Source organism: Rana temporaria, chromosome 11 (genome assembly GCF_905171775.1).
Source record: "Rana temporaria chromosome 11, aRanTem1.1, whole genome shotgun sequence".
NCBI classification, from domain to species: Eukaryota; Metazoa; Chordata; class Amphibia; order Anura; family Ranidae; genus Rana; species Rana temporaria.
The window spans coordinates 133908418-133980506 of NC_053499.1; positions in this window are offsets into that span (position 1 = coordinate 133908418).

Genomic DNA, 72089 nt, shown 5'->3' on the forward strand with positions numbered 1-72089 from the left:
GGGAAAAAAAGTATTTATCAGGGTATAACGTGCGCCTGCGTATAACACGCACCCCAAGCTTAGAAGGGAAGTTTAGGAAAAAACGTACATTTTGGATGCTCAGCTTTGTGTCCATCTGCTGTCGGCGGCCTTGTCCGGCGTCCGTCTGCGGCCTTTGCGCGGGGTCCGTCCAGCCTTGTCGGTGTCCGTCGCGTCCGTCTGCCGGTCCGTCCAGCCTTGTCGGTGTCCGTCGCGTCCGTCTGCCGGTCCGTCCAGCCTTGTCGGTGTCCGTCGCGTCCGTCTGCCGGGGGTTGCAGTGTTGTGTGTTTGAGTTTGGCGCTTCGGTCGAGCTGTGCAGAGCCGGATTTCCGTTGTCCTCTGGTTAACCTATCGTGTGTACGAGGCTTTAGAGAGGAAAAACTAAATGGCACTTCAGACCCAACCTGGGCATCATAGGGGTCCTACAAGTAGAGTCATTTTTTTATCCGCTTATAGCATTCATTCACTATCCAACATAGATACATGCTTAGTCAAACTGAAAAAAGACACATGTCTGTCTAGTTCAACCATAAGAAAAAATAAACAAATAGGAAGCCTCCATACACGATCCAGTTTCTACTTTGATGACTTTTGCTTATTTCTTTTTAACTTTTCGTTGGATAAGAGAAGTATCCAAAAAAGTCAAAAATCCTTGTTGTCTTTCACCAACACAAATATGAAAATGAACAATGAGAAATTTAAAAAAATTAAGCAACCAATCAGATAAAAACCTGCTGAATCTAATGGTCAATTCAAATACAGGCAGCATATGCACCCTCCGCACGTTAGGAGCTTTGGGAATTCTGGATACAGTGGACTATACTAGGGTACACGGCAAAGACTTTTTCAGCATATTTGCTGCATTTGCCTCATAAAATTAGCAGCTCGTGGGTTGGGTATAAACACAGAAGAGAGATGGCAGAAAAAGACCTAGTGGTCCATCATGTCTGCTTTGTTTTTATTATATATTTTTTTCTTTTATTTAACTTTTATGTCTGAATAGAGACTTATATTTATTCCAAGCTTATTTAAATTCACGTATTGTTGATTGAATGACTACCTCTGCTTGAAGGCTGTTCCAAGATCCATAACAGTTGAAAAGATCTTCTCGACCCCTGGGAGCCATTTAAAACACTTTGCAACCTTAAAAAAAACACCTTAATTTCACCGGTCTCGACTGCATTGTGCCATAATGGATTTTTACTAAAATTTGGGAAAAATTAAAACCTTTAAGTACAATCGGGATTCTGGTTGGAAACTCGTGTAAACTTAAATTTTTTTTTTAAAGATTTTTCTGGTCTAAATGACTTGATCGGGAAAAAAAGGAATTTTGTCTGTTTCACATACCCTATGACCCTTTGGAAAATTATCAGGTTTTCCTAATCTAACAAAAAGTGTTTTTTTAAATAAAAAATAAAATCTATACACATAAATCAATAAATAAGATCCACATTCCAATATTTTTTTTTATTTTTTTAGATACAACTGAACTAATGAAAAATGTACGCATATCTAAACCCAAGAGCAAAAATGTACTGGTCCTCAGATGTGATGGCTGCATTGTTTTTTATTTCTGCAAATACAGAAACAATCCTGTTGATCCTCCTAGAAACGTAGTGTTCTTGTAACTTCCTGTGCACCGAACTAATGTCTCCAAGTATGTTATTTTCTTATCTATTTACTGTAAACTACAAAACAACCCTCAGTGTATTAGAGATGACAGGATCATCAGATAAATTAAAGGAAAAATAAAATAAATGCAAGCATCGTATTTAGGGACTAGTAAGCTGCAATATATTTAATTTTTGGGAGGTTTAGATATGCTTAAAGCGGGAGTTCACCCGAAATTTTTTTTTTAACCTTAGATTAATGCTCATTTTGTCAAGGGGAATCGGGTAGTTTTTTTAAAATCTAAGCAGTACTTACCGTTTTAGAGAGAGATCTTCTCCGTCGCTTCCGGGTATGGGTCTTCGGGACTGGGCGTTCCTATTTGATTGACAGTCTTCCGACAGGCTTCCGACGGTCGCATACATCGCGTCACGAGTAGCCGAAAGAAGCCGAACGTCGGTGCGGCTCTATACGGCGCCTGCGTACCGACGTTCGGCTACTTTCGGAAAATCGTGACGCGATGTATGCGACCGTCGGAAGCCTGTCAATCAAATAGGAACGCCCAGTCCCGCAGCCCATACACGGAAGCCGCGGAGAAGATCGCTCTCTAAAACGGTAAGTACTGCTTAGATTTAAAAAAAAATACCAGATTTCCCTTGACAAAATGAGCATCAATCTAAGGTTAAAAATTAACTTTTCGGGTGAACCTCCGCTTTAAGGCAAAACTGATTGATCGGATTGAAACAAGTGCAGCCAAAACTTTTGCAGCCAAAATACTGTCCTTTACTACCCTGCAACCTGTTAAATCCTCACTGTCGCATGTGCAAGTGAATTCAATAAAAACAAATTAAGGAGGAAAAAAGACCCAAAGAATATAATTAATACAGAGATTCAATAAGCATCAAATTGGCACATAGGAAGTTATCCCGACTCAATTAAATAGCATCATAATCTTTACCACTCTATTAAAGCCTATTGCTATTTAATCGTGTTAGTTATCTTCTGGAAATCCAATTAAATATGCTTAATGAAATAGCTGTGAACTGTTACATATTAGTTAGCATACGTTACAATCTGTTGCAGTTCAATTACATTTTAATAAGTAATTGGTTATAGATCAATTGGAAGCATCCTGCATGCAGGGAGACGTTCTCTGGATTTTTTCTCCTTCACGGAAAACACATCTGTCCTTTGGCATCACAAAATAGCCCTTGGCTTTTGGCTACGTCTTATGTGGCTATTCACTCACATAGGTGTGCATCAAAAAAAGAATTCCAATAGAGGTCTGCAAAGCTGAACTCTAGGCAGATATAAAAGACACACATTATTGCAGCTCCGTATTTATTTTAAAATCACACATTAATAAATGTCTTCTCTATTTTTTTCCCTTTTGATCTGTTGAACATACCACAGAATCATTTTGTATGAATAAGTGCAAAAAATGCTAGTTGATCCTGCCAGAGGCTGATATTGTATCTTTCTGTGCTTCACTCTTTTCAGTTAGAATTGTTCTTGGCTCTCAGTGGACTACAATACACCCCCCCTCATGTTATGCAGAACAAAAGTGTGTGTGTGTGTGTATGGGGCAGCGTAACATATCGCATTTACGTTACACCGCCGCAAGTTTTACGGGCAAGTGCTTGATTCACAAAGCACTTGCCTGTAAAGTTGCGGCAGCATAGTGTAAATCTCTCCGGCGCAAGCCCGCCTAATTCAAATGGGGCGTGGATCATTTAAATTAGGCGCGTTCCCGCGCCGAACATACTGCGCATGCTCCGTTTTGAAATTTCCCGCCGTGCTTTGCGCGAAATTACGTCGCACCGACGGGATTTTTTGAATGTCGACGTGAGTTACGTCCTTTCCTATTCACGGACGACTTACACAAAAAAAAAAATTAAATTTGACGCGGGAGCGACGGCCATACTTTAAGATGGCTAGTCTAAATATAGGCCAAGAAATAGCAGCTTTAACTATACGCCGGGAAAAGCCGACTAGCGACGACGTAAGAGAATGCGACGACCGCACGTACCTTCGTGGATCGCTGTAAAAAGCTAATTAGCATACCCGACGCGGAAAACGACGAGAACTCCACCCAGTGGGCGCCGAAGTATTGCACCTACGATCCGAAGGCGTACAAAGCCATACACCTGTCGGATCGAAGCCAGAAGCCGTCGTATCTTGGTTTGAGGATTCAAACTAAAGATACAACGCGGCAAATTTGAAAGTACGCCGGAGTATCAGTAGATACTCCGGCGTACTTCTTCTGTGAATCTGGCCCAAAATATTTAGTGGTCTTTTTAATCCCTAACCCTTTTTTTCCTTTTTTTTTTTTTTTTTTATAATTTAGTATGCAATATTAGCCCCCTGCAACCACACTAAGGTTGGATTGGTGCTGTTGAGTAGCGCTGCGATTTGCTGCATTTGGCCCTGCTTCTTGCACGGATACAGGGTAGGTATGGCTCCTATACTGGCCATTTTACACTGGTTATTTCCACACATAAGATCACTGTTTATTCATTTATTCTTTGAGAGTTTAGCCCTGCTTTGAGACATTCATCTGTCTATATTTCCCTAAATTAATTTTGTGTATGTATTCTTTATTAGATTGTACAAAATATATTGACTGACTCATACCCCTGAGGAAGGCAACAATTTGCCGAAACATGTCGGGACTCTGTAACAACTCATGTCAATTTTAGTCGATCCTTATTGTTTTTATACCCATTTTCTATTATCAATAAAATGCTTATATTCATCATTTTGTTTTGATTACTTTGTACGACTTGTTTAAATGGCACCGCTATAATCCCTCCATTTTTCCACAATCCTATAATGAAAATAAAAGGAAAAAAAAGCACAAGAAAAGGGACTGAAAACTACAGCCAAGCATTGGTAAACCGTATATATTACTCCGAAGGCGTATGAAGCCGTACGCCTGTCGGATCGAACCCAGATGCCGTTGTATCTTGGTTTGAGGATTCAAACTAAAGATACGACGTGGGAAATTTGAAAGTACGCCGGCGTATCAGTAGATACGCCGGCATACTCTCTCTCTGGATCTGCCCCTTTGATTTTAAGAGAATTTGAGTGTAGCTTAAGGAAAGATGTTTACTTTTTTACACCTTTGTTTCAACATAATACTGCTGATGTCCTGCAGTCTCTTTACAGCTTGTCCCTGCCCACATTCACTACTGTGATAACAGTATGCTTGTGTTTTTTCACAGGGCAAGATTCCTAATTGCTGTTGGCTTTTTGTAAACAGTGAAAATAGTAGAATTTGCCTGAGCAATGTGCCTCAGTACAGAAGGTTAGACTTTCTTTTGTGATGGTGATTTACAGATCAGAAATTCTGTAAAATGGGTATAGCATTGTCACCTTATAGTAAAAAGTGGCCAAACAAGGAACTTTTTGGCAGTATCACCAGCTGTTATTTTTATTGAATGCCAATGATTAAAATATGATTTCCAAGTGATATTATCATGTTAAAGCTTATATGATTAAAGTGGTCTGGTTTACATCTGCTTTAACAAACTATTTATTTGGGTCTTTTCCCTTTTTTTGAATTATAACTTATCCTTTGATTTTTTTTTTAGCCTTTAGGCATGTGTAGCACACCCCACGTAGGAACTGCTGATGAACAAGGATTCCTACTCCTGCAAGACGGACAGTCTTGTGGGCAGATTAAAGAGGGATCAGGCCCCATACACACGACCGAGTTTCTCGGCAGAATTCAGCCAGAAACTCGGTCGGAGCTGGATTCTGGCGAGAAACTCGGTCGTGTGTACACTTTTCAGCGAGGAACCCGTCGAGGAACTCGTCGGGCCGAAAAGAGAACATGTTCTCTATTTCCTTGTTGTTCAATGAGGAAAGTCTGCCCGCCGAGCTCCTCGGCGGCTTCCACACTGAACTCGACGAGGAACTCGATGTGTTTGGCACGTCGAGTTCCTCGGTCGTGTGTACGGGGCCTAAGACTTTGACACAAGGCATGTTTTTTTTTATTATACTAGAAATAAAAGTGTACTGTTTTAGAGACACTTCAGAAACAATTGACTAGCAACAAGTTGATAGTTTATTGCATTCAGGTAGAATTGTGCAGAGACAAACAAGGCAAGTGTGTTTTCTACAATAAAAATTACAATCACAATTGCGAAATAAATTAACTAGAGGTAAGCAGGTCAGTAGGTAAGCTGCTTGAACTGTCCAACATAAACACGAAGCATAATCAGAATTCGTTTTTTGTTTGCAATTTCATTTGTTTTCCACAAGAAAAGATCCCAGTCTGAATGTATTTGAGGGCCGCAAGTCCATAACTCTGTGCGGTGCACTCCCAGCACATAGGGAAATGTGTAAATATGCAGCCCCATGGCAGAAAGCACAGTGCTGTGGGGCCACATAGTGACGTTGGTGTGAAGGGGTTAAAGAAGTGAGGTGCCAGGAGGCTGTAAAATTGGGTTTGGGGACTTTTTCTTTTTTTTTTTTCTCCAGCTATAAGTGCTATAAGAGGCCATCTTTCTCTTAGTCATCTCTGTGCCAGCGCCGGATTGGTTTTCAGGCTTCCCTATACCCTTAAAGCATTTGTAACCCATAAAAAATAAATAGATCCTGTTCCCCTAAAGCATGTTTTTCAGCACAGTGCTTGTGCTGTGTAATTTGGCCCCTTGTATAACCTAAAAAACTTGGCTGATTATGCCTGGTTCCACCCCACCCCCTCCTGTAAATTGACCATGGTTTATCATGGCTGCTGAGCCCTGACACTGTGGTCATTTTGCCTGCCTCCATCATCCGAAGCTCTCTTGTCTGCTCTCCTCCCATCCTCTCCCCTACCCTCTCTGCCTGTCAGCTCTTACCAGTGCCTGCTCCCCTCCTGCTGCTCTCATAACTGTTGTATAACCCCACATTACCCTCTATAAAATAACATTATGTATCCCTGTGTCTGTGTTATATAAATGTAGCAAGGTCTCCGGCCTCCTTAAATCTGATGAGAACCTCCAGGGCCAGAGATAGCTGACAGCCTTCTCTATGTGGTGGGTTGTGAGGCATAGTGGGTGCAAGACGAATAAAGTTATTGGATGCCAGACACTTTTTTTTTCTCTTAACGGCCCTTTTTGTATTTGTTGGGGGGAGAGAGGGTTAGGGTCAGGACACTGACCCTAAGTAGTAGTTGCAAGTTGCAAGTTGCAGACTCTGAGACTTCAATAGGAGGACAGCCTTGCAGGGAAAGGCCTCCAGCAAGAAGCCACATCTGCACGTGCAGGAATGCTGTCTCCTATGGAAACAGTCTTTAACAGTTCCTATCACAAATTGTAACAGTTCTTTCACCTTCACTACAATCACTCCTTGTAGTTCTTCAGCACACTGAGCTGAGACTTTTACCAGTCCCACTGATTCACTGCCACTGAATTCCTTGAGCTCCTCCAATCTTTCTCAAGCTTCATTCATGCCTCTCTGCTGGATTCCTAGCTTGGCACTTCTGATACTTATCAAGCTTCACCCCACTGGCCTGCTCGGTCCCTGGCTTGACACACAAGGCTGCTCTGCAAGCGTCACCTCCACTGGCTGGGTCCCTGACTTGATCACCATCTGAAGTTTCACAAGTTTCACATCTAAAGTTTTTACACACGCAGATCAACGTCGCTGCTCTGTGATGAGCAATCGCGGGTGCCCAGCATCGGGTCCTGGGTGATGCGGCGAAAGCACACGCACGCTGTCGGCGGCGCACTCGCTCTCCACAATCTCGGAAAGCCCAGGACATCATATGACGCCCACCCTGGAGGGATAAAGGGATCCTGCTGCTGTCATATTACATTGGTGGGGAAGTGGTTAAATAGATTCTGCCTGACCCAAGATGGCCGCCAATGTCACATGGCATGCCAGCATCCAATCGGATGCCACCTCTCTGTCACTGAGGAAACCATAGGGAATTTAGGTTCCTCTCAACTTCCTCCTTCACCTACATTACTGCTGCAGACAAGCGACACCTGCAGTGGAGGAAATAGACTGCACTAGGGTGACCACATTTCCAAACTACCATTCAGGGACACCCTCCTTTCCCAAAAATCAGCTTGTGCTGTACCGAATCACAGCACAGTAATTGGACACAAGAGGCGGGATTTATGATTTCTCCAATCACAAGCAGAGGCCAGGATTGTGCTCCTCCAGGCATTCCCGGCCAGGACAAGTACTGTCAGTGAGTAAAGTGGTGATGTGGCGGCCTTTTTTGGGGGCATAAGATTGGCCCAGGGGGGTGGCTGTGTCATTTTCATTCCGGGACACTGTATTGTCCTGGAATGAATGTGCCCGGGACAGACCTGCAAAATGCGGGACTTTCCCGGGCAATCCGGGATACGTGGTCACCCTAGTGTCACTGCACCTGCCTGCAACTAAAACAACTCCCTTATATACATTTCATTTGTGTTTTTATCAGTTTGCTGGGAGTTCATTTTTAAGCGATTACTACACACAAAAATTGCATTAACCGCTTAAGGACCGCCTCCTGCACATATACGTTGGCAGAATGGCACGGCTGGGCACAAGCACATACAGGTACGTCCTCTTTAAGTGCACAGCAGCTCCGTGACCGCGGGACCCGCGGATCCAATCGCCGCTGAAGTCCCGCAAATCGGTCCCCGGTGCTGAAGAACGGGGAGAGCCGTGTGTAAACACACCTTCCCTGTTCTTCACTGTGGCGCTGTCATCGATCGCATGATCCCTTTTATAGGGAAACACAATCAATGACGTCACACCTACAGCCACACCCCCCTACAGTTAGAATCACTAATGAGGTCACACTTAACCCCTTCAGCGCCCCCCTGTGGTTAACTCCCAAACTGCAATTGTCATTTTCACAGTATTCAATGCATTTCTTATGCATTGTTTGCTGTGAAAATGACAATGGTCCCAAAAACATGTCAAAATTGTCCGAAGTGCCCGCCATAATGTCGCAGTCACAAAAAAAATCGCTGATCGCCGCCATTAGTAGGTTAAAAAAATAAAAATCATAAAAATGCAATAAAACTATCCCCTATTGTGTAAACGCTATAAATGTTGCGCAAACCAATTAATAAACGCTTATTGCTATTTTTTTTTACCAAAAATAGGTAGAAGAATACGTATCGGCCTAAACTATATATATATTTTTTTTTAGGGGGATATTTATTATAGCAAAAAGTAAAAAATAGTGGCCCAGATTCAAGTAGATTTGCGCTTTATTTTGCGCAGGCACAGGGCAACGATTTTGCCCTGCGCCCACGCAAATATTTTGCGCTGCCCTCGATTCACGGAGCAGTAGCTCCGTAAATTGCGAGGGCGCGCCGGCAAAATTGCCCGGCGTAAGCGCGCGCAATGTAAATGATCCCGCCGCGCCGAGCGTACAGTGCATGCTCCGTCGGGAAACTTTCCCGACGTGCATTGCGGCAAATGATGTCGCAAGGACGTCATTTGCTCCAAAGTGAACTTACACAAACGACGTAAAATTCGAACGTCGCAACGCGGGAACGTGGGTATCCTATAGCATTGGCTGCGCCTGCTATTAGGATGTGTAACGTTACGCGAAACCCGACGTACGCAAACTACGTAATTTGCGTACGCAGGGCTCGCGCAACGTTGTGAATCTTGCATACTATACACAGATCACAATGGGAGCGCCCCCTAGCGGTCATCGCTAGAATGCAGCCTAAAATCTGCGTGGCATAAGAGCCTTATGTCACGCAGATTTTAGGCTGCAGTCGGCGTAGCGATATTCCTGAATCAGGAGCATTCGCTACGCCAGAGCAAGTAAGCAATTGCGCCGTGTAACCTATGGTTACACAGGCGCAATTGCTTCTTGAATCTGGGCCATTGCATTTTTTTCAAAATTGTCGCTCTATTTTTGTTTATAGCGCAAAAAATAAAAACCGCAGAGGTGATCAAATACCACTAAAAGAAAGCTCTATTTGTGGGAAAAAAAGGACGCCAATTTTGTTTGGGAGCCACGTCGCACGACCGCGCAATTGTCAGTTAAAGCGACGCAGTGCCGAATCGCAAAAACCGGCCAGGTCCTTTAGCTGCCTAAAGGTCCGGGTCTGAAGTGGTTAAAGGCATTATTAGTAATAACATTCACAGTGGCATATTGAAAGGTTCCCACAGCTGCAGAGCTATTTAGATCTTTTAAATTTATGGCAGTTTTGCTGTACAGCTTATTGTTCTGCCAGATTAACTGGTGTGATAATCTTTGTAAATGTACTTTTCATTCTAAATACCTTTAACGTTTTGATAATGTTAGAATTGTGAGTTAACATCAACAGATCGGTGTGGTAATGGCTGTAGCGAATTAAAAATCCATTTTCTTTAAAAAAAAAAAAGCGAATAGCATACGGTAATGAAAATACCATGTGTTATGCATGCGTTAACGTATAGTATGTTATTATGTGTCTATCCTTCCCTGGCCGCTGCTCTGTAGATTATACAGTCTGATGCATCTGTAGCACCAACAATAAGACGAGGATTCTTCTTTGGAGCCTACACAATACAGCAGTGTGCAAAGATTCAACGCCTGCCGTCCCAGCCAATGTTTAATGGTGAAAGATAATTGAGCAGGTTGTCTAAGCATTGTCAGATCCCCGTGTAAGTGTCCAGCAACCGTAAAATCAAACGCATGTTAAAATCGACCTCCTTTATGTCTTTTCCTAAACCCAAACACACGTTTTTTTTTGTCTTCTTCTTGGAAAATTTCCTGGCTAAATCTGAAAATGCTCCGACGTTCGTGGGTTAAATCCTGCGCGCTCACTAACTCTTTCAGCGCTGGTCATGTTCTGCTGAAGTGGATTAAAGGCACCGGGGTAGATTCAGGTAGCCTACGCTATAATTTACGGCGGTGCAGCGTAGTGTATTTACGCTACGCCTCCGCAACTTACAGGAGCAAGTGCAGTATTCACGAAACGCTTGCTCCGTATGTCGCGGCGGCGTAGCGTAAATGGGGCCGGCATAAGCGCGCGTAATTCAAATGGGGAAGGGGGGCGTGTTTTATGTTAATATGTGATGACCTGACGTGATTGACGTGATATACGAACGGCGCATGCGCCCAGGGCCGGCCTTTGGGGTGTGTGAGCTGTGCGACCGCTATGGGCGCAATTGGGCAACAGGGGCGCCGTACGGCCATCACAGCTCGCAGAATGTGAGTCACAGTCAGTTACTCACATGATCATCACAGGAGTCCGACTCCTATGAGTCACAGCAGCAGGCGCTGCCAGGTCCCCCTGCCCTGGGACTGGGTGAAGAGCAACGCATCGGCTGCGGCACCTGAAAAAAAATGGCTGCTGCCGGCCCCGACAGGCAAACTGCGCATGCGCCGCCGCTGCTCGGAAAAAGACCGGGGAGGAGGATATAAGAGGCTTAACATAAGAAAAAAAAAAAAAGAAGTAAAATACAATTATTATTTGTTACAAATATTTTCCTCTTTGAGTATGTTTAGGTGACCAGGGGGAGAGGGGTGAAGATGGGGGGGGCATCACAGGATTAGCTTGCACAGGGCGCCTGAACACCTAAGGCCGGCCCTGCATGCGCCGTCCGTGTACATATCCCAGTGTGCATTGCTTCCAAGTACGGCGTAACGACGTATTGGTTTCGACGTTAACGTAAATTACGTCCAGCCCTATTCGCGAACGACTTACGCAAACGACGTAAATAATTACAATTTTGAAGCGGGAATGACATCCATACTTAACATTGGCTGCGCCTCCTAATAGCAGGAGCTGCCTTACGCCGAAAAAGCCTTAACGCAAACGACGTAAAAAAAACGAACGCCGGGCGCACGTACGTTTGTGAATCGGCGTATCTAGGAAATTAGCATATTCTACGCCGACAACAACGGAAGCGCCCCTAGCGGCCAAAGTTATAGTGCACATAATTCTATGCCGCCGCAATCAAGTTACGTCGGTGGAGGAAGCCTATTTTTCCAGCGTGACTGCCTTTGTGAATCGGCGTAACGCTACGCGGGCGCGGAATTTAAATTACGGGCGGCGTATCGGGAGATACGCCGCCGCAAAAGGTACCTGAATCTACCCCACCGTTTTTATTTATTTATTATTAATGGGAAACAGATTAACAAGTGGAAGACATATTTTTTAGGAACGGGGGAAAAAAATGTTAACTTCCTTTTATTTTTCTAAGTACCCTTGTTTTTTTTTTCTATTTGGCACGGCTTTCGAGCACTTGGCATGCCTCGGCTGGAATTTGGCCAGTCCAATGATGGCGGCGATTGGCTGCTTTTGCGCGGTTGCTGAGGGCCCGGACCAATCAGGTTTTTTTTTATTAGACTCTCTTAACATGCCTCTAAAATCTGGTCTGATCCTGAAACCGTCCAGTCTCTCTTTTTTTTTTTTTTTTTAAAAACTCTTCTCTTGCTCGATAATAAAGAAAACAAAATTCTCAGAGTTTATGCAAGCAAAACTCCGCCAGCGTGTGCCAAGATCACACATTTCGGCGGAGGGGAAAGTGCCCTGGTGGGTATTTTCATTGGAGCTGTAGGGGAGGATAACTGCTGTGTGTTATCCTGTCAGACTAGGTCTATTGTGTGTGTGTATGCACAGCCTGGAGCAACAGTGCAAGAATGAAGTTCTTGAAATAAACTTTATTTGCCACTCTGTCAAATGCATGATGATATTTCAATGTCACATCTCCTGTATGTTTTATTTTCTGTCCACTGTCCACTGTAGATAACCTACATCTTTAACCTCATTTTTTTCCCCTCATCTCCATGTTTCTCTTCTTTTCTTTTTTTTTCTTTTTTTTTAACTCATTCTACTCTCATTATGTAAATTTCAGCAGTGGCGGCTGATGCTCAAAATTTTTTGGGGGCGCAAATGGAAAAAAAATTGCAGCCTCACTGTGCCCATCAAATGCAGCCACTGTGCCATCAATTGTCACCACTGTTCCATGCCATCAAATGCAGCCACTGTGCCATCAATTCGCACCACTGTGCCATGCCATCAAATGCAGTCACTATGCCATGCCATCAAATGCAGCCACTGTGCCATGAATTGTCACCACTGTTCCATGCCATCAAATGCAGTCACTATGCCATGCCATCAAACGCAGCCACTGTGTCCTGAATTGTCACCACTGTTCCATGCCATCAAATGCAGTCGCTATGCCATGCCATCAAACGCAGCCACTGTGCCATCAATTCGCACCACTGTGCCATGCCATTAAACGCAGCCACTGTGCCATGCCATCAAACGCAGCCACTGTGCCATCAATTGTCACCACTGTGCAATGCCATCAAACGCAGCCACTGTGCCATGCCATCAAACACAGCCACTGTGCCATCAATTGTTGCCACTGTGACAATTGTCACCACTGTGCCCTTTAATTGTCACCACTGTGCCCTTTAATTGTCGCCACTGTGCTCGTTTGTCGCCACTGTGCCCATTGATGTCACTGTGTCATTTAATTGTCGCCACTGTGCCCATTCATGCCGCTGTGCCAATTGTCCCCACTGTGCCTATTGTCGCCACTGTGCCCATTGATGTCACTGTGCCCTTTAATTGTCGCCACTGTGCCCATTCATGCCACTGTGCCAATTGTCCCCACTGTGCCTATTGTCGCCACTGTGCCCATTGATGTCGCTGTGCCCTGTAAATGCCTCTTTCCTCCCCGCCCGGCACTTACCTTTACTGGAGTCAGCCATCCACGTCCTCGACCCTCGATGTCTTCTCCCGCCCTTGATGACACTTCATCCAATCAGGTTACCGGTAGCCAGAACCGGCCAACCTGATTGGCTGAGACGCCTGTCAGTCTTATCCAAGGAACGCACCCCCTGTGCGTTCTGAGGATAAGCTTCCGGGGACCCGAGGGCCGCTGGCTCTGATAGGCACTTCCGTACAGCCAACCAGCTGCCGTTATTCAGATGGTCGGCGCTCAATTTCCGGCCATCGGAATAGAACAGCGGCAGCGGCTACAATAACATACATTTGTGCAATGCATGAATCTATGTTATTAGACTCAGTGGCGGTGAGAGCCAGAGGGGGCGGCTCTCCAGCGCCCTCTTTGGACGAACCGCCACTGAATTTCAGTTGTCTACAACAGCCTTTTTTTAACCAGGGTGCCTCGAGGTTTATTCAGGGGTGCCTTGGCAAAATGCCTAAAAATTGCCCAAAAATTGTATACAAGCCAGCAGGTAGATCACAGGTTTTCATTATGCACCATTACGACTTTCTAGACACTGGCATCCTAACAACCAATCACATCATCAGTTAATAAGGTACCTTAGGTTGTAAGCTCTATTTATGGGGAAAAAAAGGATGTTAATTTTGTTTGGGTGCAATGTCGCACGACCACACAATTGTCAGTTAAAGCGACGCCGTGCCGTATTGCAAAAAGTGTTCTGGTCAGGAAGGGGGTAAATTCTTCCGGGGCTGAAGTGGTTAAAGGGTGCCTTGAGATTGTCCATAATTGTAATCACTTGCCTACCAGCCACCGTCATTATACTGTGGCAAGGTGGCACTTTGTGTGTGTTTCCCCAGTCACACAGTCCCCCATACAGTTAGAAAACACCGCCTCTGATGTTAACCCCTTCCTGCCAGTATCATTAGTACAATAACAGTGCATATTTTTAGCACTGATTACTGTAATAATGCCACTGGTTCCCAAAAAAGTGTGAAAAATGTCAGTTACTAATTACCATTACTAATAAAAAAAATAATATTAATAAAAATACCATAAAACTATCCCCTATTTTGTAGACGCAATAACTTTTGCGGAAACCAATCAATATACACTTAGGCCCCGTACACACGGGAGGATTTATCTGCGGATACTGTCCATTGGACCGTTTCCACGGATAAATCCTCTCGAGGATTTGCGCGGATTTTGATGCGATGGAGTGTACTCACCATCAAATCGAAATCCGCGCCGAAATCCTCTGGTGATGACGTGTCGCGCCGTCGCCGCGATGATGACGCGGCGACGTGCGCGACGCAGTCATATAAGGAATTCCACGCATGCGTCGAATCATTACGACGCATGCGGGGGATCCCTTTGGACGGATTGATCCGGTGAGTCTGTACAGACCAGCGGATCAATCCGTTGGGATGGATTCCAGCGGATAGATTTGAAGACATGTCTTCAAATATTTATCTGCTGGAAATCCATCGCATGGGAGAAAAATCCGCGGAAACAGATCCGCTGGAGTGTACACACCATAGAATCTATCCGCTGAAACCCATTCGCTGGGATTTTTCAGTGGATGGATTCTATCGTGTGTATGGGGCCTAATTGTGATTTTTTTACCCAAAATATGTAGCAGAATACATATCAGCCTAAACTGATGAATACATTTTTTTTTTTTCTAATGTTTGGAAATGTTTTATCGCAGAAAAAATAAATAAAACATTTTCAAAATTGACACCCTTTTCTTGTATATAGTGCAAAAAATAAAAAGCGCAGAGGTGATTAATTACCACCAAAAGAAAGCTCTATTTGTGGGGAAAAAAAGGACATAAAATCTTGTTGGATACAACGTCGCATGACCGTGAAATTGTCAGTTAAAGCGACGCAGTGACGAATCGCAAAAAATGGGCTGGCCAGGAAGTGGGTAAATCCTTCCCGGGGCTGAAGTGGCCCGAATTTCAGACTAATCACAGGAATAACTGAGCCGCGTATGTCCAGTTTAAAGTGGACCGTTTGATCGTGTGTAGGCAAGGCAGGCTTTACAAGAATCGGGTTGAAAAAAAACGTGTTTTTTTTCTAGACCATTAAAAATGGCATAAGTCCTGTTGCAGTGGACCTTGCCCCCATTTTTTCCCGTTTCTCTTTATCTCCCTTTCATTGTCCTGCTCTCCTTTCTCTCTTTCACGCCTTGTTCTTCGGCCTTCCCCTACCTCTTACTATACCTGCCTATTATTTACTCCCCCTTTTGCCCCCTATACTATCCCATTGTACTGCACGAGGTCAGGAGGGACCATGGATGCTGATTGTGGTTCTATGGGTCTTTCTGAAGTGGGGCATATCCTCTAGGTTTGTTTTGCATGAGGACCAAGATATATTGGAAGCTGATTGTGATTCAGTGGGTCTTTTTGAAGTGGGGCTAACCCTCTAGAGTTGTACTGCATGAAGATTGCAGATCTTGGATGCTGATTGTGGTCGTATGTGTTTTTCTGATCCTCAGGGGTTGTACTGCATGATTTCCAAGGAATCTTTGATGTTGATTGTGGTCCCATTTAACTTTCTGTTGTAGGGCTAAACCTCTAGGCTTTACTCCAAGGGGACGGAGGGATCTTGGATGCTGATTGTGGCTCCATGGGCCTATGTGAAGTGGGGCAGATCCTCTAAAGTTGTACTGCATATAGACAGAGTGAACTTGGATGCTGAGTATGATTCCATGGGAATTTGTCAAGTATGGCTGATTCTGTATGGTTGTCCTGCATTAAGACTAAGGCCCCGTACAGACGAGCGGACAGTCCGCTGAAAACGGTCTGCCGGACCGTTTTCAGCGGACATGTCCGCTCGGAGATTTCTGTTTGATGGTTGTACATACCATCAAACAGAAATCCGCCCGGACAGGATACGCAGTGACGTGCCGCGCCATCGCCGCGACGATGACGCCGCGACGTGCGCGGCCCTGGAAGGTCAATGCTTCCACGCATGCGTCGAATCACTTCGACGCATGCGAGGGCTTTCGGCCGAGCGGACATGTCCGGTGAGTTTGTACAGACGACCAAACATATCCGACGGACAGGCTTCCAGCGGACATGTTTCTTAGCATGCTAAGAAACATTTGTCCGCTGGAAACCTGTCCGATCCGCCGGACAATTGTCCGGTCGGCCGTACACACAACCGAACATGTCTGCTGAAACTGGTTCGCGGACCAGTTTCAGCGGACATGTTCGGTCGTGTGTACAGATCCTAAGGGATCGTGGATGCTGATTGTGGTTACATGAGTCTTTGTTAAGTGGGACCAACCCTCCAGGCCAGGATGATAGCCTTCCCCAGAAATAACACAGGGACATTTTTTTATTCTCTACAGTTGTAGTGACCTCTGACAAGCTCCTGTTCTTCTCAACAAAGCTAGGACTAGGTCACAATTTTGGAGGCCAACCAAGCATTGCAGCAGGTTCATACACACCTTGTCCAACATACAGATTAAATTAGATAAAAATGTATCAAATTGTAATTTTGTAGTTAATAAAACGTATTCTTATTCTTTTTTCTTCTCCTTTTTTTTCCAGTAAATTTGTTCTCATTTACAATCGGTCTCCAGACCTCTCCCCCACCGTCTGCCCCACCCCCCTGCTCTATCTGTCTGTCTCCCTTCTCTCCCCTTCTCCCTCAGAATTTGGATCTCTTCCATTTCTCTCTGAAAACTTGTTTTGTTTGTTGTAGTTTTGATTTGAAGGGCATTCTTAACTCCTTCCAAATCCCAATGAATTCTGTCTTCTTAGAACCACCGAGAGGTTAAACTAGAGAAACAATGAACACATAGTTCAATTGAGTAACATCAAGAAAAGGAAAACATAGAATGAAATTCTACATTGTTTGGTAGTGGACACAGTATGACCTAGGAACTAGAGTTCCCAAGCTTTTTATTCTTTCAATAATTTTTTCTAAAGGTCGTTTCACTCAAAGTCATATTTAAAGTAGACCTGAACCCATGACATTTAGGGCCAGATCCACATAGAATTCGATAGGCGCAGCATATCAGAGATACACTATGCCGCCGTATCTTACCTGGCTTTAAGTTGAATCCAGGAAGATTTTGCGCCGTAAGTTACGGCGGCGTAGTGTATTTCTGGCGGCGGAATTCAAATCGCCGGGTAGGGGGCGTGATTCATCTAAATGAAGCGCGTCCCCGTGATTGAACTGGGCATGGTCCATTTCTAAATTTCCCGCTGTGCTTTGCGCGAAATGACGTCGCAACGACATCATTTTTTGAACTTAGACATGACTTACGTCCATCCCTATTCACGGACGACTTACGCAAAAAAAAATTCTAATTTCGAAGCGGGATAGATGGCCATACTTTAACATGGCAAGTCTATTTATACGCCGCAAAATAGCAGCTTTAACTATACGCCGGAAAAAGCCGACTAGAGATGACGTAAGAGAATGCGACGGCCACGCGTACGTTCGTGGATCGTCTGAAAAAGCTCATTTGCATACCCGACGCGGAAAACGACGCAAAGTATTGCATCTGCGATCCGAAGGCGTATGAAGCCGTACGCCTGTCGGATCGAACCCAGATGCCGTTGTATCTTGGTTTGAGGATTCAAACTAAAGATACAACGCGGGTAATTTGGAAGTACGCCGGAGTATCAGTAGATACGCCGGCGTACTCTCTCTCTGGATCTGCCCCTTAGTTTTCAAATCACTGAGTATCATTTTTTTTTCTTCTTTTTTTACATGCTGTTCTGTTTTCACCTTTTATCATTTTCATAATTTTATGTATCTATACGTGACTGATCCTCTCCAGCCTCTTTAATGTAGTATTCATTTCTTAGCATTTTTTAGCACAGCAAAATAAACATTCTCTAGTCTCCAGTAAACCTTTTGTTAAAATTACAGTTGCAGCATCAACTTCACATCATTACTTGGAAACAGGGCCGCCATCAGGGGGGTACAGGCAGTGTACCTGTATGGGGCCCGACGGTCTCCCGCTTAACAACTTCAGTGGATGTCAGTACAGTAATCCTCGGTGTCCGGCACCGAGCACCCCCCCCCCTGCCCGCTTCTCTGCTCCAAGGGGCCCTTTCATTGCAGCTGTGTAAATTCCTGATGGCAGCCCTGCTCGGAACCACCTTCCTGATGACGACAATAGTGGACCCTGTCTGTGCACAAGTTACAGTGTGACAAAGCAGGATCACAGCTGGGAGAAAGTTGGAAGCCCAGGACTGTTTTTGTTTGGTGATGCCCAGTCTTTGAGTCCCAAGGGGACTGATTATCTTTCATTCCATGTTTAAACAACATGGGGGCACCTGCAGTGCACACAAGAGACCCTGTGGGCTGGGGTTTAGTCAGCGTGCTCACCCCCTCCCTGAGGGGACATCCCCCCGGGAGGGGGCGAGCACGCTGACTAACCCCCAGCCAGAACGGCGCGGATGATGGGGGCAAGCGTACTGAGGAGGAACATCCCCCCTGGAGGGGGCGAGCACGCTGACTAACCCCCAGCCAGAACGGCTCGGATGATGGGGGTATGCTTACAGAGGAGGAACAGGAAGTAAGAAATTCAAACAAAGAAAAAAAACATTTAGAAGGGAAATTGAAGGAAAAGGTAAGTGAACCAACAAATGCACTAGCTTAAAGGAACCTATTTTGAAAATAAAAAACAAACCTTTACAACCCCTTTAACCACTTCCCGACCTCCTCATGTACATTTACGTCGGCAGAATGGCACGGACAGGCACATCAACGTACCTGTACGTGCCTGCCTAGACGTGGGTGGGGCGTCCGATCGGGACCCCCCCCGGTACATGCGGAGGTCGGGTCCGCTCGGGGAGCGATCCGGGACGACGGCGCGGCTATTTGTTTATAGCCGCTCCGTCGCGATCGCTCCCCGGAGCTGAAGAACGGGGAGAGCCGTGTGTAAACACGGCTTCCCCGTGCTTCACTGTGGCGGCGCATCGATCGAGTGATGCCTTTTATTAGGGAGACTTGATCGATGATGTCAGTCCTACAGCCACACCCCCCTACACTAGTAAACACATACACAGTGATCCCTAAATGTTACAGCGCCCCCTGTGTTTAACTCCCAAACTGCAACTGTCATTTTCACAATAAACAATGCAATTTAAATGCATTTTTTGCTGTGAAAATGACAATGGTCCCAAAAATGTGTCAAAATTGTCCGAAGTGTCCGCCATAATGTCGCAGTCACGAAAAAAATCGCTGATCGCCGCCATTACTAGTAAAAAAAATAAAAAAAATAAAAATGCAAAAAAACTATCCCCTATTTTGTAAACGCTATAAATTTTGCGCAAACCAACCGATAAACGATTATTGCGATTTTTTTTACCAAAAATAGGTAGAAGAATACGTATCGCCTAAACTGAGGAAAAAAAAAAATATATATGTTTTTGGGGGATATTTATTATAGCAAAAAGTAAAAAATATTGCATTTTTTTCAAAATTGTCGCTCTATTTTTGTTTATAGCGCAAAAAATAAAAACCGCAGAGGTGATCAAATAGCACCAAAAGAAAGCTCTATTTGTGGGGAAAAAAGGACGCCAATTTTGTTTGGGAGCCATGTCGCACGACCGTGCAATTGTCTGTTAAAGCGACGCAGTCACGAACTGTAAAAACCCTTTGGGTCTTTAGCCAGCATATTGGTCCGGGGCTTAAGTGGTTAAGGAAAGCGGCCAAATGAAAAATATTAAAAATAACTTCTGAAATGACATTAACATGGTAAAGTTAATAAGACATTATACTGAGGTTTTGATCTACTTTAAATGGTATGCAAGAAATACTGATCAAATAATATAACATAAATAATATATAATAATATAATATAACAGTTTTATCGTGGAAGTGAACTCTCTGATATCAGGGTTATTGGGCAGTGCACAGAGTCCCTCTCTAGCTGTGCTGGAGCATCCTGGTCCGGAGGGAGATATGGAATGTATACTTGGGAAACAAGTAGCCCACGCCTGGATTAGTGCCAGCTTACTATTATTTTAATGCTTCCTTTTATACAATTATAATTTTATGAGAACTTTAGCTGCTATTTAACAGAGAGATAGCATTCTGCAAATGAGTAAACAGGCTGTCATATGTATCAATTGTTACTTATGCTGCAGTGTAAATCACCCTCCACAAATCTCAGCAGAGTGTGAGTTATTGTCCATCTGTTTCCAGCTAAGGGAAAAACATGTACATGTGTTTAGAGACAGTGGTTGCGCAAGCGACTTTTTAGCTGTAAATTTTGGGTGGTTAATGGAATAATATATCTGTATACGAGCGTGAAAACGGGTATTTGAGGATTTGCACGCCTTAGCCGACAGCCTTAAAATTATTGAGTGCCAAACGGTAATACAAAACATAAGTCGGACTGAACTACTCCAGTAGACAGTTTGTTGAAAACTAAAGTGTTAATGCTGAATTCCAGGTGTGGATTTTTTGTATAGTTCTTTTCTTAGAGAATGGGTGCAGGATCTCCCCATTCTGAGTCAGTTCTTACACGCATATGTACTTTAATGACATCCCAGTCTTAGGTCCCTTTCACACTTATGACTTGTCCCAAGATTTTGGGCTGCAAAATCGCATGACAAGTCATTCCTCATGATTTTCAGTGACTACCATTCATATTGGCACGACTTTAAGTTGTGCCGACTTCAAAGTAGTATCCCGTATTAACGGATCTGATTTTGGCATGCGACTTGTGCATGAAGGGGAACTCCACGCCAATTAAAAAAACAAAAAACGGCATGGGTTCCCCTTTCATGAGCATACCAGGTCCTTTGGTCTGGTATGGATTTTAAGGGGAACTTCCACGCCAAAAAAAACGCAAGATCCATACCAGACCCTTATCCGAGCAGCCCCCCCTACTGAACCGTACCAGGCTGCATGCCCTCAACATGGGGAGGTGGCCCTGCGCGCCCCACCCCAAAGCACCTCGCCCCCATGTTGATGAGGACAAGGGCCTCTTCCCGACAACCCTGGCCATTGGTTGTCGGTGTCTGTGGGTGGGGGGCTTATCAGGATTTGGGAGCCACCTTTAATTAGGGGGCCCCCAGATCCTGGCCCTCCACCGTATGTAAATTAGTATGGGGGTACATTGTACCCCTACCCATTCACCTGGAAAAAAAGTGTCAAAAATAAAACACACTACACAGGTTTTTAAAGTAATTTATTAGGCAGCTCCGGGGGTCTCTTCCGACTTCTCCGCTGTCTCCGGGCTCTTCTCTGCGCTCTCCGGTTCTTCTCACGATGTCTTCTGCCGGGTTCTTCTCCTCTTTTGCCAGTTTTTTTGCTAGCTCTTGCCTGGTCTTCTCCGTTGTCCTCTTCCCTCCACTCTTCTTCCGATGTTGACTCAACGCTCTCTCTGTAATTCCATGTGCGCAGCACGCAACGACTTAGATAGGCATGGGGTGACCCCCCGTCCCCTTATAACATCACCATCCCATCATGCCCCGGAAATAAGGACATTTAAAAGAAAAATGAAAGGATGAGGTAAGTGAAGGAGGACTGCACTAAGGTAAAGGAAGCTATTTAGGGGCATTTTTTTTACCTTTACAACCCCTTTAAAGCACCTCCCATGTTAAAGGGCATGTGGCCTGGTATGTTAAGGAGAGGGTGGGCTCTCTCGCCCCCCCTTTCCTGACCTGCTGGGCTGCATGCTCGTATAACGGTCTGGTATGGATTTTGGGGGGACCCCAAACCATTTTATTTTTCATTTTGGCCCGGGAGTTCCCCTTAAAACCCTTACCAGACCCGAAGGGCCTGGTATGCATTGGGGGGGACCCCACGCTGTTTATTTTCATAATTTTGTTAATTGTCTGCATTTTTTCTTCACATCAGCTGTCAGCGGGGAACCTGCTGTTTGTGGATTGGATCTAACAGCTTACCGCATGGTATTTTGGCGATATGTACCGGCACATTTTGCGGCATAATTTATTTTTTATTTTTTGGTGAATTTACTTTTTTTTACTGTGTTCAATCATTTATGTAAATGAGTCACATGATTGTGTTATCGCATGTCGTATTAGTGAATTAATTAACCCCTTAGTGGTCTGGATTGAGACACACACTATGGGGCAGATTCACGTACATTTGCATGGGCGCAGCGTATGTGAGATACGCTACGCCGCTGTAACTTACTTTTCAAAGCTTTGAATCCAGAAACAATTTGCGCCGTAAGTTACGGCGGTGTAGTGTATCTCTCGCGGCGTAACGGCGCGTAATTCAAATCGGCGAGTAGGGGGCGTTTTTCATTTAAATGAAGCGTGTCCCCGCGCCGAACGAACTGCGCATGCGCCGTCCCTTAATTTCCCGCCGTGCATTGCGCTAAATGACGTCGCAAGGACGTCATTGGTTTTGACGTGGACGTAAATTACGTCCAGCCCGATTCACGGACAACTTACGCAAACGAAATAAAAAAAATGTAATTTAACGCGGGAACGACGGCCATACTTAACATTGCGTACGCCACCAGATAGCAGCTTTAACTATACGCCGAAAAAAGCCGAACGGAAACGACGTAAAAGAATGGGACGGCCGCTCGTACGTTCGTGGATCGTCGGAAATAGCTCATTTGCATACTCAACGTGGAATACGACTGGAACGCCACCCAGCGGACGCCGAAGAATTTCATCTAAGATCCGAAGGCGTACGAAGACGTACGCCTGTTGGATCCAACCCAGATGCCGTCGTATCTTGTTTTGAGGATTCAAAACAAAGATACGATGTGGGAAATTTGAAAGTACGCCGGCGTATCAATAGATACGCCGGCGTACTTTCTTTGTGGATCTGCCCCTATAGGTATATGCTTTGTTCATGTTTCATTTCAGAGGTTTGCATCCGCTTTAATTTGTCAGTTAGGCTTCAAGATCATTAGTTTTGCACTGTATTTTATTTCTTTTTTTAGAAAAAAAAAACTATAAGGCATACAGTGTGAAGGTTCTCATTTATTAAGGTCATGGTATATTTGATGGTAGTTAGTCACATTCAATTGGTTTTGTTCTGTAATGTTGAAGACCTTTCACAGCTATTCAAGCCACTTTGCTTCCAAAGTCAAGAAGCAGCTTTGATAAACTGTAAAATGTCTTCAATATTTTGAAACAAGTCCAGTTGAATTGAACTAACTACTACTAGATCTATAAAGCATGCATTTAAACACATATTTTGCTATTTTATTATTTTGTTTTAGTGCACATTTTGTTATACTTTTACAGGATCTCCTGCACTGTAATGTATGCTTTGAAAGGCATTAAAAATGTAACGAAACCCACAAAAGCACACCAAAATGCTCATGAAATTATACACTCCCCGGCCACTTTATTAGCTACACCTGTTCATGGCGCTAATCACGGCATGTAAAGTGACGTCATCGCGGCTCCGGCCACTCACAGCGACGGACCTGCGAACCCGGAAAAAACACAGAAGGAACATGTCAGGTCCCTCAGCAGTGACCGGGCGGCCCTGTGGGAGCTTGGTTCTAAGGTAAGTATTTCATAATGAGGCTAGTATGTGGTGCATACTAGCTCATTATGCCTTTGCCTTACAGGTTTTTTTCTTTTTTTTTAATAGTTACATTTACTATTTTTTACAACTTTTTAGTTCTTGTGATATTCAATGAACGCATCTTACGTTTCTATTAACAATGCTGCACTCACTGCTCTTGAGAGGAAAGAGTTGCCACTCTCATGTAGGATGTACAGTACCTGCTTGTAGTACAGTAGGATGAAAACATTTTGCAGGGGGCCTGGCTATCAGTAGGGATGAGCTTCGTATTCGAGTCAAACTCACGTTCGACTCGAACATCGTATGTTCGATCAATCGTCGAATTACGAACGTTTTGGGCCGTTCGCGCCAAATTTGAGTGGCGTGTCTCGGCCCATAATTCACTGCGGCATCGCAGTGCATTGCTGGCTGATGATTGGCCAAGCATGCACTATGACCCACATGTTTGGCCAATCACAGCGCGCAAAAAACGGTGAGCCATAATTGCCCAAAGCCAGGGTGGCTTTGGCCAATTATGGCTCAGGGAGTTTAGTACACGCCCCACACTATATAATGCTGCCTGGAAGTCAGCCTTGTCTAGTGTGTTGCGGTGGTTACAGAGAGAGACAGAGAGAGAGTGTAATTTTTTTGGAGTTAGATAGAGCAGGCAGGCTAGTCAGTTAGAGTTACAGTGTGTAGAGGATATATATGCATATATATATATATATATATATATATATATATATATATATATATATATATATGGGCTAACTTTACTGTTTTTTTTTTTTTTTAATGCATGAAACTTTTTTTTTCCCCCCCAAAAAAACGCGTTTGAAGAATTGCTGCACAAATACCGTGCAAGATAAAAAGTTGAAATGACCGCCATTGTATTCTCTAGGGTATTTGCTAAAAAAATTATATAATGTTTGTGGTTTCTATGTAATTTTCTAGCAAAAAAATTATGATGTAGGAGCGAAGTGTCAGAATTGACCTGGTTGTCAAGTGGTTAATGCATTTTATGCATTAAGGTGAAAAAACTTCTGACACTGACCAGTCCCCCCCCCCCCCCCCCCCCCCATTAACTCACCTGAGCCGTTTGTTCCCTCGGCAGAGATGCACTGTACCTCTCTGCCTGGGATTCTTGGCTCTCGATTGAATAGATTGATAGCAACCCAGCCATTGGCTTCCACTGCTGTCAATCAAATCCAATGACGTGGGCGCCGGGAAGCGGGGCCGAGTACGGCATTCTGTGTCTATGGACGCAAATGATGGATTCCAGGGCGCGCCCAAAAGGTAACCCCCAGGGAGATAGCTTCTCCAAGGGTGGTTACTAATACGAGGAGGACCCACGAGCGCCCCCGGGGGACCCCAGAAGACCCCAGAAGACCAGGTTCGGGGCCACACTGTGCAAAAGGAACTGTACAGGTGGAGGTAAGTATGATATGTTTGTTGTTTTTTTGACCCTTGACATGAAGACAAGGGGAATGGCTAATAGAAAAAAGTTGACTGTATACCTTTAATCCTGTTGGAACTCTAGGACTCATCTTTCCTTCTTATACCCACATCAAATCATACCCCTTACAAGTTCTTGGCTACTGAGAAACATAAACATGAACCCACCTCGTAATAGTATTATTCAAAGAGGGCCTCGCCCAATAAAGACTTTTTAGCCAATAATGCGGGAATGGGTAAGAACACGTTTTATTGGATTAATAAACCACATACTTATTCCATTAGCAAACAACATTAACATTAGAGCAAACACTCGTGGCAGTCACAGATGAACTGTGAGCACTGAACTGTCATAAACTTGCTCAATTGCCTGTCTCAACCATCAGTTCCAAACAGGCTTACAATTAACCAGAGGGCATGAAACAGTTACCATTCAACCGCTGCAAGGTAAAAATCTGCCAATAAAGATGTCACAATTACCAAGAGAAGGGGAATGGTGGGAGAGAGCTTGCTACATGATTGTATGAGACTACAAGTCAGTAATATCTACCCATTCTTAGTAGGACCTCAATAAATATAGCTCAAGTTCCTAATCACCCCACAGCCATTAGCTGTAAGTGCTTTATATTTCTTTAAATCACCAAAACCAAATGTCTTTAGGCCTTCACATGAGGTGTGGGGGCCTCTATTTTTTTGAGTGACAGGTTATTTACATATCTCGTGCACTGCTTGCAGACATGCACAGCTTCTGTAAAAAAAAGTGTTCAATTCACATCCCCCTCCCCTCTTCCCTCCAGCTCTATGTATATTCTGATGGATGTTGCATTTTCTCATGGCACTGAACTGTGACTATTTGGAAAACATTTAATCAAAACACAGGGGAGGGGATGTGAATTGTGCACTTTTTTTCAGAAGCAAGGACTTTGGTTTTTATCTGGAAGTCTGTTGTATTTCACTGAACAACAAAAGAGGATTGCTCAGAACTGGATTAACTATGTGTGGCAAGACTGGGAACAGATGATAGGAAATCTTATACTGTACATTGTGACATCCACTTTAAGAGAGAAATAACAGAAACAGAGGAGAGTGACACAAAGAGAAATCAACTTCTATAGAGTTAAATAAAAAAGTTAGAGACACAGAAAACAAGATTAAATTAAAGAGGAAGGAATGGATATTAACCTCTTTACCACCGCGCTATAGACAAAACACGTCTACAGCGCTGTGGAGTTGTTTTGGAAGGACGTCCCTGGGACGTCCTCCCAGAATCCTCCTCTCACGCGCCCCCTGGGGTCTAGAAGACCCGGCGCATCACAGATCGCGGTAAATTGCTGCTGATAGCGGCCGTTTACCACGTGATCGCTCCGTCAAATGACAGAGCGATCACTTGTAGACAAACCGGCGTCATGTGATGACGCCGGTTCCTCCCTCTCCTCTCTGTACCGATCGGTACAGTGTGAGAGGAGAGGGGGAGAGCGGGTGTCAGCAGCAGCTGCTGTGGCTGGATCTGTGACAAATGCAGTCACAGATCCAGCCATCCATCCCTCCCTGTGCAATACTCTGCAATACACCCCAATACTCTGCAATACCCCCATACTCTGCAATACCCCCATACTCTGCAACACCCCCCATACTCTGCAATACCCCCCATACTCTGCAATAACCCCCCCATACTCTGCAATAACCCCCCCATACTCTGCAATAACCCCCCCATACTCTGCAATAACCCCCCCATACTCTACAATAACCCCCCCATACTCTACAATAACCCCCCCATACTCTGCAATAACCCCCCATACTCTGCAATAACCCCCCTTACTCTGCAATAACCCCCCATACTCTGCAATAACCCCCCATACTCTGCAATAACCCCCCCTTACTCTGCAATAACCCCCCATACTCTGCAATAACCCCCCATACTCTACAATAACCCCCCCATACTCTACAATAACCCCCCCATACTCTACAATAACCCCCCCATACTCTGCAATAACCCCCCCTTACTCTGCAATAACCCCCCCATACTCTGCAATAACCCCCCTTACTCTGCAATAACCCCCCATACTCTGCAATAACCCCCCCATACTCTGCAATGACACCCCCATACTCTGCAATGACACCCCCATACTCTGCAATAACCCCCCAATACCCCACAATACCTTCTAATATGACAGAGACAAGTTTTTTTTTTTTTTTTACAGAATTTTCAGTGTTTTTTCTTTTATAGCGCAAAAAATAAAAAACCCAGAGGTGATCAAATACCACCAAAAGAAAGCTCTATTTGTGGGGAAAAAAAGGACAACAATTTCAGATGGGCACAATGTTGTATGACTGAGTAATTGTCATTCAAATTGTGAGAGCACCGAAAGCTGAAAATTGATCTGGTTAGGAAAGGGGGTTTAAGTGCCCAGTGGTCAAGTGGTTAAGAAAGAGGAATCTGGAAAGAGACAAGAGAAAGAGAAGCTAGAGAGATATTCAGAGTAAAAATAACATCAAATCGAGTTATTTTCCATCAAGAAGCACTCAGCTTTAGATAGAAACTTTCCTTTTTTTTCGCCAGAATCCTGCTGGTGTTAATCTGATCCACAAAAATACAATGTATCTATCTCATATTAAATTTAATCCAGCTGATAGAAGAAAGAGTACAAAATTATCTTTCTGATATGCTGTGTTACAACCCTTTGAAAACAGTACATGTCTGATTTATGCTTCCCTTAAAGGCATTTGTGAGCTAGCAAAGCACATTACAGAATACAGCGTTTGCTAAGTTATTTTACAAATCTAGACCCAGGCCACCCTTGTTAATGCATTGCTTCGTGATAAAATATTAGGGGGTTAACTCTTTCGTATATGGTAGGAAAGCCATTCATTTTTCGAAATGGTACAGGAACCATTCTCTTCGAAAGTGATATTTTAGTTGTAGCTGCAATACTCCTTGCTCCTAGTTCCTTGCTCTGTCCCCAAGAAATTTTAGGTTTTGGATGCTCTTGCTCATCTTTGATGCTCCCCATTCCATCATTGGACATTTTGCTGCAATGCATGGCCCCCTGTTATTCACATATTGAGTACCCTAATAAGGAAGAATAGTACTTAAAGTGGAGGTTCACCCTCAAAAAAAATTCTGACATCACATGGAGTCGAGCCATTCTACCGACAGAATGCCAGTGTTTTTTTTTTTTTCTCAGCACATACCTCGTTATCACGATTTTCACCCCCGGCAATACCGCGGGACTGGGCGTTCCCAAACACTGCCTGTGATTGACCGGCTTCCGAACGGCGCATATTGCGCATCACAGGTTTGCGAAAAAACCCGAACGTCGCGGCGGCTCTATACGGCGCCTGCGCACCGACGTTCGGGTTCTGTCGGCAACCTGTGACGCGCAGTATGCGCCGTTCGGAAGCCTGTCAATCACAGGCAGTGCTTGGGAACGCCCAGTCCCGCGGGATTGCCGGGGGGTGAAAATAGTGATAGCGAGTTATGTGCTGAGAAAAAAAAAACCCACCGGCATTCTGTCGGTAGGATGGCTCGACTCCATGTGATGTCAGAATTTTTTTTGAGGATGAACCTCCACTTTAAAGTGTAAGTTCGCATTTACAGAAAATCTGTAAGGTGAATTTACACTAGATCCACCCTCCTGCCCCCCCCCCACCCCCCAGTCCCACGATCACCCACTGTGAGTCATTGGGTCGCCGCTTTACCGATCCATGGATTTGAAATCCCCGTGGTTTTCTCTCCTCTTCTCCAGCTATGTGGGTTCTGGACAGGCTAGGTGGGTTCTGATTGGTCAGCACCGTCCATGTGATAACGCCGACCAATTAGAGTGCCTCCTATACCAACGCTGTATCCTGGCCCAGGCCAACAAGGCCCAGGCCTAGGGCAGCACTTTGCAGGGGGGCAGTACAGAAACAGTCCCCGCCAGCTCGCGCTACACTGTTAGTGTAGCGCCAGTCATATGGGGCAGACTGGGCTGAAAGGCAAATTAGTCTAGCGCCCCCATAAAGCGGCCGCACTGCTTCCGGTATGCGGGTGGCTGGCATTCCACAACTGTGGGGGGGCGCCACTTCTAATTTTGACTGTCCTATCATCCTGGACCACAAAACTTCCTCACTGTGCTATATGTTTTCTGCTGCACCATTGGCATGGTTATATCTTCTTAGTCCTCTCCGTAAAATTATCAGAAATTTGTGCTTAAAGCAGAACTATAGGCAGCACTTTTTTTTTTCATTTTGGATAGAATAAGGGAGGGTTATAGCCCCTGTCAGTTTATTTTTTACCATCCCTGTCCCATTGCAGAGATTTCCCTTCACTTCCTGCCCCATAGCCAAACAGGAAGTGAGAGGAAATCTATGCAAATTAAGGGAATCCATTGCCCCCCCCCCCCCACTTCGCGAAAGTCTACAACAGCTTTCTTCCATGCCTTTGTGTCGAAGCAAGTAAAGTGTAAGGAGTGACATGTATAAAGAGCTGGAAGAGGACGCTATCAGTGTTCAATTCTATTTCTCGCAAAATGACTCATTAGTCGATGCTGAGACAGGTGTCACTGGTAAATTGAAAAGGCTCTGTCCTTCCGATGTGGGGCAGAGTAAAGTAGATTGACCTCCAGCCATGAGGGGCAATAACTCACAAGTAAGCAATACCACAGTGTGTTAACACTTGATGACAGTAATATTATAAGATTTACCATGCAGTACCCCTGTGGTGCTAACAAATTTGCTCTATGGCGGCCCTGTCGCCAACCCCCCCGTCCAATATCCTTCAATGAAAAATCAAAGGAGTTGGGCAGAAAATTGTTGGTCGGACAATGTCTGTATCTAATCAGATGTAGGCACTGTTTGGGTATTTTGACAGCTGGAGGTGCCCACGGGCTGAATGAAAAAAATCTACCGTATGTGTGTATGGCCAGCTTTAGCAGTCAAGTGGACCTGAATGAATAAAGAACTCCGCGCTATGGTAATAAAAATATAAATATATTAAAGAAGCTGCTCCCCTAAAGTGGTGTGAAAACAACTTTGACAATGTGGGGGGTGTATAATAATAAGGGGACGCTAATAGTAAGTGATAAATAAATTCCAAATTCTAGCCTGAAACAATATATTAACTATAAGGTCAATAATATAATGGTGATTTAAAGTGCAAGTGCTTATATAATGACAACATCAAAAAATAGGTGCAAACAGGTCCAAAAAATGCAGCAATGGTCACTAAATGAGTGCCTTTGTTCACTCCTGGTCACGTTCAGCCACTTCCAGATTTGGCACAGAGGGGCGGTGGAATGCACGCTACACCTACCCACGAGAGTGAGACACAGTGCAGCCGGTGCTCCACGTCACATCTAGCTGCAATACGCTTGATTCCTTAGTGCCAAGGTCTCGGCACATGCACAAGTAAGCGGCCATTTGGCTTTTGTTTTTAATCTGTTTTACAAAAAATCGCAGAACTTCACTATGGCTTTTTTTCTTCATTTTATTCACGGTAATTTCTTCTGTTGGAGTCCATTCCTGGCCAGTCCCATCCAGGTACCAGTACAGACCTTAGGCCACCAACTGTACTAAAGCTCCGCCTGATCCTTTTTTCATAGGGTCACGGTGGTCTGGTAAGTAGGCACTTACCTCTATCTTTCACCAGGTGTCGCCAGTTTGATATCTGTTCCGTGGGGATGGTGTCTACTCTCCGATGAAAACAGTCCACGAACCGTTTTCATCGGACATGTCTGCTGGGAGATTTTGGTCTGATGTGTGTACACACCATCAGACCAAATTCCCCGCGGACAGAAAACGCGGTGACATGGCGGCGACGTGCGCGAACCCGGAAGTTCAATGCTTCCACGCATGCGTCGAAGGGATTTCGGGCCAGCGGACATGTCCGATGAGTCGTACTGACCATCGCACATGTCCGACGGACAGGCTTCCAGCGGACAAGTTTCTTAGCATGCTAAGAAACTTTTGTCCGCTGGAAACCTGTCCGCTAGGCCGGAAAACTGTCCGGTAGGCCCTACACACGGTCGGACATGTCCGCAAAAACTGGTCACTGTTTCAGCGGACATGTTCGGTCGTGTGTACAAGGCCTCAAGTCAACCATTTGATGCATGGACTTACCAATGCTTATCATTTAGTGACCAATGCTGCTTTTTTTGGACCTGTTTGCACCTATATTTTGATGTTGTCATTATATAAGCACTTGCACTTTAAATCACCATTATATTGTTGACCTTATAGTTGAGTTTGGTGGTCTCAGCCCGGCTCCCGGTGGGTGTGCTATGCGAGGTAAGCCTGCGCTTAGTACGCCCACCCCCCTCCCACAAAAACCACCACACTTACACGCACTCGAAATTGGGTTAACATGCACGCACTTTGACCACGCGGTCTCTAAAAAAGAGAGGCGAAGGACTAACAGGGCTGGTTGAGTGGGCTATATTTACTCACTCTCCTTATAGGGAGTCCCTCTGCCCCGTTGGGATTCAAAGCGGAGCAGGTAGGACCCCCTCACACACCCGCCATTGCCACCCGGGGCATGGAGAAAAGTGGCAGATTGCCTCTGGGGGAGGCCTGCCTACTCCCAACTCCTGCAGTCCGGCTCCTCTCTCGAGTACACGCACAAAATACACTTTAAAAAATATATATATATATTGTTTCAAGCTAGAATTTGGAATGTATTTATCACTTACTATTAGCGCCCCCTTATTATTATACACCCCCCACATAGTCAAGTGGACCTGTTGATAAATGGAGAGATATCTGCTTTTTTAATGGCTAAGCAAGCGCTGGGGACATAGCAGGATATCTTCCCAACACTTAGAGCAGAGACTGTTTGGTAATTCTAATCCTTTGCTTTTCTCAATAGAGAACGACAGCAGAAAAAGCCCAATAATTAAAAGAAATGACTGAAATTGGGTGCATTGCTTGCTTTTATCGAGCTGCCATTAGTCAGCCAAAGCTGTAGCCTTTATATCCTTTTCTACTTAGTCATGTTCTTCCTAAGCTTATCGCTAATTTCAGCCAAGAAAAACAAATTCACTTTTGTACCACTATTATCTGTTCCAGGTTGAAGATGTGATAAAAAATAGGTTCATGTGCGGTGACCAATATCGTGATTCACTCTCATCCCGGAACGTGGTATCAGCGTACAGATAAGACCTCTCATGTGTTTATTGTTTTCCTGTCTGATTGGTATTTTTCCCCTAATTTTTTTTTTTTTTTTTTTAGAATTTCACATGACACGGTGTGCCTTCAAAACAAGATGAACCAAATTAGAACCAGGATGAACGGAAGTCCAATAGAAGATAACTAGTTATTGTCCGGAAATGGAAGATAATAAGTGTATTTTGCTAGCAATATGCAGGAGATGGGATAGTTCATGGTCAGGAGACCTTTCTCCTTCATCAATTAACAAAATAAAAAATAAATATTCAAAATATGAAGCTCAAAGTGTATGAGAAAATGCTGTACATGCAATTAGTAGCCTTTTTTTGTTACCTAAAAATTCAACTGCAGACAAATAACTAAACTGTACTTGGGAGCTTTTTTTACTTGCAGTAGGATCTGTATATCTATTCATCTAGTCTTGAGATTTCAACTGGCCAAATGGACAGCACAGCCAGGCCAGTGTCAATGCAGTTTGGTCACCACCCTGCACTCAGCCTGTATTTAAAGCGGGAGTTCACCCTAAAAATAATTTTTAACATTAGATTGATGCTCATTTTGTCAAGGGGAATCGGCTAGTTTTTTTAAAATCGAAGCTGTACTTACCGTTTTAGAGAGCGATCTTCTCCGCCGCTTCCGGGTATGGTCTTCGGGACTGGGCGTTCCTATTTTGATTGACAGTCTTCCGACAGGCTTCCTACGGTCGCATACATCGCGTCACGAGTAGCCGAAAGAAGCCGAACGTCGGTGCTGCTCTATACGGCGCCTGCACAACGACGTTCGGCTACTTTCGGAAAATCGTGACGCGATGGCTGCGACTGTCGGAAGCCTGTCGGAAGACTGTCAATCAAAATAGGAACGCCCAGTCCTGCAGCCCATACCTGGAAGCGGCGGAGAAGATCGCTCTCTAAAACGGTAAGTACTGCTTCGATTTTAAAAAAACTAGCCGATTCCCCTAGACAAAATGAGTATCAATCTAAGGTTAAAAATTCATATTTCCGGGTGAACCTCCACGTTAAGGAAAGGTGAAGACAAAATGGGGGATTCAAATTTTCAGTAGGTACAATAAATTATCACATGGCACAATGGCTCTGGTTAGACAGCTCTGCACAAATTAATGCTACCCAGGGGCATTGCTAGGTGGCAAAAAAAACAGGGACTTCAAACTAAGTCCAAGGCTGGAAACTGGGGGGGGGGGTGGTTTGTATGTGATGCAAGCTTTTTTTTGGGCTAGCACGTGACCTACCTGACCTACATACCCTGACGGTAGTGACCTACATACACTGACCTACTTGACATACACTGACCTTCATACACTGACGGTAGTTATCTACATACACTGACCTACCTACACTTACCTACCTGACATACACTGGCCTACATACACTGACGGTAGTTATCTACATACACTGACCTACCTACACTGGCCTACCTGACATACACTGGCCTACATACACTGACGGTAGTTATCTACATACACTAACCTACCTGACATACACTGGCCTACATACACTGATGGTAGTTATCTACATACACTGACCTACCTACACTGACCTACCTACATACACTGACCTACCTGACATACACTGACCTACCTGACATATACTGACCTACCTACACTGACCTACCTACATACAATGACCTACCTACACTGACCTACCTACATACACTGAACTACCTGACATACACTGACCTACCTGACATATACTGACCTACCTACACTGACATACCTGACATATACTGACATTTACATACACATTATTACACTGTCTGATGGTTCTGACCTACCTCAGCTCAGCGGTGTCACAGCAGCAGGCAGTCATTCCATCAGAGAGCCGAGGAGCCTGGCTGGAGGGGAGAAGAGCCGAGGAGCCTTGAGGAGAGGAGAGCCCAGGAGGAGAGGATAGGAGAGGAGAGCCGCCCATGGCTCGCCCGAGCAGGGATTTGGCACCGGCGCGGAGGCCGTATTGTAATTCCCGCCTTCTGGAGTCAGTGCAGCGCCTAAGATGGACTCAGGGCCAAAAATGCAGTCCTGCCACCATGAGACTCGGGGCTTTACGGAGGGACCCATTCGGGGCTTCAGCCACAGCTAGCCACCCCCTACCGATGCCCATGATGGTACCCCTAATGAATGGGGGACACCCGGAGTTCAGAATCCATGTATGAAGAGTCCGAAAAGAGTGACAAGACAAATGTCCAACAGTCCAAAACCTCCTACTAAGGAAATTGATTCATGGCAAAAAAAAAACATACAAAAAAGCCAACACATTTCGGGGGTCAGGCAAACCCCTCTTCTTCAGTGATAACAAAAAAAAAAAACACAAATAAAAGTATATATAAACTAAACATAATGGCTCGGATTCACAGACACTGGCGCATATTTTTGCCGCCGTAGCGTATCTCCTTTACGCTATGCCGACGCAGCGCAGAGAGGCAAGCACTGAATTCACAAAGCACTTCCTCCCAAATCTGCACTGGGTTTCTCAGGCGTAAGCCGGCATAGGTGGAAGTGGGCGTGAGCCATGCTAATGAGGCGTGAACCCATGCAAATGATGGGCCTACGGCGTGAACGTAATCTACGCCTAGTCATATTCACGTCCAACGTAAACTCATAAAATACGCAGTCTTGTGTTCCCTGGTGCAGCCCTTTGCATGGATGCTGCTGAGTTACACCTCCTTTATGGGGCTTAACTTAACGCTGTACGTACAACTTACGCGCACAAGTCGTAGCCTGCGCCGGGCGCAAGTACGATCGTGAATCGGCGTATCTCTCTCATTTGCATATTTGAATAGAAAATCAATGGGAGCGCCACATGCGTCCAGCGTAAATATGCGCCCACTCTACGCCGGCGTAGGCAAGTTATGTCGGTGGAATGAAGCCTGTTTTTAGGCGTATCTTAGTTTTGTGGGCACGGCGCATAGATACGATGGCGCATATTTGCACTTATGCGGCGTATCTGGAGATACGTTGGCGCAAGTGCTTTGTGAATCCGGGCCAATATGTATAAAATTCAAGTAACCACATTCAAAGGTATACGAATAATTTATTGTATACATTTTATATATATTTATATATTTTTGCAGTATGATGACGGTTTATCTTACTTATTATTCATTATTGTTGCAATATTAATATATTTTTTCTTATTTCTTATTCTTTATAGTTGCAATATTAACCGCTTGCCAACCCTGCTGCAGTATATATACTGCTTTTAGGCGGCTCATACAGGCAACATACCTGTACCTATATAACATCATTAATATACTCTTATTGGGATTTTTTTTTTTTTTTTTTTTTACCAAAGACATATAACAGAATACATTTTGGCCTACATTTATGAAGACATTTTATTATTTTTTTCAATTTTCTTTTTTTTTTCATCTGATTTGTTTTCTAACAGAAAAAAAAATATGGGGTTTTCTTCAAAATGTTAATTTTTTTATATGGTATGGTGATCAAATGCCACCAAAGGAAAGCTCTATTTGTGTGGAAAAAAATTGCAAAAATGTACCGTAATTTGCGTACAGTGTTTCACGACACAATTACCAGTTAAAGTAATTCAGTGCTGAATAGCAAAAAATGGCCTGGTCATTAAGGGGGTAAAATCTTCCAGAGCTAAAGTGGTTAATAGATTTTTGTTCTTTCATTATTATTTTTTTCATTATAGTTATTATTATTATTGTTGCAGTGTTGAGTTCCTATTTATTTTTTTGGATGTTTCACAGTTATCTTTTCCAATATGTTTGTGTTTTATTATTAATTATTTCGTATCTGTTATTTTTTTTTTTTTTCACTGTCATTGGTTGTTTTTTTTTTTTTTATAGGTTGGAATGTTGGAACATTGGTTGTTTTCTTCTCCATACTGTAAATTAGGGATGAGCTTCGAGTTCGAGTCGAACTCATGTTCGACTCGAACATTGCCTGTTCGCCTGTTCGGCGAACAACGAACAATTAGGGGTGTTGGCGGCAAATTCGAAAAGCCACGGTACACCCTGTTGAAGTCTATGGGAGAAATCTAAAGTGCTAATTTTAAAGGCTAATATGCAAGTTATTGTCCTAAAAAGTGTTTGGGGACCTGGGTCCTGTCCCAGGGGACATGTATCAATGCAAAAAAAAGTTTTAAAAACGGACGTTTTTTTCAGGAGAAGTGAATTTAATAATGCTTAAAGTGAAACAATAAAAGTGAAATATTACTTTAAATTTCGTACCTAGGGGGGGGGGGGTGTAATATTAGCAGGTGAAATAGCGCATGTTTCCCGTACATAGAACTGTCCCTGCACAAAGTGTCATTTCTGAAAGGAAAAAAAGTCTTTTAAAACCGGACTTGCGGCTCTAATGAATTGTCGGCTCTGGCAATTCAGAGAGAATTCATTCATAAAAAAAATAGCGTGGGGGTCCCCCCAAATTCCATTACCAGGCCATTCAGGTCTGGAATTATTATTATTATTATTATTATACAGGATTTATATAGCGCCAACAGTTTACGCAGCGCTTTACAACATCAGGGAAGACATTATAGTTACAGTACAATTTAATACAGGAATGATCAGAGGGCCCTGCTCGTTAGAGCTTACAATCTAGAAATGGATATTATGGGGAACCCCGCCGTCAATTTAAAAAAACAAATGACATGGGGTTCCCCCCAAATATCCATTCCAAACCCTTCAGGTCTAGTGTGGATTTTAAGGGGAATTCCACCCCAAATTTAAAAAAAAAATTACGTAGAGTTCCCCAAAAAAATTCACACCAGACCCCTTATCCGAGTACGTTAACCTGGCCGGCCGCAGAAAAGAGGGGGGGGCAGAGTGCGCCCCCCCTCTCCTGAACCGCACCAGGCCACATGCCCTCAACATGGAGAGGATGTCCCCATGTTGATGGGGACAAGGGCCTCATCCCCACAACCCTTGCCCGGTGGTTGTGGGGGTCTGCGGGCGGGGGGCTTATCAGAATCTGGAAGACCCCTTTAACAAAGGGGAAACCCAGATCCTGCCCCCCCCCCATGTGAATTGGTAATGGGGTACATTGTACCCCTACCATTTCACGAAGGAAGTGTAAATAGTTGGAAAAAACACACACACACCGTAGAAAAAAGTCCTTTATTAATAAAAATTAAATTAAAAAAATACAGCGGTGGTAATCTACTCGGTCCCAGCTCCCTGCTCCAACATTGTCTGTATCCAGCAATGGGTGATCTCTGGTCCAGTGATGAGAAGATCCATCCATCCAGAGCGCAGCCACGCCGACCTCCTCTCTCCGCTGGACACAAATGGCATCCGTGATAGGCGGAACACTGAACACAGTGTCTCCTGGGAAGCTGAGTGTTCCGCCTATCACGGAACAGCACGAGAAGGAGGCGTGGCTGACAGATTCTGCATGTCATGGATAAGGTAAGGGATTGTCGAGACATGCAATGGCACAGTGAGGTATGCAGTGACACAGTGAGGCATGTAATGGTGCACAGTGAGGCATGTAATGGTGGCACAGTGAGGCATGTAATGGTGGCACAGTGAGGCATGTAATGGTGGCACAGTCTGGCATGTAATGGTGGCACAGTCTGGCATGTAATGGCACAGTGAGGCATGTAATGGTGGCACAGTCTGGCATGTAATGGCACAGTGAGGCATGTAATGGTGGCACAGTCTGGCATGTAATGGCACAGTGAGGCATGTAATGGTGCACAGTGAGGCATGTAATGGTGGCACAGTCTGGCATGTAATGGCACAGTGAAGCATGTAATGGTGCACAGTGAGGCATGTAATGGTGGCACAGTCTGGCATGTAATGGCACAGTGAGGCATGTAATGGTGGCACAGTCTGTCATGTAATGGCACAGTGAGGCATGTAATGGTGGCACAGTCTGGCATGTAATGGCACAGTGAAGCATGCAATGGCACAGTGAGGCATGTAATGGCACAGTGAGGTGAGGCGAGGCATGACTAGTAGGAGGGGGGTCGTCTTATAAGGTGAGTATATCCCAAAACCAACATTTTAGCTGGAAAATTAGGTGGTCGTCTTATACGCCGGCAAATACGGTATATATTTATTATTTACACATCTAGAACATACCTATACTGCATTTATAGCGATCATGGTAAGATAATATCATATATTAAACCAGTGTATTTAGTTTGGCTCATTCCCCATTGTTTGTGAAGGTCACGTTTTACACTCTGAACACTGTGTCTAACATCTCTGATATATGGTTAATGAGTTCATGTGTTTAATAATTATCCCTCATCAGTTCTACGCTTGATGACTTTGTACGCATGATGTTGTGCCAAAACCCTCTTCCCGCCTCTGCTCGGCCAAACATGCTTACCGGCTAATAGTTGGCAGATGAACGGCAGTTGAAAATGTTTTTTTTTTGTAAAAACAGAACTCCAGACAAAGAAAAAAAATAGATAGTTCATACAGTTTATAGAATTCAAAGTTCTGTCCACCCAAATCTGATATTTCAGTGTTGGATGGATGCTGGAGAGTTTGTAAACCTTAAAATGATTGTAAGCCTCCAACATGAAATATGAACAAAGCATATCCCTCTCTAGTGTCTCATTTAAGAGCCCTAAGAGCCCTTTCACACTGAGCCGCCCAGAGCCTTGACCGTGGTAAAACGCTGCTATTTTTAGCGAAGCTTTACCGTCAGAATTGTGACGCTTTTCGGCCCCTAGCGGGGCGGTTTTACCCCTCTCTAGCGGCTGAAAAAGGGTTAAAAACGCCCACAAAGCGCCGCCACAGCGGCATTTTACCGGCGCTATGGCGGCACTGCCCATTGATTGGGCAGGAGTGCATTAGGAGCATTATGCGCTCCAAAGAAGCTGCTGGCAGGACTTTTTCTGACGTCCTGCCAGTGCACCGCTCCAGTGTGAAAGCATTCAAGTTTTCACACTGGAGTGAATGGAGCAGCTGTTTTAGGGTGCTTTGCAGGCGCTATTTTTAACGCTATAGCGCCTGCAAAAGGCCCCCAGTGTGAAAGGGGTCTTAGTGTCATTTCTGTCTGCTGCTTCATTCCTCTGTTATCAGCATGAGTCACTTCCAGTGGCGGCTGGTGCTCAAATAATTTTTTTTGGTGGGGGGGGCGCAAACAGACTGCAAAAAAAAAAACATAAATTGCCACCAATGTGCCATCAAAAGCAGTCACTATGCCCATCAAACGCAGCCACTGTGCCCATCGAACGCAGTCACTGTGCCAGCAAATGCAGCCACTATGCCCATCAAACACAGCCACTGTGCCCATCGAACGCAGTCACTGTGCCATCAAATGCAGCCACTATGCCCATCAAACGCAGCCACTGTGCCCATCAAACGCAGCCACTGTGTCCATGAAAAGCACAAAAGCAGCCACTGTGCCATCCATTTTTGCCACTGTGCCATCAAATGCAGCCACTCTACCCATAAATTGCCGCAACTGTGCAATCAAACGCAGCTACTGTACCCATCAATTCCTGACACTATGCCATCAAATGCAGCCACTATTCCCATCAAACGCAGCCACTGTGCCCATCAAATGCAGCCACTGTGCCCATCAAAAGCAGCCACTGTGCCATCAATTGTCACACTGTGCCATCAAATGCACCTACTGTACCCATAAATTGCCGCCACTGTGCAATCAAACGCAGCTACTGTACCCATCAATTACTGACACTGTGCCCATTGATTGCTGACACTGTGCCCATCTATTGCTGTCAGTGTGCTCATCAATTGTCGATACTGTGCCCATCAATTGCTGCCAGTGTGCCCATCAATTGCTGCCAGTGTGCCCATCAATTGCTGCCAGTGTGCCCATCAATTGCTGCCATTGTGCCCATCAATTGCTGCCAGTGTGCCCATAAATTGCTGCTACTGTGCCCATCAACTGCCGCTACTGTGCCCACCAATTGCTGCCAGTGTGCCCATGAATTGCCGCTACTGTGCCCATCGAATGCTGCTAGTGTGCATTCCCGCCCGCCCGAAACGTACCTGTCTCGGTGGGGCAGAGGGTCACGGTCCTCCACGCTCCTCGATGTCTTCTCCCGTTCTCTGCTATGATTGAACGCCTGATAGGCGGTGTCCAATCACAGTGCCTGTCGTTTCAGCCAATCAGGTGACAGGTAACAGACCCAAGCACCTGATTGGCTGTGAGGTGTTTCAGTGTTAGGAAAGCGATTAATTCGCTTTCCTAACACAACGCTGAGTGAACAGCGATCGTACAGCATGGCGCCCTCTGTTCACCTTTTTGGACGCCTATTAGAGGCTACAGCTCTAATCAGGTGCTCCAAAAAAATACCCCACCACTGTAATTCAGGTGCCCGGAACCCAAAAAGGGGCTGGGCACATGAATAGGGGGTGGCAGCAGCGACCATAGATAGATTCATGTAATGCATGAATCTATCTATTGGTGAGAGAGAGGGGGCGGCCTTTATGGACGCACCGCCACTGGTAACTTCTGACAAGTTTTTCTGACACCAAGAGGAAAATGGTGACAGGCGAGTGACCTCCAGCTGATTGACAGCCTCAGCTCTGTTCCTGTGTGTTTTGTGGAGGGGGGGGGGGGGGGGTGTGTCCCTTCCCTTCAATCAGCTCTCAGGGCTCTTCTCACTGAGCTCTGCAGAGTGTAACTTCAACTTTCCGCCGCCCTTTTTTCTTAACTCTCAGACAAGCTTTATAATTCAGCACTTTGAACAGATGTAGAGAAGTGCTGGCTGCACATAAACAGGTACAACTTATGTAGGAGGATTTGTTTAATCTCTGAGTATCACCTGAGGCCGGTCACTTCACTGAGCATGTGTAAGGGTTTACAACCACTTATGTTTAAAAGGATTGTAAACCCTTAAATATACCCAGTGAAGTAACTGGCCTCAGGCGATACACAGAGGTGAAACGAATTCTCCTACATAAGTTGTACCTCTTTATCTGCGGTCGTATCTTCTTTACATTCGTTCAAGAATTTTTTTACTTTGTCTGAGAGTTCAGAAAAAAGGGGGTGGAGAGCTAAAATGACACTGTGCAGAGCTTAGTAAGTAGAGCGCTGAGAGCTGATTGGAGGGAAGGGACACACACCCCTTCATACAGCACACAGGAACAGAGCCGAGGCTGTCAATCAGCTGGAGATCCCTCCCCTGTCACCTTTTTTCTCTTGATGTCAGAAAAACATGCCAGAAGTGATTCATGCTGATAGAACAGGAACAAAGCACCAGACAAAAATGAAACACTGTAGAGGGATATTTATTTATATTTCACGTCTGAGGTTTATTTACGACCACCTTAACCTCTGGATCACCACCCACCTAATTACAGACATGATGATGCTGATTTGTTGTCCAGCCAGGGGCGGACTGACAACTCAAGGGGCCCCCGGGCAATAGAAGATTATGGGGCCCCTGGGCTTACAGATGGCCACCACGCCAGGAGGCAGTGCAGAGGCGGGGCAGCTAAAATCTCTGGATTTTCACCTCAAAAGCATGTCGGTTTCGGACATATCAGGGACAGATGTAAAAAAAACGTATAGGTAGATTCAGGTACAATGGCCTTAACTTGCGACGGCGTAACTTAGCGTGTTTAGGCTACGCCGCCGTAAGTTAGCTAGGCAAGTACATGATTCACAATGTACTTGCCTGCTAAGTTACGGCGGCGTAGCCTAAAGCGGCGGGCGTAAGGGCGCCGAATTCAAATGTGTGTAAAGGGGGCGTGTTTTATGTTAATAAGGCTTGACCTTAAGTTTTTGACGTTTTTTTTTTACTGCGCATGCGCCTACATTTCCCAGTGTGCATTGCGGCTAAGTACGCCGCACGGGCCTATTGATTTTGACGTGGACGTAAACGACGTAAATCGCTATTCGCGGACGACTTACGCAAATTACGTAAAAATGACGAATCTCAAAGCGGGAACGGCGGCCATACTTTAACATTGCTATTCCATCTAATAGATGGAATAACTTTAGGCCTGCTAATGGCTTACGGAAACGGCGTAAATGTACTGCGGCGGCCGGGCGTACGTTCGTGAATCGGCGTATCTACTAATTTACATATTCTACGCCGACCGCAATGGAAGCGCCACCTAGAAATATTGCACCCTAAGATAGGACGGCGCAAGCCGTCGTATCTTAGATATGTTTAGGCGTATCTCTGTTTGAGCATACACTTAAACATAAGTCGGCGTAGATTCAGAGTTAGGTCGGCGTATCTACTGATAAGATTTTTACATACTGTCCCTGGTTTTACTGAGCCTGGCAACCCTGATGGGGCCCCCTAGTGGCATGGGGCCCTCGGGCAGTGCCCGAGTGACTCAATGGTCAGTCCGCCCCTGTGTCCAGCAAATAAGCTGGAGGCAGAGAGATGAAAAAGGAAGATGCAAAGCAGAACTAGGAAATATGTGTCACCTGCCTGGCTGTGTAGTGTGGCAGAGCCTCACAAATCAAAAGACTGGCAGAATCGATCTTTTGGCAGGTAAGACAGGTGGGCATATCGGCATTTCTATTGAGTATTTAACGATTTTCCTGGAGTTTCGCTTTAACCCCATTTTCTAGGCTCGGCAAAAATTCTTGGTTGATGTTGAAAGAGAACTGACCCAATTTAAAGCAGATCATGTGGGAGTACTAATCATAAAATGATATCATCCCATTGGAGATAATAAACAGGCTTTTATATGGTGCATTAAGTAGTTATTTTCATTACTGTTTGTAACAGTAAATTAAAAAAATCAGTCATATCGGCCCGGGTTTTCTGGAATCTGGTTCAGTATCAAGTTTTTAATGAACCCAAATCAATCATCTCTCAAAGATATGTTAACATGCTGTATTTGTATTTTCATAACCAAGTGGGACAGCCTTGAGAAAAAAGCTTAGGGAATGCCATGCCTGATTATCCAGGGTCCTATATAAATTACTTCTTACTGTATGTGATTGTGGGGGGGGGGGGGGGGGGCTTATTACTCCTGAGAACCACACAAAGCTTAACGTTCCATCAGGGCCTTCTTCACAGGGGATCCCATCCCTCTATCTCTCACTTTCTCTCTTTGTCTCATATATTGTATATGTTCCTGGACATGGTAAAGAAATATTCATTTTTTCTTGCTCGGCAGCTCAAAGAAACCACACCTGATAAGGCAGGAATAGCTGGGCAAGTGATCTGCAGCCAGGTTAGAGGTTCTCCACTGTCAGAACCAGGGTGCAGGCTGTAGGCCAGAGCCTAAAGCGAGGGTTCACCCAAAAAACAAGTATATAACCTTACATTCTGTATACCTCAAACATGTACAGTATGCTGTTTTGTTTTTTTGGGGGGTGTACATACGGTATTATCGCTATTTTTCACCTGGTACTAGCTCCCGCGGGAGTAGGCGTTCCTATGCAGTGGCGCAATATCCTCTGGGACTTCGCCCAGATGATTGACGTTTCCGTAGCCTGGAAGTGACAATTTAACAATTTTGGCCAATTTTAGGCATTTTGCCATGGCACCCCACGGTGCTGAGGCACCCTGGTTGAAAAAAGCTGCCCTTGGCAAAAACTAAGAGGGGGCCCTACTACTAGGGTAGTTTTTTTTTAGTTTATTTCTCAGGAGTTCAGCTTTAAAGGGGTTGTACTATGCATTAAAGCGGGAGTTCACCCTAAAAAAAAATTTTAACCTTAGGTGGATGCTCATTTTGTCTAGGGGAATCGGCTATTTTTTTTAAAATCAAAGCTGTACTTTAGAGAGCGATCTTCTCCGCCGCTTCCAGGTATGGTCTTCGGGACTGGGAGTTCCTATTTGATTGACAGTCTTCCGACAGGCTTCCGACGGTCGCATCTATCGCATCACGAGTAGCCGAAAAAAGCCGAACGTCGGTGCGACTCTATTCCGTGCCTGCGCACCGACGTTCGGCTACTTTCGGAAAATCGTGACGCGATGGATGCGACCGTCGGAAGCCTGTCGGAAGACTGTCAATCAAATAGGAACGCCCAGTCCCGCAGCCCATACCCGGAAGCGGCGGAGAAGATCGCTCTCTAAAACGGTAAGTACAGCTTCGATTTTAAAAAAACTACCCGATTCCCCTAGACAAAATGAGCATCAATCTAAGGTTAAAAATTGTCATTTCCGGGTGAACCTCCACTTTAAGGTTAAAAAGCATCCGAAGCTTACAAGCCCCCCAGTTTACTTACCTGAGCCCTCAAAGGTCCCGCATCATGAACGTGCTGGCTTCTCGCCCCTGTCTTCTCGGCTGTTCTTGGCTCTTCATTGGAGATTGATAGTAGCGCAGCCATTGGCTCCCGCTGATGTCAATCTAATCAATGATGCGGCGCGCCGGGAGGTGGGGTCCAGTGATATACTTTGGCGGCTATGGCTGCCACTGTATCACATGGGAGCGCACCCGCACCTAACCCCTTCTTAGGAGAGCGCTTCCCAGAACAGGGGTTAGCTCTTGCGTGGAAGAGCCGAGAAAGCCGCCGAGGGACCCCAGAAGACGAGTATCGGGGCCACTCTGTGCAAAACGAGCTGCACAGTGGAGGTAAGTATGACATGTTTGTTATTTAAAAAAACGAACCTTTACAACCTCTTTAAATCTAACTTGAAAGGCAAGGGCACAGGGCCCCAGGGAGAGCCATGGACAGCAGTAAAACGCAGCTGATTGTAAGAGCCATGGAGCTTCTCTACCTCTAGGGAATCCCATCTGCAGCCATAAATCTTTCATATTTGTTGAGAGAGCATGAAAAGAGCAGAGTGCCATGACTCCACTGTTTTGTGATTTCCGTACTCTCCTCAGTCCCGTCACAGGTTAAAGGGAAATGTCAGAAAATTGATTTGTTACATTGAAGCTCCTGCTGAAAGTATGGAGGCCTTCCTGAATCTGAGCCAAGCTCAGCAAAATACTCACAAGGCTGGTGTACAAAAACATATTGTACATTATAGAAAACCCAGAGGGAATCTCACAAATTAAAATGTATACAATGGGCTGATTTACAAAAATGGGAGAAAGGGTAATGGGAAGAAAGCTGAAGCCGTTATAATTATACAAGAAAAAAAATAGGCAGAAAGTGGAAGAGTTGTCCAACCAATTAAGATTGCTTTCCATGGCTGAAAGAGTAAAGCAATCATTAATATCTAGTCCATATAATTATCCATGTCCAGTCTATCTCCAATAAAAGTTCATTACATCCGGCTTATTATGTGCTCTCAGAACTTCTCACCTCAGGCCTGGTTCACACTGGTACGTTTTCACATGTCAAAACGCATGTCAAAACGGTGGTATTTGCCGCAAATTGCCGGCAATGGCACCGTCCTGCTGCACCGATTTCAAAAAGTAGTTTCTGTACTACTTTTTGCCATTTCGGCCCGCGATTTACATCAGAAACCTGCACAAATGTCTCTATAATCGCGGCCGAAATCGGGACTGCCAGCGGGAGTGAAATCATGCGAGTTCAGCTGAACTCGCACGGCTTCAGTCCTGCAGCCCAGTGTGAACCTGGGCTCAAGAAAGTAAATAAACAGCATCAAATAATATAAGAATCTTCAGCCCTCATAGGATTCCGTTCCACGATCTTTACTGGGATATTCATGTCTTTCTATGACCAGCCCGGTCACCACACATCCAAATTCCATATAACAGGTAAACACAGCTGCCCAGAATCTAATAGCTCCAGCAAGGATAGGAATCAAGGGAAAAGAGGAAAAGAAAGGCCTCCCATAGTGTAATAAGTTCAAAAGACTCTTAAAGACTTCTTAAAGACTCTTACATCAAAAACAGTAGTAAACCTCATAAAGATAAAAACAAAGCATTTGTGCGCTCTCTCACTTCACGTCTGGTGTACGTCCACGTCAGTCTCAGGCCATACCCTATGCGTTACGTCACTGCACGTGACTTAATCAGGGGATGAAGCAGCAGCGGTTTGCAGATGTCAGTGAACCATCTCTGATTCAGGTGCGAAGTGGGAACCCGCACAGGATTTGGAGGGTTTCCCGCATCGCACCAGTGTGAACCCAGCCTTAAAGTGACCCAGCCACCAAACTAAAAAAACAGCTGGGACTGTAAAGATGTACTTAGCCCTCCTACCTCCCACGCTGTAAAGCACAACTCCAATCCAAAGATACCCCAGCTAAAGTCTTCTGCATGAACTGACACTTCCGGGACTGTTGATCTTCTGGGTCCTCACTGTTGCAAAAGGCACCACTGAGCTCTACAGTAAGGTGACCAGATTTTTAAAATGAAATCCGGGGACATTTCTTTTTTATTGACAAATGGTAAACTATTTTATACACATTTTCCGCAAATTATATATGCAGTCAGTGGTGAAGCATGGATTGTCACAGCCCGGGGCAAGGCAAGAAATTTGCGCCCACTAACCCTCAGGCTTTTAGCACTCCCTAAATCCCTTCCACTAGTACAGTGGTACTGACCAACCTGATTCCTACACTGACCTACCTGACCACTGCACTAACCTACCTGATTCCTACACTGACCACTACACTGACCTACCGGATTCCTACACTGACCACTACAAACCGTGGAAGTCTAGTCACCCTATCGAGGGTGGCATTCTGCACATGGCCGAGGTAAAGTAATAATTTTACACCCCCCTAAATGTTGCACCTGGTGCAAAAATATCGGTTGCCCCCCCCCCCCATGCCACTCCAATCCGGGGACAAGTCCAGGGACAGACTGGCCCTGGGGACAGTGTCCTCTGTCCAGTGACTGTCCCCGGAAACCGGGGATGTCTGGTTACCCTACTCAACAGGGAGATAGGCAATATCAGGCTTCATAATTCTTGTGGTACAGTTCTCCTTTAAAACAACTTGTTGATTGAGTCAATACAAAAGGCAAAGTGCAAAAAAACAAAATAAATATCGATGACCCAGCTTGAGAAAGTTTCTAGCACATAATAGCAGCTATTGCAATGATTCAAGCAGTACCCAACATTTTGGGAGCTGCAATGTGACTTTCATGCACAAAGGTAACAATATTTAATTGAATCCATTTCAGCGCCATGGGCCTTCTCGCGCCTAGCAATGGACAAGAGGCGTCACAGTCTGCTTTGCCAAGCCCGCCAGCCTATGCAAAGCGATTTACAATCAATAGAAAGTGATTGCACATTGTTTGTCATCGATAAACAGGAGGAATCCTTGACGGAATAATAAGCTGCAGCTGATGACAATCAAAGTGCGTTGAATACTGTTCATGGGAGTCTGATTGCACATCCTCCACCCGAGGGGTATGTAAACTATAGCAGCATCCAAACACAGCAAATGATATTAGGATACAAAAGAAAAAACCCCAACAGTGAGCTTTGCTGGTTAGAAGGAATTGAAAAACATGTAGAATTTTCCTTCATGGTAAATAAGATGTTAAAAGGTATTAGCCTTCAAGACTAGGGTGAAGTTCAACTTTCTGAGTTTCTGCCTGTAAGGCCTGGTTCACACCTATGCAGGTTGCAGTTTGCATATTCCAAATGCATTTTGCATTTTTCAATACATGTTTTTGATCCATTGAAGTCTATGGAACCAAAAAAACTGAAAAACATCTCTGGCCCTTTCCATAAAATGCACAGATGTAAACTACCGTATTTATCGGCGTATACCGCGCAGGGCAAAATCGTGGGTTCGCAATATATGCCAATACCTGCTTCCCGCGCTCTGTTTGAACCACTGCGCCGACATATACCGAGCGCAGTACACTCGGGTATAGTCGGGCAGGCTCGGCTCCTCTCGCGGTCACGTCCTGTACGTCCTTTACGCTAGAGGAGCCGAGCCTGCCCGACTATACCCGAATGTACTGCGCTCGGTATATGTCGGCAGAGTGGTTCAAACACAGCGCGGGAAGCGGGGATCGAGCGGGGAGGACACCACGATGGCCGCAGAAGGACGCCGGACCGGACGAGGCCGCCGATGGACGCCATGGACGACGGGCAAGACACCGACGAGGGGCATCCAAACTGTAAGTATTTTTTTTTCCAGGAATTTTCCTTCAAGTTCGGGGGTGCGCGCTATACGCCGGGGCGCGTTATAGCAAGATAAATACGGTACATCCATAGGAAACCATGTTAAATGGACTGTAGTGTGTTTCTGCAAAACTTGAAAATGCACTAAAAAAATGCATACAGTAGGTGTGAACCAGGCCTAAAAGTATACTTCAAACCTAAAACAAACTATTCTTAAAAAATATTTCTCCCCCTCCTTTTACCTATACTGCCTACCATGTTTGCACTAATCCGTCACATAATTCTGCAGCTCTGGCTCCCCTGTGTCAGTGAGTGGCTGCTGCAGGGGAGAGGAGGGACTACGACAACGGCTTGGACATGGGAGTCTATGGGTGACATCATGGCTCCCGAGATTCCCAGCCTTTGTTTAATGCTCCATGACATAGGAAAGCCAAAGCTTTGGGACCACATGACTGGACCAGACCTGCCTTAACCCCCCTGGCGGTATTCCCGAGTCTGGCTCGGGGTGGAATTTCAGAACCAAAAGCGATAACCCCGAGCCAGACTCGGGATCGCCTCCCAGTGTCCACAGGCAGGGAATTACTTACCTTGTCCCTGGATCCTGTGATGCCTCCCCGCTGTGTGATCGAGCGGTGTCCTTGCTCGATTCACACAGTGTCTGTGTGCTGCCGAGCTCCGTTCCCTGCAACATTACAACGCACGGGGGCGGAGATCGGCGCAAAATTCAAAAAAGAAAATAAACACAATACATACAGTATACTGTAATCTTATAGATTACAGTACTGTATGAAATAAATTCACACCCCCTTTGTCCCTAGTGGTCTGCCCAGTGTCCTACATGTTCTTTTATATAATAAAAACTGTTCTTTCTGCCTGCAAACTGTAGATTATCCATAGCAACGAAAAAGTGTCCCTTTACATCAAAAGTGGTTTTAGACCAGCTAGAAAACAGCGATAATAAATTAGAACACTTGCAGAATTGAGCGATATCGATTTGTGGGGAAATTCATAATCAAACACTAAAAGTAATGACAGCGACAATTCTGCAACTGAGCAAATTTCAGTGTTTTTGATTTGATTACATTGAATAATTTTTATTATAATTACATTATTATTAGTTATAATTATTTATAGTTATTTATTATATTATAATTTATGATTTTGTGTTTCAAACTTTATCATACCCGGGTTGTCTACTAGACTCTTGTTTGGACAGATTTAAGTGAGTTATTTCTAGAATTACAGGCCTACAATGTAAAACGCCACATTTCCATGCAAAATAATTGCACCGCGTTCAGCACCTAAAATCTGCCATAATCATACCGCCAGGGAGGTTAAAAATAGATAAGTACAGAAATCTTTTTTATACAGATTAGGCAGAATAGGTAGAAGGCGAGGGAGGGAAAACATTTTTAACCACTTCCCTACCGGCCCATAGTAAAATGACGTCCACAAAGAACTTCTGCCGTTCAGAGTGGACGTCATATGACGTCCTGGGCTTTCCGGGTGGATATCTGAATGATGCCTGCAGCTAAGAGGCATCATTCAGATATCCTTCTAAACTGCCGGCGATTCTGCACAACGTAAGAACGATCATAGCGGCGGTTCCGCCGCTAGATCGTTCTTACAGGCGGCGGGAGGGGACATCCCCCCCCTCCCGCCGCCATCCGGTGCTTCTCCGGGCTCTCCCGTGCCATCGGGGGCCCGGAGAACGAATCGTCCGGCGCTCGCAGGAAGCATAGAGATGACTGGTGACCAGATGGTCACCAGTCATCTCTATGACCGTCGGAGGACCCGGGCGCGATGTGATGACGTCACGCCCGGGTCCCGTAAGTAAACAAAGCCGCGATTGCGGCTGCTAAGCAACCACAAGCATGAGATCGGTGAATTTTTTTTCACCGATTTCATGCTTTCCAGCCTGGAGGAGAGATGTGGGGTCTTACTGACCCCGCATCTCTCCATAAAGAGTACCTGTCACACACATTCCTATTACAAGGGATGTTTACATTCCTTGTAATAGGAATAAAAGTGATAAAAAAAAAAAAAAATTAAAAAAAAAAGTGTAAAAAAGAAATAAATATATATAAAAAAAAAAAGAAATAAAAATTTATTTTTTTAACGCCCCTGTCCCCGGTAGCTTGCGCGCAGAAGCGAACGCACACGCAAGTCCCGCCGACATATGTAAACGCCGTTTAAACCACATATGTGAGGTATCGCCGCGTGCGTTAGAGTGCCAGCAACAATTCTAGCACTAGATCTCCTCTGTAAATCTAAACTGGTAACCTGTAAAAAATTTCAAATCGTTGCCTATGGAGATTTTTAAGTACCGAAGTTTGGCGCCATTCCATGAGTGTGCGCAATTTTAAAGCGTGACATGTTAGGTATCTATTTACTCGGTGTAACATCATATTTCATATTTTACAAAAAAATTGGGCTAACTTTACTGTTTTTAAATTTTTTTAATTCATGAAACAATTTTTTTCCCAAAAAAAGGCGTTTGAAAAATTATTGCGCAAATACCGTGCAAGATAAAAGGTTTCAATGACCGTCGTTTTATTCCCTAGGGTGTCTGCTAAAAAAAACATATATAATGTTTGGGGGTTCTGCGTAATTTTCTAGCAAAAAAATTATGATTTGTACATGTAGGAGAGAAGTGCCAGAATAGGCCCGGTATGGATGGGTGTATAACTGCCCGGTATGGAAGAGGTTAAGAATGGTTGCACGTAGGCTTTAAACATGTGGTGGGGGGGGGGACACAAAAATCATATCTCCCAACTTTTTGAGATGAGAATGATCGACACCTATTATTAAAAGTATGTAGGCATAGGACACCCCCCCTGCCACGCCCATCAAAGGATAATTGTACAAACAAAATTATAGGTTAAACCCACAAGTGCTTTTTTTTAATACAACTATTATTCCTTTATATTGGCTTTTGGAATTTATAAATGCAGCAATTTAGAAATTGGATGAAAGGTTTAGCACTGAGAAACACTTTTTGATAGATAAGTAGTGCATTTTATTTAGAACTATATAGATCAGACCAAAATGAGGGACAAATAAGGAGGAAAGGTGACTTTGTTCCAAATCCGGGACAGTCCGTGATAGGCGGAACACTGAACAGAGGCTCTGCTGGGAAAATTTGTGTTCCGCCTATCACGGAACAGCCTGAGGAGGAGGCGTGGATTTTGAATAATGGACGCCCACAGCCTGAGAAACTCTGCAAACAGGAGAAGGTAGGAAGATCGTCGAGGCAGGCATACTGGCACAGTGAGGCAGGCATACTGGCACAGTGCGGCAGGCATAATGGCACAGTGAGGCAGGCATACTGGCACAGTGAGGCATGTATAATGGCACAGTGAGGCAGACATAATGGCACAGTGAGGCAAGGCATACTGGCAATGTGAGGCAGGCATACTGGCACAGTGAGGCAGGCATACTGGCACAGTGAGGCAGGCATACTGGCACAGTGAGGCATGTATAATGGCATAGTGAGGGGTCGTCTTAGGCCCCGTACACACGACCGAGGTTCTCGGCAGAATTCAGCCAGAAACTCGATCGGAGCTGAATTCTGCCGAGAAACCCTGCGTGTGTACACTTTGGGCCGAGGAAGCCGTCGAGCCAAATAGAGAACATGTTCTCGATTTCCTTGTTGTTCAATGAGGAAAGTTGGCTCGCCGAGATCCTCGGCGGCTTCACACAGAACTCGACGAGCAAAACGATGAGTTTTGCCTGTCGAGTTCCTCGGACGTGTGTACGGGGCCTTATACAGTGAGTATATCCCAAAACCAGCATTTTAGCTGGATATTAGGGGGTCGTCTTATACGCCCAGTTGTCTTATACGCCGGCAAATACGGTATTTATTACAGCAAAAAGTAAAAAAAAATTTTTAAATGTACACTCTTTTTTTTTTTATAGCGCAAAAAATAAAAACTGCAGAGGTGATCAAATATCACCAAAAGAAAGATCTATTTGTGGGAAAAAAATACTCAAATTTAATTTGTGTACAGCGCCGAACGACCACGCAATTTTCAGTTAAAGCGACGCAGTGTCAAATTGCAAAGAGTGCTCTGGTCAGGAAGGGGGTAAAATCTTCCATTAATCTGAACTTTTGATATCTGCCTAAAAATTGAACTTTACTTCTTAGTTATCCAATATACAGTAGACATAACACACTAGATTTAACGTTGTCCAAGAGTGCTCTTAAGTTATAAAACTGCTGTCCTCTTCCGCAGCCTGACACTATATCATTTAATTTGGTCTCTAAGTGTTAATTCTAAAATATGCTTTACTTTTTTTTACAAATAAGCAATATGATTACAACCACACAGGAATGAAAATAAATCACAATTTATCAGTATTAAATGGATAAGGCCAGTGACAACCTTCGTCTACAAAGCCAACTTCTTTATAAATGCATTAGGAAAACAATTTTTGCTATTGCATATAAACTCGATTTTTATGCTGATACTGGTCATTTTTTCTGTAAATGAAATTAAACTTAACAGTTTTACTGAACTTTAATTATGTTACTCTTACAGTTGCCTGTGTGGTTACGTTTGTTATTATACCCTCTAGAGTGCTAAAACTGTTTTTATTAAGCCATGTGAGTTACCCAGACTCGGATAATTGTTTCATTTTTGCTTTATCATTTTATTTGCGACACTAAAAAATACATATAATCAGAGATAATACAATTAAATGGTATATATATATATATATATATATATATATATATATACCTGTATTATATATATATATATATATATATATATATACCTGTATAATATATATATATATATATATTATCTGTAAATATCTATCTATCTATCTAGTAAAATAACATTATAGTGGCCCCAACACAACTAAAACCGGCAATCGACTACACTAAAGACAGATCATTCCATGAAACGGTCAACCACGTGAGATGGCACATGTTGCCTTCCTTTCCGCTGCAGGTTACAGTAAGCTCCTGCTCCCTGTATCACACTACAGCTGTCTAGGTTGCGAGGATGCTATCCACTTCACATACCAAGTAGCATAGGTGTGCGCAGTCTATTGCATTAGGGTGTGCACCCCAAAGCTCAAACACACATGAATGCCACCTGCTGCCACATGGAGGAGGCTCTGACGGTGGGAGACAGTTCATTGGGGGCATATTATGCTACACTCTAAATATGAGTGAAGTGTGTTCCTATGGTTGAACCTAACCTTTAATATAATGGGGGCATTTACACTGGCCACTGGCACCCCAAACCACCCACCTGGTGCCACTCCTGGATAATGTTAACGTACATGGGGTGATTAGGGTGTGCCCAGGCACACCTATGCCAAGTAGCATTTTTTACATACCGTATATACTCGAGTATAAGCCAAGTTTTTCAGCACTTTATTTTTTGTGCTGAAAATGCCCCCATCGGCTAATACTTGAGTCCCCACTTGGCACACATATAGCCCCTCTCTTACTCTACAAGTGTGCAAAGTTTGTTGTCTGGGGGACCTACGGCCGGGGAGCACCGATTTTTCAAAGTCGGGCACCCCTTCCATAGACTCTAATGTTAAACAGTCATTTCTCCAGGTACATTTGGGGACCCGGTACCGGCCCACATGTAGCCCTTGACTCACATGTAGCCCTAGTTTTTCTCTACAAATGTGCAAAGTTTGCTGTCTGGGAGACCTACGGCCGGGGAGCACCGTTTTTTCAAATTTGGGCACCCCTTCTATATACTCCCATGTTAAACGTAAGTCTAGTCATGGACACAGTGAGGCATGGACACAGTGAGGCATGGACACAGTGAGGCATGGGGACAGTGAGGCATGCACATGGACACAGTGAGGCAAAGTGAGGCACAGTGAGGCATGCAGATGGACACCCTGGGCTTATACTCGAGTCAATACGTTTTCCCATTTTTTTTGTGGTAAAATGAGGTGCCTCGGCTTATATTCGGGTCGGCTTATACTCGAGTATATACGGTATATATACACCAATCAGACCTAACATTATGACCACCCACCATAACCGGGGCATGGGCTTCACTAGACCTCTGAAGGTGCTATCTGACACCAAGCCATCAGTAGCAGATCCTTCCTATAAGTTGAGATGTGGGGCATCAATGGAGCAGACTTTTTTTTCCAGCACATCCTACAGATGTTCGATTGGATTGAGATCTGAATAATTTGGAGGCCAAGTCAACATAGCAAACTCCTGAAAGCATTCTTGAATTCATCAGACCAGGCCACCATCTTGCAGTGCTCTGTGGTCCAGTTCCAGTGCTCATGTGGCCATTGTAGGCACTTTTGGCTGTGGACACGGGTCATCATGGGTGTCCTGACCAGGCTGCAGCTACACAGCCCCATAAACAATAAACTGTGATGCACTGTGTGTTCTGACACCTTTGTATCAAAAACAGAATTAACCACTTTAGCCCCGGAAGGATTTACCCCCATCCTGACCAGAGCATTTTTTGCTTTAGCTGCCAATTGTGCGGTCGTGCGACATTGCACCCCACAAATAGAGGTTTTTTTTTGTGGTATTTGATCATGTCTGCATTTTTTTTTACTAGTAAAAGCGGCGATCTGCGATTTTTATCGGGACTGCGATATTGTGGCGGAAAGATTGGACACTTTTGATAAATTTTTGGGACCATTAACAATTATACAGCGATTAGTGCTATAAAAATGCACTGATTACTGTGTAAATGTCACTGGCAGGGAAGGGGTTAACTCTAGGGGGCGATCAAGGTGATAACTGTGTTCCCTAGGTGTGTTCTAACTGTGGAGGGGATGGGAGTGACTAGGGGAAGAGAGAGATCGATGTTCAGACATTGTATGGTCACATAATCAGTCTCCTCCCCCCTGAGAGAACCGTATCTGTGTGTTTACACACACAGATCCCGGTTCTCGCCCTGTCACAATCGATTGCGGGTGCCTGGGGGTCTTTTGCGCCCGCTGGGCACTCACATCGGCTCCGTGTGTACGCTGAAAGGCAAAGTGACATAAGGTAACGTTGTTTCGCCCAGCCGTGCCAGTAAAACTGCGGCGGTTGCTCAGCAAGTGGTTAACTTCAGCAATTTGAGCTACAGCAGCTCTTCTATTGGATCAGACCATATCAGCCAGTCTTCACTCCCCACATCTATCAATGAGCCATGGCCGTCCTGACCCAGTTTCCCACATTTGCTTCTTTGGACCACTTTTGGTAGATCCTGACCAGTGCAGACTCACAACATCTCACAAGCGCTACAATTCTGGAGTTGCTCTGACCCAGTCATCTAGCCGTTACAATTTGGCTGTTGTCAGAGTCGCTCAGATCTTTACGCTTGTTATTTTTATTCTGCTTTCAACACATCAACATCAGGGACAACATGTTCACTTGCTGCCTTATATATCCCACCCACTTTCAGGTGCCATTGTAACAAGATAATTCATTTTATTCGCTTTACCTGGCAGTGGTCATAACAGTATATGGATATACAGTATCTCACAAAAGTAAGTACACCCCTTACATTTATGTAAATATTTTATTCTATCTTTTCATGTGACAACACTGAAGAAATGACACTTTGCTACAATGTAAAGTAGTGAGTGTGCAGCTTGTATAACAGTGTAAATTTGCTGTCCCCTCAAAATAACTCAACACACAGCCATTAATGTCTAAACTGCTGGAAACAAAAGTGAGTACACCCCTAAGTGAAAATGTCTAAATTGGCCATTTTCCCTCCCCGGTGTCATAAGGTCTCAGGTGTGAATGAGGAGCAGGTGTGTTAAATTCGGTGTTATCGCTCTCACTCTCTCATACTGGTCACTGGTTAATTTACCGTGGTCCTGGGTTCCCCGGAGGAACAGGAGAGCCCGGGAACCAGCACTGTAGAGCCACCTAGATTACTTTTAATAAACAGCCAATCACCAGCTATAATAAACAGCCAAACAACACTAGGTACCGTATTTGCCGGCGTATAAGGCGACTGGGTGTATAAGTCGACCCCCTAATTTTCCAGCTAAAAGGTTGGGTTTGAGATACACTTGCCATATAAGACGACCCCCTTTCCAACTAGTCTGTCTAGAAGCTTCGGTAACATACTGAAAGAGCAATAATACGTTTGTGCAACTTTGTGAAGCAATGCTGTGGTGGTAAATACCTCATGTGCCCCGGCAAAATCCACTGTAGAGGGAGAACCAATGTGTGCAGAGACAGATGGAGGGTCAGGTGCTTTATACCAAAGCTCCGGTGGTGGATGGCGAGATGGCCGTGGAAGGAAGAGAAGCCGAGGGGTAGCCGGAACAACCGCTGACAGGAACAGACTTTATTCAGTGCATGCGGTAACATACTGTATACAGTATATATACAGTATATCGCGCTGAGCCAATCACGGCAAGCAATGTATTCTATTAACGAATACAAAGCCTGCTCGGATTGGCTTGGAGAGTCAGAGAGGCATGGGCTGATGATGTTATAACCACTGCCAATCCGAGCAGGCTTTGTATTCGTTAATAGAATACATCGCTCGCCACGATTGGCTCAGCGCGGTATAATGTATGTAGCCAAAGCTACATACAGTATTACCGCGCATCCAGCGGGCTAACATCAAGTGGTAGGCATTTAATACCAGTGTTTAAGACAACCCCCGATTTTTGGGGGATATTTTTAAGTATAAAAGGTCGTCTCATACGCCGGAAAATACGGTACACAAAAACTTTTGTTATTTAGAAGAACTTTGAAACGTTATGGGGTTGCTTTAACCTCCCTGGCGGTATGATTATTTCAGAAAAAAGGTGCTGAAAGCGGTACCATTATTTGCAAGGAAATTTGGCGTTTTATACTGTAGGCCTGTAATTTTTAGGAATAACTCACTTAAATCTGACCAAACAAGAGTCTAGTAGGCATCCCGGGTATGACATTTTTTTAAAAACAAAATTATAAATTATAATATAATAAATAATTATAAATAACTATAACAAGTAATAATATAATTATAATAAAAATTATTCAATAATGTAATCAACTCAAAATCACTGAAATTTGCTCAGTTGCAGAATTGTTGCTGTCATTACTTTTATTTTTTTATGACGAATTTCCCCACAAATCGCTATCGCACAATTCTGCAAGTGATTATAATTATTATCGCTGTTTTCTAGCTGATCTAAAACCATTTTTGACATAAAGGGACACTTTTGGTTGCTATGGACAATCTACAGTTTGCAGGGAGAAAGAAAGGTTTTTATTATATAAAATAACATGTAGGACACTGGGCAGACCACTAGGGACAAGGGGGGTGTGTATTTTTTACATACAGTACTGTAATCTATAAGATTACAGTATACTGTATGTAAGGTGTTTGTTTACATTTTTGAATTTGGCGCCGTTCTCTGCCTGCCCCCGTGCGTCGTAACGTCGCAGGGAACGGAGATCGGCGGCACAGGAGAACAGTGTGAATCGAGCGAGGTCCCGCTCACTCACACAGCGCGGCGGCATCGCTGGATCCAGGGACAAGGTAAGTAACTTTGTCTCTGGCTGCAGCGAGGCAAGCTCGAGTCTGGGCCGGGGATACCGATTTTGGTATAAAAATTTCACCCCGAGCCAGACTCGGGAATACCGCTAGGAAGGTTAATAAAGGCAAATAGGCTGTTTACGTGGCAAGAGAAGTTGCACCTTGCAGGGGAATTTTCCCCAGCTCTTATTGAGTGCGGTGAATACCCATTTATGTGCAAAGAAAATTAACATAAAAAAAAATGCATTTGATTTGAACATGATTGGATGATGGAAGGCAACAGAGTTTCCATTCACTAAGCTAGGAAAAATGTCTCTTGCAAAGTGAACATTTCCTTGCAAAGTGAACAATCTATTTGCCCTTAGTAAATCAACCCTAATGCACCTTCTAAATTGCTGGTGCTTTAACCGACACACCAATCTAAGCCAAACACCTTATTCAAATAAGCAGGACAAATGACAGAACAAAAAAGTGCCTCGTATTTATCTTGATCAGTATAAACAGATGTTATTCTGAGTTTTCACGATTTACTGGTGTAGAAAACAGCCTATTAGATCTCATACACTAAATCAATATCAGCATTTTAAAGGTGACATTTTAACAACTGTGGTATATTGAATCCAGTAAATATAGGTCTTATTTTACTCTTTCTAATAGATTATGGGCCTAAATGGGAAAATTGTCTTAACTCCTAATTAGCCAGAAGTCTTTCTGCCTGGATCCCATTTTCATGTCCGTTATTTAGTCATTTTAACAATAAAAACATAACATAGGAGAAGAAAATAATATCAGATGTGACACTTTGCAGATAGTAGGTATAGTATTAACTAATCGTATTTATTGATATCATTGTAAAGTATAACTATAGATTGTCTAGAGCTGTGTTTCTCAACTCCAGTTCTCAAGGTGCCCCAACAGGTCATGTTTTCAGGCTTTCAATTATTTTGCACATGTGATTTGATCAGTTTCACTGTCTAAGGCCCCTTTCACATGTGCGGACCGTATATGTCCCTTTTTCATCCATCCGTTTGCGGATGAAAAAGGGACATACATTGGTCCCTATGTGATTGCGGTTGTCAGCGGATAAACATCCGCTGACACCCGTAATCACCCGCCTCCGCAAAGATCCGATTTTGCGGACGGAAGAAAACCCTATTTTTTCTTCCGTCTGCGGTTTGGATCGGATGAACACGGACACACAGTCCGTGTTCAGGCCCGGATTTCCCACAAGGCCACCTAGGCCAGGCCTTGGGGCGGCAGGGTGCCGAGGGGCGGCAGCGGCATCGATTCCCCCAACGCCCAGAACATACAGTTAAGGTCGGTAAGTTGCTTTCTAGCAGGACTAAATGTAGTGTGGGGGAATCCGCTCATTCTTTAACAAGTTATTGCGGGGTGAGCTGTGCTCTTCCCATCTCAGCTGTGACAGGAGTTCTAGCACAGTGCTAGGACTCCTGTTTTGGAGGTGACAGGGTCAATAAAGAGAACCTGTCACCTTCAATTGCTATCACGCAGGGGATTGTTTTCTCCTGTGTGATAGCAATAAAAACAAGTGAAAACAAATTGATAAAAATAAATAAAAATAAAAAAAATAAAAAGGAAATAATAATTAAATTAATAAAATAAAAAAGTAAAGAATAAGAAAAATAATATTACATATAAAAAGAAACATACAAAAACCAAAAAAAAGACAAGCTACAAATAATAATCAAAAAAAAGTAAAAAAAAATAAAAGAAACAAAAAATATTTGAACTAACCACGCCGCCCCTGCCATCCGGTTGCCATTCTTTGTTGATTTGGGGGAGGGGGGGTGGTTCGGTTGGTGTGGAGGGGGTGCATTGCAAAACCTGGCCTTGGGGCGGCAGGGAGAGAAAATCTGTCCCTGTCCATGTTCATGCGATCCCCCATTGGGGAGAGTGGATTAAAGACAGGGCGGTTCCTGCACACTGTGCAGGGACCGCCCTGTCAGCCGCCGGGTCAGCGGGGATATACGGAGCGATCCCCGCTGAGCTTACGGACACAAGGAGGCGGATCATTACTGATCCGCCCCGTGTGAAATGGCCCTTAGTAATTACCATAGCTATTTCATTTGAGGGAAATCCTAAAAAACAAGAGTGCCTTGAGGACTGGCATTGAGAAACACTGGTCTAGAGTTTGGCTTTTTGCTGCAATTTTCCTGTCCTCTTTTGCTATTCTGATAATCCTTTTTGATAAAAAAAATAGTTTGGGTACAGTGTTGCATGCCCGCGCAATTATCATTTAAATTGCGGCAGCACTGAAAGCTGAAAATTGGCTTGGGCAGGAAGGTGCGTAAGTGCCTGGTATTGAAGTGGTTAAAAAAGGTGCAGTAACCTTTTCCTGCATGAAACACAGGCACAGCAGCCCGTTCAAATGAATAGGCTATGTTGCCCTTGCAAATGCGGCTTGCATTAAACTGCTTAGGGGTCAACCTAGGCTTACTTTTTTAGTAAAAGGTGTGTGAGTTGAGACTTCAGTTTGGTCTATAAAATTAGAAATAAAATGTATAATTATTTTAAAAAATTTGATAATTTTAAATGTCATTGTAGTTTTGTTTTATAATTAATAGGTTTTGTGATAATATTAATTAAATCATTTTGTTAAGCATGCAGTGTTTATGGATCACTGAATTAAAAAAAAAATTGCTAATGTTCTTTAGTACTAAATTCAAAAGTAACCCAAAAACGAACTTGATTCATCATTGAAGACAATATACAGTTTGGTCTTACTTATCTTATTCACATGCTTCATTCCATTTCATTTTTTATTCAAAAAAATGAAAGGATTAGACAATAAAATAAATTATTATTTTATGACCCAACAGCCAGATACACATCCAAAACTGTTCAATTTATTCCAAAGTTATATATCTATAGGATTGTGTATTTGGTGGAGCTGCACAATTCTGGATAAATGAGAATCACTATTTTTTTGCTTGGAATAAAGATTACAATTCTCACGATTCTTGGGTAACATCATCTTTCACATTATACAAAAAAATCGGGCTAACTTTACTGTTTCGTTTTTTTTTTTTTTATTGAAGTGTATTTTTTCCCAAATGCGTGTGACATAAAATTTTGCAACAATCGCCATTTTATTCTCTGCTAAAAAAATATATATAATGTATGGGGGTTCCAAATAATTTTCTAGCAAAAAATAATGATTTTAACTTTGTAAGAAACAAATGTCAGAAAAAGGTTTAGTCTTTAAGTGGTTAAACTTCCCTCATTTACACACAGAAGTTCATCCCTTTGATCTAAGAATGAAAAGTTACAATGTTTATAGTTATCTACCAGCATGGACAATGTTGTGAAAAATTTGGCAGGCTGCCTGTTTTTTTTATTTGTTTGACAGCTGAGTGAGCAGAGAACTCTCTACACTTGTTACCTGAATGAATCGGGAAATTCTGCATAGAGATCCTGAGGGGGGTTGAATCGAGATCACGATTTTTTAATGATTAATCGCGCAGCTCTAGTATATGGAATTGTATGGGGGTTTTTTTTCCTCCCTTGGCTGAACTAGATGGACTTGTGTATTTTTTTCAACCTGACTAACTATGTAAACTGTAAAATTTATGGGTTTAGTTCCTTTTTAATGGTTTCCCAAAACAGTTAGGCAGCGTACACACGATCGGTTAAACCGATGAGAACAGTCTGATGGACCGTTTTCATCGGTCCAAACCGATCGTGTGTGGGCGCCATTGGTTATTTAACCATCGGTTCAAAAAAAGCCAACTTGTTCTAAATTTAACCGATGGATTCCTAACCGATAGAAAAAAAACGATCGTTAGTAGGCACGACCATCGGTTAAAAATCCATGCATGCTCAGACTAAATTAGGGGATGGGAGCGCTCGTTCTGGTAAAACTAGCGTTCGTTATGGAGATAGCACATTCATCATGCTGTAACAGACAGAAAAGCGCAAAACGTATTTTACTAACACAAAATCAGCTAAAGCAGCCCCAAGGGTGGCGCAATTGGATTTGAACTTCCCCTTTATAGTGCCGCCGTATGTGGTTTACGTGTCTGCGTTCTGACACAATCGTTTTTTTAACCGATGGTGTATAGGCGCGACTGACCATCAGTCAGCTTCATCGGTTAACCGATGGAAAAATCCATCAGACCGTTCTCATCGGATGGACCGATCGTGTGTACGGGGCATTACACTCAAGACATGCTATGAATGACGTCTGTCACATTTGCTTGAGGCCAAGATGGCAGCTTCCTTGGCTGTAAAGGATAGGAGGGTTTATGTAGAAAGAAAAGGAAATGGATTGTGGGACTTTAAATGAGGCGTGTGTATGTAAATGATAATGTAAGGAATATCTAATTGTAAATAAGTTACATGTCATGATTCCCGTAGGGTACGGTAGGTCATGTAACCATGTTAAATTAATAATAAATATAAATTAATAAATCCAATGAATTAAATTCCATAATAAATAAGGTACACAATATGATATGTAATATATGACGCATTTCATGGCGTTTACAGCCAATCATCAGGAGTAGGATGCATGCATTTTGGCTACAAAGTAAGATAAATAAATGGGTAAGTAGGGTCTCAAATAGTATTACCCATTTATTTATCTTACTTTTAAGCCAAAATGCATGCATCCTACTCCTGGTGATTGGTTGTAAACGTCATGAAACGCGTTGAGTCTTCACTCAAGGATGCCTAGCCAAGTATTATACTTCCTGGATTTGTATGTTTACCTAATTAATTAATTAACTGTCATTGCTTGTATCAATTATGTTTATAAATTATAATATTAAATATGTCAATGTGATTATTGTTATTTATTACCGTATTTATCGGCGTATAACACGCACAGGCGTATAACACATACCCTAACTTTCAGAGGGAAGTTTCAGGAAAAAAACATTCTACACCCCCCTGCGTATAAGTTTACACTCTAAAGTGAGTGTTATACGCCAATAATACAGTATGTCTTTCTTCGTTTACATCATGTATTATATATTATTTATATGATACATTACATATCATATTATGTAGCATATTTATTAATGGAATTTAAATCATTGCATTTATTCATTTATATTTATTATTAATTTAATTTGGTTACATGGCCTCCCCTACGGGAATCATGACATGTAGCTTTATTTACAATTAGATATTCCTTACATTATCATTTACATACACATGCCTCATTTAAACACTTCCCTACCGCCCATAGACATATGATGTCCACAGATGGGATCTCCTATCCTGGGTGGACGTCAGATGACGTCCTGGGCTTCCCAGCCGGCTAGGGGGCCCGCACCCACGGCATCGCGCAGGACACGGTGCGCGTGCCCGCGATTGCCCGCAATCATGGCAGGACTGTGGATCTGTGTGTGTAAACACACAGATCCACGGTCCTGTCAGGTGAGGAGACCGATGTGTGTTCCCAGTACAGAGGAACACACATCGGTCTCCTCCCCTTGTGAGTCCCCTCCCCCTACAGTTATAATCACACATTAGGGAACATATTTAACCCCTTCAGCGCCCCCTAGTGTTAACCCCTTCCCTGCCAGTCACATTTATACAGTAATCAGTGCATTTTTATAGCACTGATCGCTGTATAAATGTGAATGGTCCCAAAAAAGCCCCGCCCCCCCCTACAGTTAGAAACACATATGAGGTCACACTTAACCCCTTCAGCGCCCCCTAGTGGTTAACTCCCAAACTGCAATTATAATTTTCACAGTAAACAATGCATTTATATAGCACTTTTTGCTGTGAAAATTACAATGGTCCTAAAAATGTGTCAAAATTGTCCAATGTGTTGGCCATAATGTCGCAGTCACAAAAAAAATCGCTAATCGCCGCCATTAGTAGTAAAAAAATAAATATTAATAAAAATGCAATAAAACTATTCCCTATTTTGTAAACGCTATAAATTTGGCGCAAACCAATAGATAAATGCTTATTGCGATTTTTTTTTTACCAAAAATAGGTAGAAGAATATGTATCGGCCTAAACTGAGGGGGAAAAAAGTATATATATATATATATATATATATATATATTTTTTTTTTTTTTATTTTTTTTGGGGGGGGGGGGGATATTTATTATAGCAAAAAGTAAAAAATATTCAATTTTTTTTTTTTATTGTTGCTCTATTTTTGTTTATAGCGCAAGAAATAAAAACCGCAGAGGTGATCAAATACCACCAAAAGAAAGCTCTATTTGTGGGGAAAAAGTGATAAAAATATAATTTGGGTACAGTGTTGTATGACCGCGCAATTGTCATTCAAAATGCGTCAGCGCTAAAAGCTGAAAATTGGTCTGGGCACGAAGGGGGTTTAAGTGGCCAGTAATGAAGTGGTTAACCCTGTTTGAATTGTTCTGGCAGCTCTCCCTATTAGTTGATTCATTCTCTACTGATTTCTAAAGGATGGTTCAGAGGGAGGAGCCAGACAACATCACTTAGCCAAACAAAGTAGTCATGGTTTTGTTGGTTTGCCAGTGAAGAAATTTAAGCAAATAGATCTTCTTAGTGAAGAAATTGCTAGCGATATGCGGGTGACGGGTGATTCAGCTTACTCTCTCCTACCAATTAATATGATATAAACTTGGGAAGAGATACCCTTTTATCTGTCGCTCAGGACCCAAATGAAACAAGACTGATGCAAAATATTTGCTAGAAACGGTTTGAAAATAAAAATAATGGAAGCCGAAAAATATGTTTCCATCGGCTTTGATGTGAATCCTCGGCTTCTTCGTCTTCTTCTCCACTTTACAACCTGTAAAGAAGGTTTAATATTATCATAAGACCCTTAAACGAAGCGCCGGAAAGCGATTCTCTAAAGAACAAACCATATTTGATGGGTTACAGAAATGCCAGATGTCAGTCAGGTGTTTACTGTACAAAATTAGTATAGAGGCGGGATGACTGCGAGCAGATTGCCAGGGCTGGAAATAGACTGCGATAGGAAATCTTTGAAATAAGTGTAAGTAACAGTGTACTGTTCTTGATTTACTATTCATGTGCGCACAGCTGCTACTGGGGAAAGAAAGGAAACACGTGACCAGGCACACAAGCATGACAATCCAGGACTTGTGGCAGGCGAGATACTTAAAGGTGCCGCTCCACCTAATCACACTGACTGGTTACAAGGCAAGAGAGGAGCGTTTATGTGTTATAAATTGTTTTATTCCACTAAAAGAATGACTGGTGCTCAAACTATAACATTTCATATGTGATGTAGACTGCCTAATACCAGGTTTCTGTTTCCCTAAGTATTCTGTGGAAGATTTGGTAAATACCTGTTGATCCAGCCATCAGAACTATTGGATAGTACAGTGTTTCTCCTACTCAGTCACAGCACCCTTTAACCAGTTCCCGACCGGCTCACACAGATATACTGCAGATATACTGCATATACAGCATGTCTCTCCTGGGCAAAATCCCATATATATATATATGGCGTTGGAGAGCCACCAGAGGGCGCTCGGGCACCCCCGGAGGCAGCCACACTCACATGCTGCACAGTGGGGAACCCGATGCGCGTGGCCAGGGGGCACAATCGCATGCACGAGCACCAGCACAAGGATTTGTGTGTGTAAGAGGAGAGAAGACAGATCCCCGTGCTTTCAGAGTAGAGAAGACACTCCCCTCCCCTTTAGTTAGAACATGCTGAGGGAACACCCACTTAACCCCTTGATTGCCCCTAGTGTTAACCCCTTCCTGTCAGTGATATTTATACAGTTATGCCCCATACACAGAGATGTATCTTGGCCTAGGCCGGCACTTTGCGGGGGCGGCGTTTCGTTTTCGCGGGCCCCCCCGCACGAAAACCCCCCCACCCGTCTTCCCAACTCTGAGGCAGCCACCCGCTCAGATTGCTTCCCGCGGAGCTGTCGGCCGCTGCCTCCTGCGGCTGGCTACCGCCTCCCGGGGCTGGCTGCCTTTCTCTGTGTCACAGGAGCATGCCGCGGTCACAAACTATGGGGAGCGACTGCCAGTGCCGCCCCCATAGATGGAACGATCAATGGGCCATACTGTCTGGTGCACGGCGTGCACGTTGTTTAGCTGGTAGAGGCAGAGCCTAATGCTCCGCCTACCAGCCTCCGCGCGGCATCATTCATAGCATCTGCTCTGGTCGGGACGGGAGGAGAAGAGGAGGAGCCTTGTGACAGGACACTGATCATCTGCACAGTTAGAATCACTCCCTAGGACACACTTAACCCCTTCCTCGCCCCCTAGTGGTTAACCTCTTCCCTGTCAGTGTCATTTACACAGTAATCAGTGCATTTTTATAGCACTGATCGCTGTAAAAATGACAATGGTCCCAAAATAGCATCAAAAGTGTCTGATGCGTCTGCCATAAAGTCATGATAAAAATCGCAGATCGATGTCATAACTAGTAAAAAAATTATAATAATAAAAATGACATAAAACTACCCCTATTTTGTAAACGCTATAACTTTTGCGCAAACCAATCAATATATGCTCAATATACGCTTATTGCGATTTTTACCAAAAATATGTAGAAGAATACATATCGTCCTAAACTGAGGAAAAAAAATTGTTTTTTTATATCTTTTTTGGGGATATTTATTAAAGCAAAAAGTAAAAAATATTCCTTTTGTTTTCAAAATTGTCACTCTTTTTTTGTTTATAGCACAAAAAATAAAAACCGTAGAGGTGATCAAATACCACCAAAAGAAAGCTCTATTTGTGGGAAAAAAAGGACGTAAATTTTGTTCGGGAACCACCTTGCATGTGCAATTGTAAGTTAAAGCGATGCAGTGCCGAATCGCAATGGCCCGGTCATTGGGCAGCCAAATCCTCCGGGGCTGAAGTGGCTAATTGTGCCCAGTACAAGTTCACCCCCTTAGTTGGGGTAATTTGTGTAGTGTGAGTGCTCCAAACCATGACCAGGAATGGTTAGGCATAGCGTGCCCAGAACTACTAGGAAGAGGTGTTCCTGGACATGGTTCACTTGTGGTTTGGTACAGTTCACATCAGTGTGAGTACCGACCTCTCCATAGATGACTGAGCACAGAAACAGACATCACTGTGGTCTGATTGACAGAGGTGATGATGAAGTGTGCCCGCGGACACTTACTTATAGCCCAGTGCTGATTTGCAGAGGAGGGAGGACAATCAAAATCGGGCCCAGTTCAGGCCAACAATACCCATTGTGAGTTCACCCTAAAACATTGGGCCCCTTTATGTAAAACCAGATGGAACCAACTGGATAAATGAGTTTCTACCTGTACAGTATTTCAGCTAAAAATGAAAAAACCCATTAATAAGTTGGTGGCCAGTGACCAGAGGCCAGACTCCCTGCCACAAACCCATTATAATCCTATCATTTCAATATCTAAGGGCCATTGACATTCCCGCCATGAGGCCCTTATATATAGTGCAGAGCAGATATTGCTCTCTAGTAGATGCTGCAGTGATTTTTCCACATCATGGCTCACAATTTGCATCTCAAATGTAAAAAGAAGGTTGCAGGGTAAAGCTTGCAGTGTGCCATTGAGATCTCTCAGCTTGATGTTGCCGAGAAAACTCCTGATTGGAGGAAAGTCCAGTCACATGATTTTAACTAGTTACAATGAGTGAAAGAGTATTGATGCCCACGTACAAAACACACTACTGTGCTTTATAAAAAAAATAAAAAATTGTGTTATGTCCATAAGTAAAGTAAGTGGGAACACAGACAGGGAACATATCTAATGCCACATACACATGGCCGGAATTTTTCCGATGGAAAAAGTCAGATGGGTGCTTTTCATCGGATATCCCGACCATGTGTCCCATTGGACTTTTTCCTGTCAGAATTTCCGACGGACTTAGATAAAGAGCAAAACCGACAGAGATTTTCCCGGTCAAAAGTCTGACCGTGAGTATGCAGCTTTAGCATAGGCGTGCACACAGGGTGTGCCAGGTGTGCCCAGGCACACCCTAATCACCCGGTGCTGGACAGATTCCCCCTGCTGCTTGGCTGCAGAGAAAGCGACTCAGGAATCTCTGTCCTCAGCCCCTTTCTCTATCTCAAAAATGAAATATCAGGGGCCCGTTTAGGCCCCTGAAATCTCACCAAAGCCCCCCCCCCCCCCCCCCCAATGGTGCTCCTAAAAGATTATATAAGAAAATAACAAAAATGTATTGTAAAAAAATATTGTAAGTAAAATATAAAATTTTATTAAAAAATTGTAAAAAGTAATAATAATAAAAATAATAAAATAAAATAATAAAATAAAAAGTAAAAATAATAAAAATAATAAAATAAAATAATAAAAAGAAACTACTGACAACAGTCCCTGCCCACTGACACCATCAACTGTACTACTGACACTGTCCATTGCCCTACTGCCATATATATATATATATATATATATATATATATATATATATATATATATATATATATATATATACACGCATGTGTGTTTGAGCTTTGGGGTGCACACCCTAATGTAATAGGCTGCGCACACCTATGAGCTTTAGAAATCTAATGCTAGAAAAAAAAATTCCTGGAGTTGGGCTACTATAACTTGGCCTGTCACCTGATCTGAAGCCGTATTCTTCCATGAAAATATATACCATGTAAATTTCAACACTTGCAAGAGAGCCGAACATGAGCTGATTTATTGCTGTGTCTTTTATGTATATTTAATAGACATGCTGAAGACTAGTGGACACAAAAATTACTTGTCTTCCTTGAATCTGAACTTTATTTCTTCGAAACGCTACATAAGTGTGTATGAAAGATTTATGGGGCTCCTCTGTACCTGTGCAATGCTACAGAACCGCTGCCAAGTTAATATTGGAAGAGCTTGGACAGCTATTTTTTTTTTCTTACCTATTTGTGATTTATTTATGGCGTCAGCCAGTAACTCGTCCATCTATATTAGCACATCATACTTTCTATGCTTTGCTGTTATAGTCTACTACTAAAGAAAACCTGTCTCCTCCACTGGTCAGTGACACTCGAGATAAAACTGCAAATGATAAATTAGAGATATTCCTTACAATTGTCCTTTTGTGGTTGGTGACTATTCCGACCTCTTAAGGCCTCGTACACACGACCGAACATGTTTGCTGAAACTGGTCCGCGGACCAGTTTCTGCGGACATGTTCGGTCGTCTGTACGGCCGACCGGACCGGATTCCCGGCCGAGCGGACAGGTTTCCAGCGGACAAACATTTCCGCTGGAAGCCTGTCCGTCGGACATGTTCGGTCGTCTGTATGACTCACCGGACATGTCCGCTCGGCCGAAAGCCCTCGCATGCGTCAAAGTGATTCGACGCATGCGTGGAAGCATTGACCTTCCAGGGTCGCGCAAATCGGCGCATCATCAGCGCGGCCACGTCACTGCGTATCCTGTCCGCTGGGAATTTGGTCCGATGGTGTGTACAGCCATCAGACCAAATGATCCCAGCGGACTTGTCCGATGAAAATGGTCCGCGGACCGTTTTCATCGGACAGGTCTCGTCGTGTGTATGAGGCCTGAGACTATTCCAAGTTTGGGAGATTTGTCCTTGTAAGTTGTTGTTTCTTGAAATGTACTGATCAGTGTTATGCCAAATCTATCTCAATATCAGTGGTGGTAGAAGGATTTTTTCATTCACAGCCACATCCCTCTCTATTATACTCTCCTAGTACTGAGTATTATTCAAAGTACCAATAATAGAGGAATGGAGCAAAAGATTATTGGAGAAGGCTAAGTGATTTCGGGGTACCTGGATGCTTCCCTCCAGTCTCAGGCAGGCAACTCCTCAGTAAATCTTCTAGACTGGATCCCTAGCTTAACCCCTCTCCTAGCTTCAGGGATTCTAGTAGAATAGGCCCCCCAGGTCTGCCACAGCTGGCACTTCACTGAGAACAAGTAGAACTTACAGCAGCGCTGCCCAGAAGGGCATTACACCTTCAGGCTGGGAACTTCTCCCCTTGGACAAGAACAGGACAGCGTCAGGCTACAGACTATTTATGCACTCCCAGTCACTATCTGGGCACCCTCCCCCAGGGATTGGCCGAGGCAACATAAATATTCAGCTGCTGATTGGCTTCATCCAGCCCACTACATTCTAGAATGCTCCAGAGGGCAGGACGAAGCAATCAAACCTGCAGCCAGTAAAGCACAGTACAGCCTAAAGCAATCATTCTAAAATCTTCTAGAAGGCAGGAAGAAGCAATCAAACCTGCAGCCAGTAAAGCCCAGAACAGCCTAAAGCAATCATTCTAAAATCTTCTAGAAAGCAGGAAGAAGCAATCAAACCTGCAGCCAGTAAAGCCCAGAACAGCCGAAAGCAATCACAGGCTGCTCAACTGATTACACGAGAGCCCCAGAAACTAGATTTTCCCAACCTAACTAGAAGCCTTTCTAGGTGGGTGCTACACATACAAGTCAGTATAAATACATCTTGCATGCTAGGCTGATCTTAAACAGACTATTTGATCCCAAATCAGTTTCAGATAATCTGATCACAGATACAAACCATTTGTCTACACTTGACTTGCAGTTGAGTCTAAATCCCCTAAGTGTGGTCCCTTAGGGCCAGATTCACAAATGAGATACGACGGCGTTTCTCCTGATACGCCATCGTATCTCTGTTTCTATCTATGCGACGAATTCATAGAATCAGTTACGCATAGATATCCCTAAGATCCGACAGGTGTAATTGTTTTACACTGTCGGATCTTAGGATGCAGTACCGCGGCCGCCGCTGGGGGGAGTTTGCGTCGTAAACCAGCGTCGGGTATGCAAATTAGGAGTTACGGCGGATCCATGATGGATTTTCGCGTTCGCTACGTCGCCGCTAGTCTAGTTTCCCGTCGCAAAGTTAGTCGTTTTTTTTGGTGCCCTAACTTTAGTCAGCAAGCGTATTGCTGTCTAAAGTTCCCGCGTCGAAATTCAAAATTTAACGTCGTTTGGGTAAGCCGTCCGGGAATTTTTTCATCGCAAGTGCTTGGTGAATCAGGCACTTGCGATGAAAAATTGCGGCGGTGTAACGTATCTAGGATACGTTACGCCGCCGCGATTCTACGTGAATCTGGCCCTTAGTTTTGGTCCATTGCCCCTGCACTCCTTTACTGCCATAGGTCAAGGCTTGTGTGTTCTCCCCACAAAACCAGACCTATCAGCATCCTTAGCGAATAGATTAGTAGAAGAGATTAGGGATTGGCTGAGACAACATAAATATTCAGCTGCTGATTTGCTCCATCCAGCCCACTACATTCTAAAATCTTCTAGAAGGCAGGAAGAAGCAATCAAACCTGCAGCCAGTAAAGCCCAGAACAGCCTAAAGCAATCACAGGCTGCTCAACTGATTACATGAGAGCCATGGCAACTAATTTTGCCCAACCTAACTAGATCTAGGTGGGTGCTACACATACACGCCAGTATGAATATATGTTGAATGCTATGCTGATCTTAAACAAACTATTTGATCCCAAATTGGTTTCATATAATCTAATCACAGATACAAGCCATTTGTCTGCACTTGACTTGCAGTTGAGTCTAAGGGCCAGATCCACATACATGTGTATCAGAGATACATTACGCCGCTGTACCTTACCTGGCGCATTTTGGAATCCTCAGTGATTTTGCGCCGTAAGTTACAGCAGCGTAGTGTATTTCTGGTGGCGGATTTGAAATTGGGCGGGTTACATTTAAATGAAGCGCGTCCCCGCGCCGAATGAACTGCGCATGCGTCGTCCCGAAATTTCCCGCCGTGCATTGCGCTAAATGACGTCACTAGGACGTAATTTTTTTTAACTTAGACGTGAGTTACATCCATCCCTATTCACGGACGACTTACGCAAAAAAAAAAAAATTCAAATTTCGACGCGGGAACGATGGCCATACTTAACATGGCAATTCTATGTATACGCCGCAAAATACCAGCTTTAACTATACGCTGGAAAAAGCCGACTACAGACGACGTTAGAAAATGCGACGGCCGTGCGTACGTTCGTGGATCGTCGTAAATCGCTAATTTGCATACCCGACACGGAAAACGCCACCCAGCGGACGCCGAAGTATTGCACCTTAGATCCGAAGGCGTACGAAGACGTACACCTGTCGGATCTAACCCAGAAGCCGTCGTATCTTGTTTTTTTTAGTTTATTTTGTGCGTGTACTCGAGAGAGGAGCCGGACTGCAGGAGTTGGGAGTAGGCAGGCCTCCCCCAGAGGCAATCTGCCACCTTTCTCCATGCCCTGGGTGGCAATGGCGGGTCCTCCCACACAGCCCGCCCTACCTGCTCCGCTTTGAAGCCCAACAGGGCAGAGGGACTGCCTATAAGGGAGTGAGAGGATCTAGCCCGCTCAACCAGCCCCGTTAGTCCTTTCGCCTCTCTTTTTTAGAGACCGCGTGGTCAAAGTGCGTGGTGCGTGCATGT